The following is a 70844-nucleotide window of genomic DNA, read 5'->3' as shown; positions in this document are numbered from 1 at the left end:
AACTAGTAAACTCGCTCGTTAACAATGCGGTGGTTAACATGACTAGGATTTAGCGGATGCCATTATGATTGTAAAATAATCGCAAAGCAAAGAGAGGGTGGAATTTATTATCCCTTGCAAAAATAATGCTTGGTATGGACATCAGTTTTGTGAAAAACACAACTTCAAAAGAATTTTCATTTCGCGGAAATAAAGGGTAAAAGGTTAATATTGTCTGTGCTTCGGAAATTTTATGAATTTATTATTCAGTTCAAACTTGTTTTTAATTGCTATCAAAAACGCAAGGTTAAACAAATCGAGTTATTCAGTTAGTGAATTATGTAAATTCCTTTACTTCTTTTTGTAAAAACAGATAAACGTCTTTAACGACAAACCGAATGCACTGTACTTCAGTCCTTACTAAACTGTCCTGAACTGCGTGCTTGTGTGTACTGAAGTTCTGAACTTATACCTCATTCGGAGAAGCAACATCTGCCGAAAGGATCGATCGAGAATAGTTATTACGCTTTTCCTCGGCTTGTCCACTGGAGCCATAACTCAATTTTATACCGGACCACACGCACGCACGACCGAGCGCAGCTCGTCTTGCAGCTGCAATTATTCTGCAATCCATTTCCCACTTTGAGATCGATGTGCAGAGAAAAAGTCACTGCCCCACAACGTTCATGCGAGGAACGGGGGGAATAGTGGTTGGAGGGGCTCAGGATTTCTTCGGCAAAGTCTGTCCGTGCCGCCACCGGAACGAAACACGCGAAGGAATGCCGACGCTTAAGTTTGGTTATTGTTTGAGCACGTTTCTCGTATTTATCAATGGCAGTTTAATTTTGACATTATCAACAAGCGGCAGCAGCCCCGGGAAGCCTGTGGAGCGACGGTCCGGACGAATGGACGGACAAGCTCGGCAAAAGAAAGCTGGCGCATCTTCACGATCGCCATCGTTAGGTTCAAAGCCGAACGGCAATCGCGCAACAGACGGCCATGGACGAGGTCTTGTTCTGTAGTTCGTTGACGATTCCGTTGATGGAACGATATTACTCATTCTTTCCTCTCATCGCCAGCGCGAGTCGACCGTAGTGCTGTTGGAAAAACCAAGTAAAATTTATTATTGCTCCATAGAACAAATCACGGTGAACCATCGACGGTGGAGCATTTTTTTTCTCTACCCTCGAAGCTTACTTGTGTGGACATTGCCCTCCGACCCATGGGATGCCTTTTCGTTTCCTTTGGAGTTCCGTCCTCGCAGATGACATGGTCACGATCTACTGCAAACGATTTTCAAAACGTGAGGAAAATTGTCGTTAATATTCAACAGCTGTATGCTGTATGAAGATGTAGCTTTCAGTCATTGATGCTACTTAGACGAAAAAGCAGGATAGGTAATATGCAGAATGTGATTATATATGCACTGGTGTCACGAAATTGAATATATTCAATGATCCAAAATAAATATTTGAAAATAATTAATTCTCACAGAGAAATAAGAGTTGGTATTTATAAACAACACTGGAGTACATCGAAGCACAATTTTTATGTAATCAGTCTGAAATTGTTTAATTTTTTAGAAACTTTGAAAATCTTTCTACTTAATACATAGATGTACAAACATATCGAGATTATGTATTTAAAAAACTTTTAGAAATTTTTTCTATTAACATTACATACAGTTCCTCCCAAAAGTGAAAGTACAGTTTCAATTCACTCGTTTAACCCCAAATTATCTTGGTCAATTCTCGTCGTAGCCGTAAAATTCTACAAGCATATAATAGAGGAACTAGTAATGCTCCAAATAAGCTTCTAACGAGATTTACATTAGTTAGTTAGTTTAAGTCATTACCTGATAAAACTCCATACTGAGAGCTTACAAAAGTCATGACACACCGTTTAGTTCCTCCGGGAATTTCTCGAAACTGGTCAAGTAGGCCTAGGTAATTATGACATACAGGGATGACGACAGCTCCAAATTTGTTTCACTTGTAACTTCCTAGGAGTTTTAATTTTATTGCGAAATGGAGGAGTCAAGAAAGGAAACTGGCGTTGAACTGAGGAAACGAATTATTTCACTGTATTTCAACGCGAAAAGTTGGTGACATAGTTGGGCGGACTCATTGTACAGTTCAGCATAGTGATAAGAAGAAGGAAAAGCTTGTTATGATCCGATCTGCTCACTAGTTTATATGATCTAATCTGATCCGAAAATATGAAAGCAAATGCATTATGATCCTAGTGACGCCATTATCCGTAACGGTATGGTATTGGAGCACGCGTATGCTCTTCTGATCTGATGCGCTCCACAGGCTGAGAGATTTTCGGAAATTCCGGAGATTTCTCATCACAAGTCCAGCATAGTGATCGATATTCTTGAAGGAAAAGAATACTATCGCAAACGATGAAAGAATAATAATCCAACAATTAGAGCAAGGATCAACCGCCAGTACTCCAAAATTAGCTGATATTTACTCACATTGTTTGGAATGCATGACATTTTGAAAATTATAGAGTGAATTGATAGTTTCATCATCAACAACAGCACTTTTACATGATAGACTCTTAACCAGTTTTGTTTAAACAAAATGAAAAAAAACGACAATTTTAAACTCGTAAAACTTTGAATTTGGGGAAATCTCTCAGATCATGCATTATATTTGTTTGTTTGCTTTAGCTCATCGGGTTTCTGGTCCACAACATTTTTGATAACTTCAAAAGTAAGAAATGTATCAAAGAGTAGTTCCAGTGTCCTAGAAAACTCTAAACAATCCTGGAATGTCTCGAAAAGGAATCGTCTTGTAAAGAAATACCTCACAAAGAGTCCTTTCAACCTTATGGCCCTTGGTCATGGCAACGGAGCCGGTTACACAATGTTTCATTGCAAAGAAACTCTACCACTTCTCCAAGCAACCGACTCCAGAATGAACAGTTAACGTACAGAAATGTAACCATTGCATTCATGCGGTTTGCGTCAGTGTTTCTGGACCAGGGACGGAGAAAGTTGGCATGCCATCGGGGAGATGAACTTACAAAACGTAAAATGTATGGAATAAGTATATGTGTGTGTGTGCAGTATTAAAGAAGAAAGCTAGAACATAACCAGCCCCTAGAGGCACTCGAACTGGTCGTCGATTCAAGGCAGGGGATCTTACATCCGAATGCCCTACGAGGAGTAAAAGGATCTGTTAGCAACGCTCAGAAGCACTACTATAACACGCTTCAGTTTCCACTTTCTCCGAGCGTAACAAGCTAAACAACTGCAGATAGTTTCAAGTGGAAAATGGTTACAATACCGAGCTAATGTGTCCCGACGAAGGGCTCGAGTGCGCCGAGAAGAAAAGTCAACGCAAGCAAGTGGTCCGAGGCGAGCGGGAAAGGGGTGTAAAACTGTCCTGCAACCCGTTCGACACACCCGGGCCACCACATTTTCCATTCCGCACCGACAGTACTTGTTGCGGTTGTAGTTTTCCAGCTGCGGGAAAACACGGGAAGCCAATCTGCACCAAACCAAACCGAAAACGGGACACCTTTCTGTTCCACACCGAAGCCACTTTAAAATGCTCTCCACCGTCAAGCCAAACCGACAAAACCAGGTCGACCAAGATGGAGGGGGGGGGTACCCATCGTACTCACCTTACCCTTGTGCCCGTGACGCTGCTAAATATGTTTATTAACTTGTCAGCTAACTCTGCAGGTCAACACACCGGGAAAAGGGGAGGTCGACTTTGGTTGCAAGTTCCTCGAGAAACCCCTCGGGACGTTGTGGGCGACTGGGAATTTGTTTCCGGAGTAGCGAAGGGATGTTGCTGTTGTTGTGGTTGCGGAAAACCTGAACAATCATATGTGTGTTAATGTATGTGTCTGTGCCTATGCGTGTGATGCGAAAAGTTAGTCCACATTCCGGGCCCGACCCCGGGGAATCTCTGCCCGGCGCGTCATCTCAGTTGTATTAATTAGATAAGTTCGGGATGACGGCGTTGGCGTACCGCGGGAACAAGTTAATCCGTGGCCTCATTAATTCCACCTGCGTACGTCGCATTACGGCGATGTTTACCTTTTGCGCCGGTGACACTTGTTACGCCCGATAACGATAATTAAAACCGATTCAGCCGGATCAGCGTGATACTTACAACGGGCGCCAGGCATCAGGCGGAACCGCAAACAACGGCACGGGAGATCGGTGCACACATAGCGGATCCAGGTAGACCACCGCTGAAACCATGACAGCGCCAAATCAGAAGCTTATATCATCACTGTTCGCTAAAGTAAATTGTAGAAATTTAAATTCAACCAAATGCGTCCTCTCATTAAATTTAAATAAGCTTTGAGTTGTAGACTTTTTGCCACCGGGAACTCGCAAGTTGCCACCATTAGGACACGATTAACTTGGCAGACAAATACAAACGATACCGAAAAGTCAGCCTACGGGTTGCTTGCTGCCGCTAACAATCCCCCCCTCCCGCGTGGAAAACAGCTAACGGTTAACGATGGAAACTCAAACGTCATATCTAAGTCCGGTCGGTCAGATCCGGAGTCGACAAAAGCCAACACTGCCGAAAAAGGCCTTAATTGCGTGTCTCAAGTGTTTCGGCCGGCTTTTCACACCTCACGAATTCCCTGCAAACCATCCCCATCCGGTACACACACCTTAGACACCAAGTGTCGGTTCCTTTCAAGGACGAAATTCTCGAGATGCGCCCCACTCACCCCTAAACGAACACGCCACACCCTTTGCCAACGGAGGTATCCGAAAGAGTCTCCCCTCCCCTCCTCCGATCGGAAGCCACAAAACTTGCTCGTTACGGTTCCCGCAGCCCACTACTTCACATTTATTGCGCTAGACATCTTTTTCGACGACCATCTTGCGGCATCCATTGTGGTCCACTCCGGTGGCGGCTGCCGGCGGCAGGGTGGAGGGTGAAAATGATAGAATCCATTATGGGTCCAGGTTTTTCGGAGCGGATTACGGCGCCGGTGGATACCGACGGGCTTGCTTGCCGGCACGGGGAATCACTCGGAACGAAACTACTTGAGCCGACCCTTCGAAACAGAAAACCAGGTAAAGTTACAATCTTCGCCCATCGTCGATAGACGAGGCTTCGAGCTGCGAAGAGATCGTCGCCGGCAAGCTTACACCTCGCCTCTTATTATTATTATTTAAAGATGAACCACCAAACCAAGCGGCAATCGGTGCCAACCGGGAACGAAAGGATACCCTGCCACCCTTTTATACTCTCCCGAGGGCCACTTCGAGAGGGCCTTCTAAAGAGTGTTGAATTGCGAAATCCGGTCGAACGAGGGGAATGGATAAGGTTCGGCTCGAACCATCGCACGCCGGTTGGCGCCGGTGCAATAGCGATTGTTTACCGTGTGCACCTCGTGTTCCAACGGAGCAAGTAACTAGATTTGATTATAAATTGACTGCTTGGTAACCCGAAGATTATGGTAGTTACGGGCTGCAGCGTCGAACCGATACAGCGGCGCTCAAAACTCGGTAGAACTCGAGAAGGATCTCTTAAAGTTTCCTCGCCTACCATGCCCACCACCATCGCCACTTATTGATGTTGTTCGTCGGATCGTTTAAGTAAACATAATACCGGTGTGTGTGTGTGTTGGAAGGAAGAAGTTTGCCTTTATGCCGTCAGAATGGGTTTTCCGTTCCATTCCGGTGGGGGAAAGTGAAAGCATTTATGTAAAATGTGATTAAATTATGAGCATGCAACATGTTGCACGGTAACCCCAGAGATTTGTCGGTGTTAAATCGCATTCACAATTTAAACAACCGTTTGCCTTTCGTGTTTTAAGCAGTAAAACTAAAATCTTCAATATTACATTTCAATATAAAGCATCACAAGTTATCATCTACCCGTAAGGATTAATGATGCGACTAAACGCCTCTCCGGAAGAGTGTTAAAACATCTAGAAGAATGTAATTTACATGTTTCTAAATCATTGTCACGTAAAAACAATCCCTTCACTCCTTCAAGGTTCGATAGACAGGACAAATATTTCTAAAAGATGCCTTCTATTTGTATTTAACCTTTTACAGTGCTTCACATGTAAACTTTATTTTTATTTCTGTGTGATAAAAATTGGACACAATATTTTTATACGAATTTAACGTTTCTGCAATATCAGCACATTCTGTTGGTGCATTCATAAAAGCTTTATACGCGTATCAGTAATGACAGTCATCGCCATGCTGTGAAAATTCTCATGTGTAGTGCAGAAAAATACATTTGCAAACCATTTATTAGACGAGAAGCTATTCATTCTATTATGCAAATTATGAGATAAAAAAACAGCCTTCCCCACGAATGGCCACGAACGGGCTCCACCCGGCCACCGGAAACATGCGGGCGCTGCTAGAAACGTTACTTTTATATCGTTTTCATGAGGCTTTCCATCAAACGACGGCCGACGGCGGTTTTCCCGAGTGTCCTGCCCTTTTGGTGCAGCATTGTCATCCTATTTGCTTAAGTAAACATTGTCTCAGCGAGGTTTCGATGAACGGCACGGGCTCGCCCACGCTCCGGCGCTCCATCAAAAGAAGTCATTATGTTAACACACCAGCGTCTCCTAAATAATTCAATTGCATTAAATCACTTTTCCGCATGATAAACAAACATCCCATCCGGTTTCCGGCGCCCCGTAAAACCCCACAAGGACTTTCCGTATTATTTGCCGTGTGTGTGTATGTGTGTGAGTGCGTGTGAATGTCTTTCCGGAACGGGAAGGAAACCAGAAAGAGAAATAGAACATCCCGCTAAGAAGGCCCTTGAGAAAGAAATGAAGAGGACAAGGCAAGGGTGAGGCACAGAAGTAGCTATCATGTCACCCATCAGCTGTGTGTCAATCGTCTCAATGGGACCGACAATAAACAACGCCCTTTCTGCACTCCTCCCCAGTGTCAGTTCCAATCCCCTCTCCCCCTTTCAAGGGAAGCGCTCTTCATCTGCGTTCGTCCTTCGAACGGCGTGGTGCGGCATTTTCCGAACCGAGCCATTTCATTGCCGGATTCTAGCGAACCCTGGCTCCTTTCCCCCAAATGCCCCTTCCTTCCCCCCCCCCCCCCCCCACCTCCTTTGGTACCGATCGTTGCTGACCATCCCACGGCACGCTCATTCCATCCTCGCATCGCACCGCGGCTCGCCACGAGCGTCTTGGGAAATGCGGAACTTTCACGTGCTCGTGCCCGGACCCCGGGAAGGTTTTCCATTACTTATTCATAGCGAATTATTTGAACAACGGCGAAACAAACGTCACGAATCGACGTTTTGTCGAACGTTGCCGATGACGATGAGTGCGGCCGAAATAAATAAATAAATAAATTGTACACACCATATCTACCACCACTTGCCAAACGGTCGGCGATGGGAGTTTTGGACCGTAGAAACAGTACCCCAAACCCGTCAAGAAGGACAGTGGAGTACGCAGTATCAGTGATAAATGCAATTGGTATCGGTTATGGCATCAGTCAAAAGGCTTTATTTTGGTTTAACAATTTTATAAGAATGTATTATAGTATAGATATGGTTCAATTTATAAGATGAATATTCTCTACTAGAACAAACACGTCTATTTTCCACTATGCTAACTATTTTTTTTTCATATTTTTTGTGCTTTCTCCAGTGATTTCCATTCTTTTATGAACAAAATGTGAAAATATAACCTCTGACCTCTGCACAATTATAATACATTATGTATATTTTACATATGATTACTTCATCCAAAAAATACTGCCTCTCTTGTGGAGACTACTGTGCGCGCGTGTTTACCATCCGTACAACGCACCGTATTATGTGACGCATTTTACCCCCTTTAACAACCTTCCCTCCAGCCACCCGACGCCGACTAACAAGCGACCGGGCCAGAAATTGGCAATTCCAAGTGGATGAGTATCATAACTTTGCCATCCTGCTTTCCCAATCGATCCGATTCTCGTTCACTTCGACGAAACCACACCGCAAGGCCTACCACCATCACCACCGTCATCGTCATCGTCATTGTCGTCGTCGTCGTTGTCGTCCTGGCACGATTTTTATCGCACTCGAAATTGGATCAAGTCAAGCCAAGGCAAACGCACCACCGTATGAAGAGATCGATGGAACGCAGGGGAGAAAAAAAGGTACTACGACAAGCCAGCGACCCTGACAGACGCCGGAAGACGCGATGATACCACCCTGCCAACGGCCATAGTAATGATGATTGAAGCCGAAAGATGCCGCCCAGGACGAGTCTGGAAAAAAAACCAACTCAGCGGCCCTTCAAGAAAAGGGATAATCCCAAACATAATGCATGGGTACTTTAATAAATTTGCCCCGCACTCGATGCGGTTCATTTTTCTCTCCATGTTTTCCCGCACTCGCTCCTGGTGTCGTCCTGGCGGTGGGCCCTTTCCATCGGTTTTCTCGCCGATTTTCCTCGCCGGGGCCGGACGATGGCCGGACCCGCGGCCAACCGGTGATGGATTTTCGCCGAGGGTGGCCATGCCGATTTGCACCCTTCCGACGGGGCCTCCGAGAAGCGGTCGGCCGTAATAAAAACGGACAGATGTGAATTTATGAAAACATTCATCAAACATTCAACATCAATTATGATTATGGTGAGTGTTTTGATTTTTATTTCCCCGTACAGACCGATTGTTTCACCCGGCGGATGCCATAAATTCCGGTCCACTCGGATGGATCCGATGCTCGCGTCGCGTGTGTGTAATGCCACGGGATTTTGGGTTGGGTGTGGGTTTATTGTTATTATTGTAATTTTTTCTTTGTTACTAAAAGGACCGGCCGGATGTGGACCAACGAAGCCGATTACGTTGCAATCTGTGGTAAAACATTCCTGACTGTTTAGGACAATTTGTGTAAAAAAAAGGGCTTCTACCTATTTTTGCAATTTCATTTTTATGTAAGTTAACATAAGTATCACACTGTGCTTCTCTTTAGTTCTTTTACTTATAAATACCCATACTTTGAGAATTTATAAACCTCGGTTACGATTTTTACTTTTCCTTTTATGATCGGTTTTTATTTTAGTTTACTAAAGACTATAAAATGGGAAAACTCCATGTTGTTTATGACTTTCTGTAACATACGTTTTCCATCGACCCGATTAAGTCCGTTCTTCATCCACTTTCTAGAAAGCATTTTAGACAAAGAAATCGGATAAAAAATGTGATCTACGAGTGAAACCATATTTACATTATTTATGTCATAACCATGTTTCTGTCCGATAAATCCTTTGACGCCTCGCTTGTTTCCTTCTTTAGGGAAATGTTGCACTTCCGGTGACAAAGATCTATAAAAAAACGGAAAGCGATCCAATTTCTCTGCGGGGTGACAAAATTTCAGTGGTCCATGTTGTTCCGGGTTTAATACCCGGAATTTCCACCACCGCCACCCAAAACGGGGTGGAGCATTGGCTCGCTTTCCCTCCATCTGGCGTTGGCGGATTGTTGTGACGCGGATTTTCGCGATTCTGTTTTATTTCTCGTGCCCGCATTAGCATCATCCCGAGCCGTGCCGGCCAACCCATAATCAACTCCGACGTCGAAGCTTCTTGAGCTGCATGCGATGGAGCCCATTCCGGCACTTTCGCCTTTCATGTTTTTCCGCCGCCAACAACACAACGGCCGTTGTCACTCGTAGCGTTCCGTCCGCCGGCTTGTTCATTTGGCGCGTCTCGTGTGTGTTATACTCTCATCTTTATGTTTATTATGAATAAGGATTCAATAAGATAAAGTGCTGATGTGATCTGAATATTTTCCATCGCTCGCTCCGCAATGTCGGTTGGCGCGATCCGCCTTTCCCTCGGCGCGCCGACAACCAAGCCCAGACGTCGTATACAAGACTTAAGACGGAGACAAGACGCCCGGAGAAATCTCTGCGTATGTTTTCCCTCCCTCGCATTCCGTGCTTTCTCCATCGAAACGCTGCTACCGCCTGGCCTTACGGACTGAATGGCGTGGTTTTAGTTTCCATTCCCATGCAGACCGCCGGAGATACTTCTCGTTTGACTTAACGCGTTTGGAATGCCAATTTTCTCGCTTGTATGTGAAACCTCGTTGATTTTCCTCACACTTTGTTTGGGGAAAACCCAAACCGAACCCCGCCCCCTCCCCGTATATGGGACGGGAGGACAACCGGGAGCCCATAAGTGGGGCGGGAATATTGCTTCCAACGCTGAGCGGCCCAAGGGTTAGGGCGGCCACGTTCGAGCAGAAGCAGAAGAAAGATTTAGCACCGTGAATGCTAACGAACCTTCGGCATATGCGTTTTTATCTTTATCATCTTGTCGGCACTATGGGAGTAAAGCTGGCAATCGGTCTGGAACATTGTAAAGAATGCAAGGGAGGATCTAAGCAATGGATTACGCAGTCAAATCTTGTTAGTTAAAAGTAAAATGGAGAGGTTGTTTCACAAATCTATTCCATAAAATAAAAAATCGATCATTTGAAATGAAATTCTCTGCCATTGGCAACTTTCTAAAATGTTCATCAAAAAAACAAAAACAATATCAAAACCATGTATGATGCTTAATATTTTTTCCATTGTGTGGCAAGATTCTCTGGATAGACATCTTTAATACTTTTTCATTTCCCCCACCGATTTCTATGAATAGGTTTTTTACATTGCACACCCTTCTCTTGGATGCAATAAGATGGGCCGATATTAGCATAATGATTATAATTCAATTTTAAGCTAATCTCCAAATGACATCTGCATGCGGAACGCGTGCGCCGAAAGTCAATCCTTCTCCGGCATGGTCAAAAACCCACGCCACGGCAATCTTTACCCCGGCCAAACTTCGGTTACACCAAACCTTACCCGACCCGGCCAACCGCTGGCCGAATAACCGAATCAACAGCTCAATAAATTAACCAGCGTCCACCAACGCACCAGCAGGCGGTAACTCGTTATCGGAGTTGCGGCGCAAAGTTTTCCTTCCGAGAGCCACTCCGAAATCCGCGAGCTTCGTGGTATCGCCAAATCCAATGCCAATTAGTACCGTCAATTAGCGCGGGCGCTCTGTTACGCATCAGTGGCTCGCCACCGTCACCATCACCCAGTTCCATTGCCCGAAAAATTCAACGTTTTCTGCGGTAAACTGTAAGGGAGCGGAAGCGGAAAAGCGGAAGGGTAAGAAAAACATAGGTCGGAGTGGAAGAAAGGCGGCATTAGCTTAAAAGTTTTCCCTACGGGCGACAAGCAAACAGACAAGTGCCGAACTTTTGCGTCACCGGCACGCCATAAAGGAAATACACTTTCTATCATTTTTGGTTAATAGAGCGTCTTTGGGAAAACTAGAAGACAATCTTCGAACGGTTCCGGTGAAAGGCACAAAAGCCAAGAAGTTCGCCCAACTCGAGCGAACGAGAGCCCATGTTTAAGGTCGGCCTATCCACCGATATGCAAACAGGACTCGATAAACGTTTATTTATTGCATAGGGAAATGCAGTGGAAAATCCAGAAGGGCGAAAGGATGAGAGGAAGGATAGAAATTATGCCGCGAAATATGCAGACGCTGCAGCGATGGTTCGCCTCACGGCAATGTGCATTTTCTTCCCCACACGAAAGGTTTTCTTGTTGGGGTTTGAACGCTGTGGTTTGTAAAATTAAATAAACATGCCGACGTCCATAAAACCATGGACGAGGACTAAGTTGTTATAATGAGTGCATGTGCATGCAAAAGAAACAGCTTTGTCATCAATGTTCATTGCAATAGCATCAATAGATAATCCATGGTCCAAGGGGATGGGGAAACTCAACCCTAAACATAAACGCTGAAGCTACACTACGAGTAATTAAACACGAAATGCTTCGTAACCAACATTCCCCTAGGTTAACGATCTGTAAAAAGTGTCGTTTTTCTCATTAGAGAACTGAAGCAGGCAGATATTGGATGTGCACGATTAAAAGTTGAGTTTTAAGGCAATATTTTCTACTTACAATCGTAAAAGTATTCTACTAACATAAAACATATTAAAAACATGTTTCCTTTAAATGAAACGAAAAAAAGTTCAATATTCTAACAATAATCAAACATGTTACATTGATTGATATCGTTTCACATCACATTTTCACACCATGGATATTTTGTCTCTTCCCAAACTAGTATCACGTATGTGACATCTCTCGCGACTCCAACAAACCTACGGAAAATACGGCTCATGGCCATGGCAACCCGTGCCCCATGTTAGGAGTTCATCATTTATTCAATTCCATTCCAATCCAATAACGCCACGGTCGCTCCATCGGGAGTTTGAGCCGAGATTGGAAAATTGAGTGATACGACTCTTAATTAAACAGCCACCATCGAGATTTGCCGCGAATCGGCGGAGAGCATTAGCTAGAACGAGAAGCGAATGAGAATAGGATCAAGCCTACAAAAGGAAGTAAGGGATTGTTGTTTGTTGCAAAAACTAGGTATAAGTTTAAAAACTAGTTTTAAAAATGAGCTTCATACACTTGGTGTATCATATCATATGGTAGATAAACAACAAACAAGTTAACGAATTTGAACACGAAAAGTTGTATGTACAAATTTTAAAATATGTTCCCGTTAATTTTATTATGCTTTCAAATCATCTTTATTATGGTTTCAAATAATGGTTGCTTTAAGAAGGTGTAATAATAATCATTTTAAAAATAATTCGGTGTAATGAAAATGTTTTTAAGAGTTAAACAATGCGATGTTCAATGACACTCATGCCGGAAAGGGTAATGAAACAATTCCGAACGCCATGCGAGTAAATCCAACAATCAATTAAGTAAATCAATCGGTTCAAACCGAAAAAAAACGAAGAAAGTCAAATCGGTTGCCCTATGTTTACCTTCACTTTGAAGGGGAAAACCCCAGTTTGGACGAAAGTAAAATGTTTCGATGCAAAATCAAAATCGAAAGCTACGCAGTAATGAACCGTACAATTGACGAAGAAAATGACGAACACGAGATAAATCCAAAAGACGCGGCCAGATCGGAGAGTTTTGGATGAGAAAAAATCCCTCCCCTTCCGCTTTGCCTGTCCTCTAGTGCGATCCTTTCGCAAAAAAAATAATGAAACACCCAAAACGCCAGTTACATTGCTCAGACACCGCTGTGAGTTGTTCTACTTCTGTCAAATTTGAAGCGGACGAGGGTTGCGCAATATGTTACTTTTCTCCCTAACCGTTGCCCCGGGACACGTGGAGCTGAGAGCAAGATGAAAGAAAACGTGTGTTACGCTTGCGACGGTTGCTACGGGGTACCGGCTTAAAGCAGTGATCCCGAAGTGGTATGGTTTTAAGATTATTCGAACGAACAGGTGAACAAATGTGAAAACCCCTTATTTTTGTAGATTTCAAACAGAGCCAATGGAAGTAGGAAGAGTAAAAGAGTAAGAGTTAAAGCAAGGAAGAAAAATTAGACAAAAATTACTCCATCACTTATTTACTGAAGAAGGAAAAAAATAAAAGAAAAACGCGAATAAATTACGCAAGATAGAGGTTTGTCCTTTAAAAAGCACATTAGCACATAATAATTTCACTACCACGTGTCGTTCCTAAACGGCTTACCGGCAAAAAAAAAACACACACACACATAAGCTCACTGTTTACCTCAGATGTCATTCGTTTACCGATGTACCTACCTTTCGCGAACGTTACATCCAACTGACAACTTCGACAGCGCAAAAGCCGACGATTACTCCATCATACAGGACCATCGCTCGGTGTCGGAAGCGCAGAGACACATTAAGGCCAACCCGGGTCTTATGATGCGGGCGTGCGGACCAGACCACACGACAGCACTACTGTAGTGGAGCAAAGCGTCTAGCTCACCGTCCCGCAAATCTCTTGATTGATGGCATCCCCCAAATGCGATCCTTTCTCTTTCGGAGCGCCAGCGAGTTAATGGGCGCTTCTGGAGTGAGGCGGTGTACGAAATTGTAGCAGAATCTGCGGGCCCGTCACCCGGCGTGCTCTCACTTTTCGGAAGTGGAACAGTGGAAGCCGATGTTAGTACCCCCACATCCACCCCTCCGGGAGGTGTAAGTGCATTGTGGCGTTCCAGTGGAGCATGGCGATCGCCATCGCATCTTGCGGAGTAGGAGAAGGAGCACAATAAGAAACTAAAAAAAAAACCAGTGTCACCCATTAAGTAATCCCGGTGCGCAGGGAGGGTTGTGGAGACACGATGACGTAACACGCGCCATTCCCTTTCGGACCAACGTCATCCGCAATTTGAGCAGACCAAATTAGATTAAAGATTTGGTGCGCACACAACAATGAAGTACTTTCCTCGGGAGGCTCCGGAGGGAAGTGCGGCCGGCCGGTTAGCTCGGCTCGGCTGCCTCGTGCTTTGCTCGATCCTCCGGCCATCGCTTCCCCTGGCATCGGGTTTTCCTGAGCTCCGAAGTCCCGGCGAGGGGCAGAGAAAAAATACCTCCGCACTCGAAGAAGTTTAATCGGCGTGCAAACGCTTTCCATCGGCGTCCCAGCACCTAAGCACCTGCAGCAACCGTTGGATAATCGCAATCGGTGGTTGGGGAAATTCGAATTGTTGCCTATTACCCCTGGCGGGAACTGCATCGTGGAGTTGGAGCTGCATGGTGTTACCTGGTGTTTGGGTTGGGTTTTTTCTCCCCCTGCTGGTTTTCCTCCCTTCGCACGATCTCGTTGGAGAAATGGCACGTGTTGGATGGAAGAAATTCGACACCTGTGCGACGAATTCGCATTCGGATCTGGCGCCACGGATCTGGGTAGGGGTAGGTTACCGATGGGGTTTGGGCTTTCCGTTCGGCAGCCTCCATCGTCCAGCGGTGGCGGCTATAAAACGATCCATTTCTTCGGAAGGAAGCATCAGTGATCTTTCGACAGCTCCACGGCAACCACAGGCAACGAAACCACAAACCATGAAGGTGAGTCAGAGCGTGCCTTTAGAAGAGGTGAAGAACTAGAACTCGATGAAGTTCTTGTAGCATCGTGCTGGAAACAGTGGATAATGTTTCTTTTCCCTCCGAAAACGAAGGTATTCATTATTGTCGCAGTGAGCATCGCCAGTATGGCTGGGACCACGTTAGGGTCAGGGCAGCAAGCCACCAACGCCTCCGACAGCAAGAAGACGGTGGACAAGAGAAGCCTCTGGCAGCTGGGAACCTACTACAGCGGATTTGGAGACAGCTTGGCACGATCGGACGATGGACATGGAGCGTTGTTTGCTGCCGAACAGCAACAGCATCAGCCGCATCAGCAGCAGCACTTCGGTGGTGGTTGGCATCAGGAGTACCAGCCTGTGGTGCAACAGCAGCACCACCACCAGTGGGCCCAGGTACAATCGGTGCCGGAACACGAACCCAAGGCCCACCCGGTGCACGAGTGGCAAGCGGACCAGGGTACCGGGCTTCATGGACAGGAGCAGCATCACTTCCTAGCCGATCACGTCCCTGCGCAGCACCACTTCGGAGGATCCTTCGAGCAGCCGAAGGTGGAGCAACCGGCATCCTTCGACTGGCATCATCAGCAGCTTCTTCACCAGGCTGGCGGATCCTCCCAGGAGTGGCAGCATGACGATGGCAAGGAATCTGACGGAGGCCACGGTGGTCATGGGGATTGGGCTCCGATTGCCGGCGCCGGTGGTAGCTCCGATCTGCACAAGGAGCACACGGTGAAGTCCATCTCGAGCGAGACGAAGGAACACCAGCACCAGGAGTGGGCACCGGCCGAAGGCAAGGAGCACCACGAGGAGCATCACCACACCAAGATCATCAAGGTGCCTTACCCGGTGCACATCGAGAAACCGTACCCCGTGTACATCGAGAAACCGTTCATCGTGGAAAAGCCAGTGCCACTGAAGCTGTACATTAAGAAGAAGCACCACTAAGAAGCACCAGAAGTTTCTCTAAGTTAGTGTTAAGGCATACTCTCGAAGACTTTGTATAAAATAAATACACTAGTGTAACACAGTTTAATTTCCAGCTGTATTATTACAAGAATGTCACTCCAGTGATACCGTAACAGTTTCAGATAGTTTCCAAGGGATCTCTATCTATCCAAGGGATCTCTATCTTACGCAGACTGTGCAGTGATTTGAACGATTGAATTTCCCTATCGAATTGATTACATCGATCGTCGATCGATCCCATGTTGCTGAACAAACAGATGTTCACAAGTGTTTGATGATTTTAATCTAAAGATAAGTTTGCTTAGGAATTTCAACTAAATATCTAAATAAACCCGGTTACGATTGACCCTTTGGGAATTTCTTATATGTTTCAAATTGGTAGCATTTGTTCTCTTTTCTGGTCTTCTCCATGAGACCTTCAGTACCCTTTCTATGAAAAGTTTTACATATTTACTACAATTAGTGCACAAAAAACAGCATGTTATTTATTTTTGTAAATAGTTTTATAAAAATGTTCGTCGTTCTGTTCGTCGAGTACAAAACAAGTGTAAAGGAAACCATTTCTAAATTATCCGAATCGACATCCTGGAGTATGCCAGTCCCTGGTAATTGTTTAGGTAATCATACCAATACATTGACGTTGAATCAGTTTTGTTCAAGTATAAGCCGTTCAAGTTAACATGACTACAGTAATTAAACCACCACGCTCCTTTTCGCATGATAGCACAGCTCCCATAGCTATTGTTGTCATTATCACGATCTACAGTTGAAAATTGCATACCCTTATCAATGACCAGCGAGTCTCCCGCAGTACCTTTATACGCTCCTACATTTTTAATAACGTATTGCTCGTATTCATTGCCAATCGAGAAGTTTCCATAATGAGCATACCTAAAAGTACCATTGAAGTCCTTGATTTCAACCAACAACTCATAAGGTTTGCGTGATGTTAGCTGATGGATCCGTTCTAATCCAAGCCAGTGCTCTCGATCTACGCTTCCGAATCCTTTTTGGTACCCCGTCCAGCTTCGATAGAAGTCGAGGGATCCGTCGTAGCGATACTGAATCACCAACCATCCGCCGCCGAAGCTATTCTGCTCACAAAACGCATCGAAAGGAGATTCGTTGTCACTCAGCTGGATCGAATAGACACCTGATACGTTTGCCGGTGCCTCCTTGCACGATTTGAATGGTCCGGTGGTCCGCGAGATTGATGAGCTTTCCTGTACGTACCACAGCGGACTCTGCTTAAACTTAGTTGTATTTGCACTGAGGTGTGTGATTTCAGCTCCGTTAAGTTGTGACCAGCATCCCGATCATGCCGATGGATCTCCCACTGAATGCCGTCGATCGAGTTCTCGAGTTTCGTCAGCTTTTCCTTCACCTCTTCGTCACTCTCCTTCAATCCGAGCTCGATCTCGTACAACTTGTACTGAAGAAAGTCCAGCTTGGCCATCATCACTTCGAATCCATATCCAGCGACCGAGTTATCAGTGGAATTCGCCATCGAAGTAGCTGAACTTGCAGAGTAATGCCAAAACAACACAACACCACAAAGTAAGTTGAAAATGCGAACGTTGATAATCATAGTTGGTAGCCGAAACTATCCCTTGTAAGATTGTAGAAGTCTACACTAAAACTGTTAGTAGTTCCATGATTTTCTGCCGTTTTTATATGAAAGAATGCAGGGATGAAAAACTTGCTAAAATAGCACTTTAAACATTTTGGTGGAAACAATTTTTGTTTGAAATGGTTGATTAATTATTCCTGAATTAGATGAATATTCATTGTAATATAAATCGAAGCAAATCACTGTTTTCTCGCGTCCTTAGATTTTAAATGAAGTAACTAAATTTACGAAACTTTGAATTGGAAGGTTCTTCTCCCCTGACTTAAGCATGAACGAGCATAAAACATCGGACAAAGTAGAGACGATAATGATACCGACATCCGCGCAGCTGCATTTAGTTGTGATAACACTACCAACATTGTTCTGCTGTACTAAATTTAGTGTTGTTGGTGTTTGCTGATGTTCGTGTGTCATTGAATGTGTCGGCTGTGGGTCAGGTTTACAGCTTCTTTAATCGCCCAGGATTTCCCATTTCTTCCCAGTTGGTCAGTGGAATCTAAGAAACAATCCTTTCACGATAAAAGCCAACAGCTTCCACTATTTTTGTTGCGTTTCCGCTGTTATCTACAACGACACTTTACTAACGGCTTATGTATCGTATGTCGTAGGCGCTTCAAACGGAAATATTAGACTGAAATCATAAAAAAAAATGGTCTACCAATGCTTTAAAGGTGAAATTAACAATTATAAAGCAATATTAAAAGTGTACCAAAAAAGTTTACTGGAAAAATTATGTTTGATCTCGCTCGCTGTCCGTTTCCAAAAGTGAAAATGTAAGTGACCAATAATATCGACGGTTTCTTAGGTTTTCTGCCCGTGCCTAAGCTCAGGCCCCCGCAGCCACTTACTTCGCTCTTAGGTAAATTCGGGGGAATAGCAATCAATGTTAACAAACCATACACTGGTTTGAATAAAATTAATTTTAAATTTATTTAATAAATTACTGTACCTACTTTACAGTATTGTGGGCGCAAAACTTTTTTAAAACTAAACAAAACATAGCTTAGGAGAATTCATAATGATTTTTATAAATTTTATAAAGTCACTGTTAAACAAAATTTCCGGTCAAGTATAGCTTGAAAAATAAAACAAATCCACATAAAATACTAATTAGAACAAACATATAACGCCAATGCTTTAATCCAGCATTTTTAAACCTAATTTTTGCAGCAAACAAGGACCACAGAAACCTTTCCCAAAAACACCATAAAGAATGTGCTTTAACCTCGCATACTTCCTTTACATTACATTAACGATTCGGTTGAGCGGAGAGCAAACGCAAACACTGCAGTGCAAATAAATACCGGAAAATAAAGTCCGGAAGCGTTCACACCGAAACCGAAACCGATATCGGACATCCCTATTGTCGCCAACGAGCCGGTTTATGTCCGGCGCGGGGAAGAGTAACGACGGCAACAAAAAAACCTGAAATTGCCGTCCCACAACCCCGCCCGTCTATCCCGCCGAAAGTGTAAAGAAACGAACAACGGCCACATCCGACGCCGGAGAACCAACATCGATCTGGGCAATTCGGGTGCAAGCATCCGGAAGGGCCGAGCCAGTCGTGCGTGCGATTTCACTGCTTGCTCTCGTCAATATCGGCGACGTCCGTTTTTTTTTGTTGCCAAAATCGGCCTTAAGAAAAAAACAGAAAAATAAACGGACAATGCTCATTCTACCCGTAGAATCCGGCCCCAGTTAAGCCCAAGAACCAAACGGAAACGCCAACGGAAGGAAAAGAAATCCAGAAAACAAACGTTGAAAACGTTCTTCCCATAGGAAGGAAGGAAAAACTCGAGGCGTCCGTAGGCTGGTAAAAAGATGAAAACTCATAAACGGAACAGGAAAGACCGGCCGAGCTGTAGGCAGAAATAAAAAAAATAGGGAAAAGCTTCCAACCGCACGCGCCATCGGAGCTCCCTTTTTCCAGCTTGTTTGTTCCTTTGTTACAGATAATTGAATATTCTTGGTCCGACCTTTTGTCCAGCGCTTTCGCTCCGAACGATCCATGCTTCGAGCCGTTCCGATGCTCCATTCCGTCAAACCATTGCTTAAACCGTTTTTCCGGAAAGTTTTTCATTGCGAGCGTTCGCCGATGGCGAGATGTGTTCTGCTAACGGAACATTGGTCTGAAGTGTCCACCTTCACCACCCTGGACACACATTGCAGGGCGAACATCGACGACCACTTCTGGGTTGTGGACAGATTCGGTTGAGCCTTAAGGAATCAATCACCATCATCAAGGTCGAAGGTCGCTCCAGGGAGGGTGTCGCCCTGCGTTGCCACACCGTTCCACCGGAGGCCAATAATTTTCATTTCAACGCACAAATTTAATCACCCATCGAAACGGCAAATGCTCGTTATTTTTCGATGCCAACGACGTTACACACCTCCCACTTGCGCTCCGTTACGATAATGTTCCCCCAAACCCTTGGCATCGATCCTCCGTCGCGGACCGCGTGGCAACCATCGGAAGCTGTCACGTTGCAAGGCGGCTTCGCGCGGCACGCCCTCACAAGAAGTATCCCATCACAGAAGCAAATATCCACTACTATTGCGTGTGGCATTTCAAAGAATGACAAATCAGTGTGGTCTTCGGTCGTGAAGCATAATTATGCTCCGCAACAGGAGCAACACGGCCAGCCCAGCTATACAGTAGCTGTGCCGTGAAGTGTCGTGGAGGCGGAACGGCGCTTTACAGTATAATTAAATTAATAAGAGTGTTCGTGTTTCACCGGTACCAATTGACCCGTGTTTGAAAACGTCGTGCGTCCTTCGATCATATGCAGATTGGTATAACACCCAGGATTCTGAGAAGAAACTCTGTCACAAACGGAGAGCATTTGAAACGAATCCGAATCGCTCGAATGGTTGAAAGATTATTTGTGGGTGTTAATGGAATGGAATTAAATATGATATCTGACCGGTGATGTTTGCTACAAAATGGTAAGTTTCACAGGTGATTTATTAATATTTACAGCTAACGAAATTCATAAAAATTATCTGAAATTCTTCAGACTAATAATTCAAAGGAATAGCAATTTATTTTTCATATTGTGAAAAATATGTTATTATTATCCCGAATTTCTGGAGTGATTGATTATCATTTCTGTTTATTTAAAGATAATAATTTAGATCCGCTGGTCCACGACAGCCGAGCGGTAGCGCCGGTTAGAACAATCAGCCCATGAGTGCCGGGGCTTACCACCTCGACGGCGTGGGTTCAACTCCCAACCGAGACCGGAGAGAGGACTGACCTCCCCTGTACGAGAGGACTGACTATTCACGTTCACATAGGGTAAAAAGTCTCGTTAGCCTTTAACGGGGCAGGCATGACCAACAAGGTCGTTACGCCAAGAAGAAGAAGAATTAATATTTCGTAGATGCACTTCAACATAAATCTTTAAAAAAGTTACAGGCATAACATTCTTGATTGTTAGTCCTTTTACATGTGTTAGAAACACTTTTGCTTGTGTTATCGTATAGTTCTCTTCTCCTTATATCTCTTATAACAATATATCTTATTCAACATCGATTTTCTCCAAGGTTCATTTAAAAACAAATGTTTCAATGAGTTAATGAATTAACAAAAACAATTCTACCATATTGTGTGTTAATGTTGTAATCAGTAAAGCAGCCGAATAATTTCGTGTCTCATTGTTTTACGTTGTGAATTTCAAATGGTTAAAACATTCGAATTTAACAGAATATTTGATGCATCACTATTAAAAGTCATTTTATTCATATTCAGAATCGATTTTCTTCAATTCTCTTGGTTTAAATCAGATAAAACGTTAAATTAAATTGTATTTGCTGCCTCCCAACAATCAATTTACGACGGGATAAATTCATACAAAGTTGAAGCTGAAAAATCTACAAGAAATAGAAAAAGCAACAATATGATTGGGCCTGTGAAAGTTTAATTTGGCTTATTTTCAAACAATTATCCTTATCGAAACAAAGACAATTCGAACGAATTAAATATCATTCAAGGTGCAGAACATGTTTATGAAACTTGTTTTCTGGCTGCTGTTTCATTAGAACTTATCTGAAAAATGTTTCATTGATTGTAGCAAAATGATAATCCGAAAAAAATCACCCATTCGCCGGCTAATGACTTAATTCCGTTAAAACTTGAACAACATGCGTGTAAAGCAACGAGAGAACTGGTGATGGCGATCACGGAATCCCATTGCAGAGCTTTCATCGAATGTTTATTTCATTGCCGAGCATGCGTTTAAACTTAAGTGGACATCCGACTGTAGCCCACGTTTGGTCCGAGACATGGTCGAAACGGCCGAGGCAATAGGCCGTCGAATCGTGCGACCCAATCCGTTGGTACCACTCCGGTCGCCCACCATTAGGCAAAGTAGAACACATGCGACAAACGAAAACGAAGATTAAGACGATATCACGCAAGGCGGGCGTTGCCCGGGCTCATCTTCCTCGCCCGGCGTCCTCATCGGGAGGGAGGCCGAATGGTTAACCAATTAAAAAATGCCAATCCGGCAGCCGCACGCAATCCGTGTACGCCGAGCACCGATGCAATGCACACTGGGAGAGGGAGGCGTAGAATTGCAAATTGCTCAATTTACGGCCAAAGTGACCTTCCCTGTAGCCTGTCTTAATCGTCGGCGAGCATCAAATTAAGTCACGGAAGGCACCGGTCCCGGGTTTCGGTGGACCGTTAAAGCCCACCCCGGCTCGAGCACGGGGTGAGTGATCGAGAAAATTGGATCACAAACATTGTGCGGAGGCGCTGTTTGTCGATCGACCCGCCAGATCGGCCGCATTGGATTGATCGATAAATTTCACCCTGCTTGACCGCAGGGGTTGGCCGTTGGACTTACCGGCGTGGTCACGGGTCCACCAGCAGGGGTCGCCAAGGTGCTTTGTCCTGCTGACCCAGTGCCAGCAGACCACGGTCTGGCATAAATCAAAACCGCTCCCACAGGTGCGACCCGCTCGTCGTCCGAGATCGTCACTTTTCATTTCGACCCGTCCGTGCCGCGATTTCTACCGAGTCATTCCGATTGGTGGCCACGAGGCCATCCTCTCGCACACGTCTCGGCACGTCTTGACCTCGCGCCAGGAGAGGGCCCCGAAATGTAAATCTAATAACAATAAACCCGAGCGCAGTCCCGGGCGTGCTGTCTTTGGAAATTATAATTAACTTTTGAATCATAAATTTCACGATCGCCCGCCCGCTCGGAGGCCGCTTTGCCACGGCGACCGCCATCCCCATCACTCACTCTGACGCGCCGTGTTGACCCATTTCTCAGCCGCAAACGAGGATGAGGAAGTGCCGGGTCGGGAACCGGCAACCATGACAGTCAAATCAAACATGACCGGAGGGGGCGAAGGAGATGCCGCTCGTTATATGGTGCGATTGTTTTATCCGCTTGCAGGCGCAAACTTTTCTCCCGCACTCCAGCGTGAGGTCCGTGAGGAAGCTTCGATTGACGCTTTGGCAGCCGCGTGGTGGGATTGAAATAAAAATTCGATTATCGAACTCACCTGCCCGCGGCGTTAGGATGTGAGGTGGCGCAGGTGAGCAGGCACCCACCGACACAAACTTACCCTGGCAGGCAATTAACCGGATGGCCATTTCCCAGCACAGGTGTCCGAATGTTCCGATGCACAACAGCCACTGCAAATCAATCAAACCCCCTTTGGCTAGAGACAGAGAAAAACCGAAAAACAAAACGAAGAAATGTCTCACGACGGCAAACCGACGTGTGACAAGTACTGTCGCCTTGGTTTCCGGTGCGCCTCGCGCTAATTGAGACTGCCATTTTGGGGACACTGGTGTTTCGAATGGAGCCGTGAACTGATGGCGACCACCATCGGAGGGTAGGTTTGACACGCAGTCCGAAATTGCTGCCTGCTTTTCGTGTCCACCGATAGGGCAATTAGAGAATGCGTTTTTTTCTTCGGAAAGGAAGCGCACCCATGCACGTGTCGGATGCTAAAGAAAAAGAAAGTAAGACAGCAGTCATGCTTCTATAACAAATCAACTGGCTATCTTGTTCGGGCACTTGTCCGTGTATTGAAACAAACAGTTTAAACTTAACAAGGAATGTTTTCATTTCAAGTTAAACATTTTCTTTAGCAAAAAATCACAGTCAGTGATTTAACGGTGCATGGACTGAGCATCCGCGAGGGGTCCCGAGCTCGCAAGGGGCCCGAACCTTCAAGAACTTTATTAAGAGATTTACACTTAAATTTGAGTTTGCGTTTAAGTAAGATTTAAAATTAAACGAAAATTTAATAGAACACATCAATCTTATCAATGGTAATAAATAAATCAGAATGGGGTAAGTCTTACAATAAAGGGAAACTTATCTCAGTCCAGTACAATAATAGGTTCTATAGAAATTAATGCAAAAACTTGCTGTATCGTATAAAAAGTAATGAAAGGATGGTCCTACAGATCAGAGATACAGAAGAACCATGTTTTATAGTTAATCCATAGGAAACTACAATACAACAAGAATTAGGAATCCATAGGAATACAACAAGAATTATTAGACAAAATTGATAAAATCAAACTTCGAAGAGTCCGCCAGAAAACTTGTTGATTGTAGGATAAAAGTAATTGCTAACATTGATTTAGTTGTAAAGCATATAAAAACGAGGGGGGGGGGGGATAATACGTGCCTGAAAATTCTTTGTAAATAATGCAAAATTGTATTTGAAGCTAAAAAGCCAAATCAATTTCTTGGAATGGGAACTGTGTTTTAAAAAACTCAATTATCGAACGGAAAAGTATTAATCTCTATTAAGCGTAAGTTTACCAAATATTGTCCAGGTAAGATCATTCCTGCCGTTTCCCCATATCTTTCCTATAAACCCTCTTTCCAGAATTTCAACAGCTTCAATATACAAATCGATACATATTCCATTTCTTTTTAAGTATTTCATATGGTATATTTTATATCGTTCTCTGCTACAAGCCTATTAGGGCAAAGCAACAAAATGAACGACATTTTATTAAAAAAAAACATTGTATAAAAATACGTGCTGCGAATTTGAGCTTTCATTAAAATTTCCGAGTAAAATGTGATTGTTACCATTGGATCATAAATTATGCGGACGTCTTTATTTGTACAGAATATTTCCTCCAAAGCTAGGTCGCACAATGTTTAATTTATGTATCAAATCTGACCAAATTCCCTGTACCAACATCTCTCCCTTTCCACCGCCCTCTCCGACGAGTCATCTATCCCAATCCATCAAGCAAATCACTCTGAATACAAATTTTTCCCACCAATCGCCACCATCCTGCTGTACATAAGGCTAAATCCTGCAAACAAACACACACACATACACACCCATGTTTCGGTAAGATATGCATCTTCTATCGAGGGCTTTTTGATTGATATGGCTCGAGAAAACCGATTCGACCAACCCCAAACTCGCCCTGCTTTCCGCACCATCAACCAAAAGGAGCTACTCTTTCGGTTCGGTGCAGAATCGAAAAGATGAAATATCTATATCATTATTGCGCAACCTCTTCCGCCCGTCATTTAAGATCCAATGTGCAAGCACAAGAAGATGCCGGAAGAATCTTTATCTCAGCTGGGTGGGGTTGAAAAAAACACTGACCCATGGTTCGGCTGGAAAGAAGCTGCCGGAAATGCTGCCAGCTGCTGCCGATAAGGGCTGGTGAAAAATTGACTTGAACTCATTTTTATCGCAACCTTTAACCAGTCATTGCTCACCTACCGGCTGCTTGGCTGACTTTGTTTCCTCAGGGGTTTTTTTTTTTTTTACTACCACCTACACCTTAAACCTTATGGAGTTTCCCAATGGACGTCCTTTACCGTACTTCATGTGGGTCGAGATCCTACACATAATCGAACCACGTCGTACGATCGAGCCACAGTCTATTGGCAAGTGGGATTTTCTTATTCGACTGCTTTTTTTCTGTAATGGTGTTAGCTCAAGCACCGCAGTACAAAATGCTCTTATTTATCATCCATCGACCAGTGGCCGTAAAAGATCTCGAGATCGAGCACCGGGCTGCCGTAATCGACCCAAGCGGAGCAGGCCAAATTTTTGCCACTGGTGGAAAGTGGGAAAACTTCCGGACACAACCAATTTATCATAACGAGCACGCTGCCCACACTTATGAATATGTGGCCAGCAAAGTGTGTGTGCGAGTGCGGTAAAGTACGACCCGGCATGGCCCGGATCGGGCAGGGGAGGATGGAAACCGTGAAAAGCACAGGAGGATGTGTGAAAATTGAAACGCAAACGCTTCCACCGCCCAGCACGGAACGGGAAAGAACGGAACACGTCCCGGGAATAGAACGGGCCGGGAAGAAAATATAAAGCGCTGCCAATTTGAAACATATGGTAAGCCAGTGTGGATCGTCCTTTACAGAACCGGAAGTGGGCGCCCGAGAGCAGGAGAAAGTGTGTGTGTGTGTGTGTGGCTTCCGGTTCTGACGCGACCGGCCGAACTGCGGGAACGTGCATTCATTTATTTAGCTGCCTAACCGATACGGTGGAACCATTTCTCTTTGGTGAAACTTTTATTTTTGCGTTTTCCCTTTTTTTCTCATACTTTATCTACTATTGCTACGCGCTTCGCTTGCTACTCTTGAACACATTATTTTACCACTTTGTAGTAAATTGTAAAAAGAAGAAGAGTTCCACGAAACATTTATTTTGTAATTCGAGCAAATAAAATTCGATAAATATTGAATGGAGTTGAATGCGAAAATCATTCTTATATCGACAAAACTGTAACATAATTTGTAAAGATATCGTACTTCATTTTGGAGACTCAATAATATGTAATGGATGATATTTACGAAAACGTTTAACTTAATTATATCCAGTACTAACCTTTTTGCCCTACAAAGGGTTGTTAACTGATTAAAAACAGCGATATTTTGTTCCGAATTTAGAGATATTATAGTAAAAATTATGATAAATAGTATACCTGGATATACTTTGGCAACAACCTGTTTTTAGCAAACCAAGTCAAATAAACAGGTGTGTTGTTTAACGACACGTTATACACACGAAAAACATCAAGTATATTTGACATAGGAGTGTGTAACGAAGTGATATTTTTGTAACAGATCATCCAATACGTATTGAAAAAAACAACTAATTAAGCTTCATCTTCATTTGCACATAAAGTGTTGTTCTAGAAGCAACATCAAAGCTTATCCTATTTGAAAAAATATATTAATTAAAAAAATCAATCTAACCTGGCTCTTGTGCTACGTTTTATTTGCCAATGCAATACAAAAGAAAATTTAAAAAATGCTTGTCAATTTAGTCTAGTTCTATCAATTGCTAAATAAAGAAAAAGAGCACAAACATCAGACTCGTTAACATTCCGGACATTTTCCCAGCACCGTCCATTACAAGGGGTCATAAAAATATGTGTATACAAAAATCTCCCTCGATCTATCGATTCAATCGATTATAAAAACCCTCACAACGTACGGTCGTATGTTGACTATTTTTATATTAATCGCTTTTATTCCATTAGCGGTGTGTATGCAACAAAAAGTAATCGCACACAGCAAACTAACAATTGAGGGTATTATGATCCAGTTCCGCGTTATTGCTCGAAAGTTTCCGCATATTTGCTCGAATAGCAACCTGGGTATTTATACAAGTATTTCAAGGTATATAAATATATAGTTTTTAACAAGTTTCGAGCACTTTGATTTTTAATCCATTTTCAAAACGATCGAGTTATTGGTGTGTTTTATACTATGGCTAAATGGCTAAATAAATCAAAGTGACTTGTCTAAACACAACGTTGATATGAAAAGTGCATCCTGAATTATCATGTTCTTGGTAAATACCAAGATCCATAGAACCCACATATGCTTCGGACACATACGGTCTATAGAGATCCATCGACCAGGAGGTGCTTGAAACTGCTCGACGATAACGACGCGCGTCGTTTCGTATCCGCGCATCGTCTCGACACGCAGGTGGCGTCGTTTTGGATCGTCGAGACGCCCAGCCATTTTTTCGCTTTTTTCAAAGTGTTGTTTACCTTTTGTATGGGCCAGCGTCGAGAAGTTTATCGTTTCCGCGCTCCCAATCATAATACCCTCAAATATCCGGCTCGGGAAAACAAATCCGGCCGCACACAAAACAAAAGCGGAAATTTGAGACCCTCTGCTTTCCCGATGGGTGCAGGCTGCACCGTGGGTTTAACAAATAAATCCCTTTACAAAATGGCCAATCAACATCGACCGGAGAGCGAACGGGCGTGCAACTGCACCAATACAACGATGGGTTGAGTTTTTCCGGTCTGTAGTTTTCCATTGGTTTTTTTTTTTAATTCGTCCACCGATAAACTAAAACCCGATGCATCCCGCGTAGACATTCTGCGTTCAATTATTGGCCGGATCGCGAGCGCACTTGACCATCCAGCGACCATTAGATCCAGCGTATGCTGATTCCAAGTCAATCCTGGCCACCCGCCAGCAGTTTCCCTGAATTCAGGATTCCGTGATGGGTTCGTTTTTTTGGGCTCCATTTTCTTTCCGATAGCCTTTTCCAGGCAATCAAATCTCGCAGCCTCAAGGCTCCGTGTGGGAAACAACAATGAACAAAATTTGTGAGCGAACCCTTCGCTCTTATCGGGCAGGAAAGTTGATGCGCATGAGAATGCTGGTGGACGCACGTATCAACGGGCAAAAAAAAAAAACTGGCACCACATCCTCTGAACTGAACCGGGAAATCATTCGTGCAATGCCAGAAGGATGTTAACGTGCGGTGGTAAAAACTCGCGAAAAACTTTCATCCATCGCCATGGAGCTACGCTAGCCTCGGTGCCCGGCCCGGTGTTCACGGCCCGATGGATGCCTTAATCCTTTAGCGGTAATCAAGCAGTTCGCGTGCATCGTCATGGATGAGGATGTCCCACACTAGGCATTTTTATCTCTTCCATTCCTATTCCCATTCCCAGAAACTTCTCGCCAACCGTCAGATTCGAATATGGAGATACGCGCGTGCACTCAAATGGAATATTAGATTAAATTATTAACACAATACCATTCGACATCTGTATGCATGTACAGGGAATGGTGAACCCTTCGGTTTGTGCGATGGCATCGGATCCTTCCTGGATGGGTTTGGTTTTTTTTTTTTTGTTCCGAAGGTTTTTCATCCACTGATCGAAGAAGGGCCAGCGTCATCATTTATATGAAAAATTTCGTTACTAAAAGTTAAATATTCAAGATCACTTCAAGTACGTCGTTAAATATTCAAGATCACTGTTAACTTACACTAAAATCAGTGAAGAAAACGAAAAATCTTTTTAAAATACACTAGACGTGTTGACTTCAATAACGATTTAATGGAAATTTGACAAATATATCAATTTATTATTGTTACAAAATTGAATACTTTCAACGGTTTTCTGTTTCAAAATCGGAAAAAAGAATATTCAAACTTTGTTTGAATTTGGTAATACTGTTATCGCAGCGTAAAGTTTGACCACACACCTACCCACTATTTGGTAGAAGGACTGTTGATTCAATCCACTCGGAAAAGTTACTCGGATACTGTAAACTACGCCGTCGAACAATCATATGAAAAATAAACACATATACCCACACACCCATTCGCATACTCATACACAATTGCAATCCTTACCACCAAACGATGCGATAACTTTGTTGTGACACGCGAAGCGAAAACCACCCCTTTGCAATGAAATAAAAGCTGCCCATTGTTTTAATCAATTTATTGTTTTAGCTTCAGTCCGTTGGTTGGGGCTTGAGAGTTTTTTCAACCTTTTTCCCCTTGGTGCTACAGATCTCGGTGACCTTGGGGTAGAGTGATTGTGGTGGAGTGATGAACATTTTTCCATCCTGCCATGCAATGCGATACGGTCGACGAGTAAATGATGGATGAAAATCGCTCAAACCATCCCAGCCGGTTGCATTTGTAGTATATTTTTTAAACGCAGGCTATCGCCAAGCAGGCGGTTAAAACCGTTTAAATAAAACATCAATCCAATGCCATGATCCAGACACACCCTTTCCACCAGGATACATGATGCATGATAAAATTAAAAAAAACAGATGCAAACCAACTCTGCAGCACAAATGGCTGGCCCGACACATTCGTCACCCAAAAAAGAAGAAATCCACCATGGTCATCATTTCGTTTCGTTTTACGCGACCCACACCGACACATTGTCGAAATTTGTACTTTACTGACATTTATCACCCTCATTTGCCAATCGTTTCATAATGGCACGTATTGATTTCAAAGCGATTTGTAATGTAAAAAATTCCTACTATTAAACGTTTTCTGCCACATTGGTGAAATTGTCGTAAGTTTAATTCAGATTCACAAATCATGTTTCAAGAATCGAATATATATATTATACGATTCTTTGGATTGATAGATAATACTTTTAAAAAAACCATGTGTTTTTTTTTAATATTAATTGATATTACAATTATTTGTGCTCACATGATATGACGGATTTGGATTCGGATTCGGAGATCCGGATCTAAGAACGGATTTGAATCGAAAGGTTCGACGTCTGCAGGGATTTGATTTTCCCAACACTAATAAGATGTGATCAGCTGTTTAACTGCTCGAATGCACTCGTGTACTTTTCGCGCACTACTCGAATGGCTTCCCGGTGAAAATACTATGGCTGTGTAACTGTCATTCGCTTACAAACAACGTGTTTGCATGTTTGTTTTGATTCGCCGGCCAAATAAGTTGCACGATCCATCCGGTGTTTGTATATCGTATCGTAGTGAATGTTAAATTGAGCACAAAACTATGGTTAAACGTCGTTTTCCGTTCAAGAATGGCAAAGGCCAGCCCCGAAGCCAGGCTATGAAGAAAAAAATTAAAAAGGAACAAACCAGTCGTCCCCCACCCTCACGGTTTAAGAAGAACCTCAAGCATTTGGAACGTGGTCAGGAAGCAGTGGAGGCTCAAAAACGCCAGATCGAAGCAGAAAGGAAGTATCGGAGCGTATCTACCAGGGCAGAGGAGATTTTTTCCAGCGATTCCGATGGCGAAGAGGAGTCTGACGCCATCGGTACGCTGGAAGATCTTGCTGAAACTTTCAATCAAGGCGGCAATAAGGTGAACAGCGACTACAGCGAAAGTGACGAGGACGATTCCGAGGTGGAAGAAGAGGATGGTGAAGACGAACAAACGGATGTGGAAAACAGTGACGTCGACGACGCTCAAAGTGACGATGGCGAGTTTTATAGTGATGCTGACGCAGCACCAACAGATACAGAAGAGGAACCGAACAGCGATGTTGAAAACGGTGGAGTAAGTGGTACAGAAGACAACGGAGAAAGCGTCACTGAAGATAGTGGAGAGAGCGACGATGATGATGCCCCACCGGACGAAAACGATAGCGCAATATCTTCCGAGGAAGAAGATCAAAGTCCTGCGAAAACTACCGATCCTTACATGAAGCATACAGCCTTCAACATAAGTCCTTCAATGTTGGAATCATTGGCAGCGGAACCGCCAGTCGTAGAGCGCAAAGTAATGCCATTTGGTACTTTAGGAAATGTACACGTTGAACTGCCGAAGTGTGTTAAAACGGTGGCCGAAACAAAACACATTTTACAGAAAGAAATGTACGCTAAACCAGGTGAATATCCAGTTCTGCCGAAAGAAGAATCCACCAATTGGTCAGCGCTTCATGTAAAAGACAAAATCGCTCGTAACATCCCGGAAGAAATTGATTCGATGCAGCGGGAAATGTTTGCCGCCATCAACAACTATCAGGATTTATTTTATGCGAGACGAAGTTTTGAAAATGCTGATAAATTACGCTTCGTGTACTGCCTTCATAGCCTGAATCATATTGTAAAAGCGGTGACCAAAATTCAGCACCACAACATAAAACTGGCTGCGTCGAGCCAGGTTAGCAAAAAAGCTAAAGGGCGTAAGAAAAATGTACCCGTTGTCGCTCCAGAACCTACCATGGAGTATCGGGACCAAGGATTCGTGCGGCCGAAGGTGCTCATCATTGTGCCGTTTCGAGAGTCGGCGCTACAAATCGTCAACCTACTGAAACAGCTGTTTGCCGGCGATGACCCGAAAGCCGTGATAAACTACAAGAGATTTGCTGAGGAGTATGGAGGTGGAAACACGTTACAGTTTCCTCAGATCAACCGAAAACCAGAGGATTACGAGCAAACGTTTACCGGAAACATTGACGATAATTTCCGTATTGGCATTTCTTTCAACCGATCATCCATGAAACTCTACACGCGGTACTATTCGTCTGATTTAATCTTGGCTTCTCCACTCGGTCTACGAATGACCATTGGCGCGAAGGGAGAGGAACATCGGGATTATGATTTCCTCTCCAGCATCGAACTGCTCATCATCGATCAGGCAGAAATATGTCTTGCTCAAAACTGGGATCATGTGTTGCATGTTATGGAACACCTGCATCATCAACCGCAGAGCGCAGAGCATACAGAATTTTCTAGGGTTCGTGAATGGTTCCTGAACGGCTGGTCTAAGTTTTATCGACAGACAATTCTGCTCTCCTCGGTTGAGCTGCCCGAGTTCCGGTGGCTGTTTAACAAGCACTTTAAAAATTATCGTGGAAAAATCCGTTCCATCAATCACGTGCCTACGGGAAGCATCAAGCATGTGGTCGTTAAAGTTCCTCAAAGTTTCCAGCGCATTGAGACGACAACGTTAGAGTCCCAGAGCAATGCCCGATTTGCACACTTTGTGAACGTCATTCTACCACAGGCCAGAAATGTCACCATGGCACGCTGCCTCATTTACGTGCCAAGCTATTTCGATTTCGTGCGCTTGCGTAACTACTTCAAGAAGGAAGAGATAAGTTTCACCCAGATCTGCGAGTACACGACCGACGCAAAGATCGCTCGTGCCCGGGACATGTTCTACCATGGAAGCAAACATTTCCTGCTCTATTCCGAGCGGTCACATTTTTATCGACGCCATCGAATAAAGGGTATCCGGCATTTGGTTATGTATGGGCCACCGGTGTTCCCCAATTTCTACCCAGAGATGGTAAATCTCATGGCAAATGAGAACCAGAACCGAAAGGACGGTGTCGACCCGAGTACGATGACCGTTACTGTGCTGTACACTATGTTTGATTCGTACTATTTATCAGAAATTTTGGGAACACAGCGAGCGAGCTCCATCATACAAGCTCCAAGATCGGTTTATCGCTTTACGACCGATCACAAATGAATACATCGTCCAATAAAGTGTAAATTGTTAACGATTACATTAATCAATATATAATTGTTATTTCTCGATACTTTAAATTACAATTCTTACTTCCTTTGCGTAATTTTTAAATAAAACACGTTGCGTTTCCGTTTGGACCTGCACTATTTACACGTGTTGCACTCATTCAACCAAATGTTGCTTATTAACACTTTGTTGACGGGCGTTTTTTCCCCAAAACTAGCTGCTGTCACCGGGGCCAGCCGCTCCGGTAACGAACGACCGATCGAAACGGATACGACGAAACGAACCAAAAACCCGTATGCTCGACTATGCAATGGTATGCGTGCAACGTACATGTCCGTCTTTCCGTCCTCAACGTTGAGTCAAAAACAGACGAAGATCTTCGTCTCCCGTCAACAAGGTGTTAAAGAGCTACCTCCAGCTCCACGCGTATGAGTAATCATTTAGAAGAGAGAAGAGATGATCTTCGCTCTCGACCCAACACTACTTTGCTTACATTATTTTGACAGCTGACAACTCACAACATTCAGTCGAAACAGAGGAACGTCAAGTTTCGTGGCGGCACGACTACAGATTTTATAAATTCTTTTCCCATTGCTAAACGCATTTATCATAGTTGGAAGTAAGTTATCAGTGTTCGTAGGAGTGTAGTAAATCAAACGATTAGTTAATTTTCCGGATTATATAACCAGCACCATGGGCGATCAATACAACGATCAGTACTGGATGAACCAGAACAGTCAGCCGCAGGAAGCGTACGATGGCTTCACCGACAAATCGCAGATACTGGACTTCCAAACGTTCGACCAAAACAACAGTTTCTACTCGAGCAACATGTATCCGGCGTCGCAATATCCTGACCCTGGCCAAGGTGCTCCGTTCGGCGCGATGCAACAGCAATCCTCCTTCCATCAGGGTCCATCGATCTTCACTCCGACGATGATGTCCACACACTATGGTGAATCGATGCACGGTGCCGACGGTGTACCCAACAGTGGCATGGATGTCGATCCTACCGAGTTCGACGAACCACCACTGCTGGAGGAGCTGGAAATTGATCCAAAACGAATCATGGAAAAATCACTCGCTGTGTTGAACCCATTCAAGGCGTCCGCAGCACTTGTCGACGTTACAGAAACAGATCTGGCTGGGCCAATAACGTTCTGTCTCACACTTGCCGCTTGCCTGTCTGTATCGGGCAGCCGGGCCCAGTTTGGATATATCTACGGACTGTCGCTCATTTCCGTGATGGTTATGTTCTGCCTAATTTCTCTGATGTGCAATGTGGCCGATTCGAAAGTGACGGTCTCGGCCGTCGCTAGCGTACTAGGCTACAGTATGCTCCCAATCGTTGGCCTATCGATCGTGGGCGTATTTGTGACGTTGAACAATGCATACGGCATGGCGATTGCCGGCGCAGCGATTTTTCTCGCGACGATGAGCTCTAGCAAGATGTTCTGTCTAATGACGGGTGATCCACATCAGCGGTATTTGATAGCATACCCGAGTGCACTACTGTACGCAATATTTTCTTTGTTAGTGCTTTTCTAAAAGCAGTTTTCGACACGCCGGGCTGAATGTAAATTATTAAACATCGATTACAGTTTAGCGTTGAGCGAAAAAACATTACGTGAAATTAGTAGTCGTGAAGGAAATTTTCTAAAAATCCTGTTGCCACAGTCAATGTAAATCCACTGAGCAGTTGGAACCATCCTTGTGGAACTCCTACGACACTACAAATCATACCGAATTATTTGAAGTGAATTTAATAAGGATGAAGGTATTGCGAATCATTTAAAATATTCCTTTATTTGATGTATCGAATACTGCATGCCATCTGCAATGCACGAGTAACATTTTTTAAATTTAAAATATCCTGGAAATGAAACATTGTAACACCTAACTTAATTGAGAATGATCCTTCCTGCAAATAAAAATGTTTATATGTATACATAATTCTCGAACATAACTTGTTCATTATTTTCCATTACTATGGACAATTGCATAATCTTTTTAAATTTCTATTCAAGCTAATATTTTAACTAACACGTTAAAATTGTTTTTACAACTGAAACAAACATGTGATCGTAGTATTTACCAGTAAATACTCGCCATGCCGTCAGCCAATCAGGGCAATAATTTTAAACGGCTTACTTAACACCAATCTAACTAGCTAGGGAAAAAGTCGTTGGTAAAAAAACCCTTCCTCCTTTTTCAAATTGTGTAATAACGTTTTCCTGTAACCATAATTTGTGGCACAATGTTTAACCATAAATGATACCACACTGTTCGCGGGCGACTGATGTGCTCCAAAGTATCTCGAATATTACCCTCAAAACGGGAATAGACTAGAGGCTTTCTCCTCCAGTATTTTCTTGGGCCCTCTTCAACACCTCCACCCACATGAAAACAGCGCCTTGGCAATTATCACAGTTTCCCGTTGACCAATGTGTCACGTTCTAGGTGAGTATAAGAAAACATCTGGGGAAACCATGTTGAAAGTGTAGGGATGAAAAAATGTGTCTATTTAGGTAGGTTCAACTAGATCTATTTGTTAGACCTTTTAATTCAAGATATTTTCGTTACTTTTATTTTTTATAACTTCATTTTTTTAACCCCGCTCAATGAGTTGGTTTTATTCCAATTTTTAAGTTTTAATGCAATTCGAGAACAATTTAGAAGATTCTTCTTCTTCTTGGCGTAACGACCTTGTTGGCCATGCCTGCCCCGTTAAGGGCTTACGAGACTTTTTACCCTATGTGTACGTGGATAGTAAGTCCTCTCGTACAGGGGAGGGTCCAGTCTCGGTTGGGATTCGAACCCCCGCCGTCGAAGTGGTGAGCCCTGGCGTTCATAGGTCGATTTTTCAAACCGACCCTGCCGCACGGCTGTCGCGGACCCTCACGGCTGTCGGAGAAGATTCTTCTTCTTCTTGGCGTAACGACCACTTGGTCATGCCTGCCCCGTTAAGGGCTTACGAGACTTGTTTCCCTGTTGTACGTGGATAGTCAGTCCTCTCGTACAGGGGAGTGTCCGGTCTCGGTTGGGATTCGAACCCACGCCGTCGAGGTGGTGAAGCCCCGGCGCTCATGGGCCGATTTTCTTACCGGCGCTACCGCTCGGCTGTCGCGGACCCCGGAGAAGATTATTCTTCTTTTAATAAGTCCTATAAGTCCATTTGCTTGCTATATGAAACTCTACTAGTAGTCGTAACAACTAAGAGGCCTCTTTACAATTATGCGATGATTAATATGTTGCCAGACCGGAAACCCCGGTCGCAGGAAAGTTGCAACGCCGTGTAGACCTGCGGTTACATCAAACGGATATGGTCGGTTGCAAACAGGCATATTTAAAATATGAAACTCAACCCTATTTAATCTAAGAATTTGTTTGGTGTGAAGTTTAATCCAAAAAGAGGCAAAAAAAATTAAGAAATCTTTCCAGGAGCTATATGAAATTTTAGCTGACATAGTTTTATAACTTTTATGTAATTGATTTCCAAGTTGTTTTTTGTTATTCTGAAGAACATTCGTTTTGTGTACCTTTTAGCTGAAAAATCATAATAAACGTGTACTTGTTGTACTTCTGCATTGTTACATCATTACAAAAAATAATCTAACAGCCTTATTGCATCATGTTTGCGCTACGAATGACGATTTCGCTGTGTGTACTGCCAGAACTTAAAAAAAAACGTTTCAATGTGCCCCAAACTGTGTCATAACCGACACCTACCGCGCTTGGAGTTACAATTAAGTTATAAGCCCGACATGATGAGAGTTGCTCTTTCATACATCGTTTTACCATGACGATAGACAGAATAGTTTATTTCTCTACGAGCCGTGTTGAAATTCTTTGCATCGCACTTTTGGTTTTTCAAATACTTTTGTCAAATGTGAAATCATTCGACCTACCCTCGTTGGACCAGAGGGAAATTTACTCCGTCGAACAATTATCGAATGCTTGGAGGCACAACATTGGAGCATATAATTGTTCTCTGCAACCATTGTCGGAATGGCGCCCTATCGGCGAGGATGTTACCATTTGGTGTTTTAACAGGTGAGGATCATATGTCTTAACCGCCAGGCGTTTGGGAACACTGATTGTTTTATCTTGTTTTTTAAAGAAAATCTGAAAAGTTTCGTTACACCCTCAATGATCTTGGACATTTTGGGGAAATCCTCGAGCATAACCGATCCACGGTCCTGTTCATACATGGTTGGTTGCAAGACAGATCTCAGTTTGCCAAGGAGGTTGCCCAGCTTTCGCTGGCAATGACGAATAACAACTACTGTTTAATCGATTTCGAGCCACTAACAAACATCGAACTGGAACCATTTATGGAAGAGGTTTCACCCAGGATTGCAACCTATGTAGCTGGGTTTGTTCAAAGCCTAAGCGCCATTGGTATTCCGCCGCGAATGGTCTCGCTGGTGGGTGAAGGTGTGACGGCACATCTGGCGGGCCATGTTGGAGCTATCCTGGAAGGACACCTAGGCACAATTATTGGATTGGATCCGATGGGACCATTTTTTACCACCGGACCGAAGCAGCAAACGAAACGTTGCACCCTCGACAGATCCGATGCCCGGTGGGTGCAGGTTTGGTACACGTCGCTTGGTCAGCTAGGGTCAAGCACACCGTTGGGACATCAGAACATTTACATCAACGGAGGACTCCATCCGCAGCCCTACTGTGCCTGTTTTACCAGAACATTTGGTGTCAACAATCTCTGTAAGTCACGGTAGCATTGTGTTGAACAACCCGACCCGATAATTCTATTCGTTTCTCTTTGTAGTAACGGAACTGTGCAGTCACTATTTTGCGGTAAAAGTGTTTAAAGCTACCTTCGACCCATCTACCGCTCTCATGGCCACCAGGTGCCGGAACTACAAGGAATTTTTAGCGGGGCTTTGTGACATAAGGAAGGCACCACGTGTTACCGGTGATGGAACTGACGCTGGTAACTTCTACATCGAAACATCCTGCCAAACACCTTTCCTGTTGAATCCTTCAGCCATGTAAGAACCATAGGACGTTCTAGTCACTATCATGTGTTTGTGCAAATCATCCCGTCACCGTTAGGAGTGCACCTAATATAATGTTATATATGTAGTTTTTTAAGTGCTGCGAAGGTTATGTGGTTTTAATTATTTTCTATGTTCTGTGTTTAAACAAAGGTAAAAAAATCGATTGTTTTGAGTATTTGTACGAGTAAGGAAGCGATTTATTTCTTAGTCTTCTCAAAGTACAATTTACTATAAAATTTTCCTACGTAAAAACATTGAAAAAAACCATAAAGTGATGACCGTCCTGGTTCAACTATTTTCCATTCTGGTTTTATCCCTTAAGAGATGGAGGGTAAAGACAAAAAACCACGTGACGGAACACGTTATGTGTATTTAAGTAGAATATGCGATGATCAGGTTTTTTATGTGGCACGACATCCTCAGAGGGACAAGGGCTCTCTCAAAAGAGAGTTACTGTGACCGAAAGACGGTAATATTATAGATCGGTGGTAAGCCATTATAGATCAGTGGTGCAGTAGTCCCAAATAGACCGAACCCTCCCCTGTACGAGAGGCATGACCGTAAGACGGCTATTACCATCATGACTTCCAAACGTCGTCTACATAAACGGTCAATTTAAAACCATACGCCTAGAATTTTCACCCGGTTGCTCTTATATTTGACAACAGAACATCGTAAACAGAATGTTTATTAACACAACAAAGAAGGAAGGCCGTATTCCATTGAATTAACTAATAATTTGTAAAAATACGTTCGAGAAAGCAAACTAGGACGCTGTCGTACCCAGAGGATTTTCCGTGTGTTGGGAAAGGTATGCCAATATAAGCTCACAGGACTTCACTATACACTTTTCCAACTTTTCTAACGTTTTCCATTTAAGCACGTAATTTCGACTACACAAACCAAGTCATGCTAAACCGATAAAAGAATGGAGTATTACTGCATAGAGAGTGATGAAGAAAAGTTTGACGTTGCTAGTGAGCACGATAGTACGGAGGATCCACTCATAAATGATAACACTCTTGATACTTCTGCAAATGCCGCTATATCGAGACGAACATCGATGAGACAACAAACATCTAGTAAAATGCGAGCCAAAGGTGTAGCCAAAAAGACGATAAAAAGTGCCCAATCTATTTCATCCGTCGCCGGAAACACATCGCAGAACATAATATTACTTCTACGGTGCAATTATTGCTCCCTGTTATACCAGAATGAAACAATCTTGATGAAACATGAGAAGCAGTGTCAGCAGATGTTTGAGAGAAGAAATTCTGTCAACAGGATACTGGCAACAGATTTGGAAGATTGGCGAAGACGGCTACCACAAGTTACCGTCGGTGTTGTTACGAATAAGGAAAAAGTTACAACAAGCTGCTCTGAAGATATTTCTCTGACAACGCAACCCTCTCAGTCGAAGTTCACATGTGCTACACCAGTAGTTTCCAAGGTGACGAGCTTGACTAAACTCGAAGCACCTCGTTCAGCTGCAGTTTCAACATCTGAGCCCGATCCATTGGCTATTGATACTTATCCAGTCCAGCCTACTTCAAATTCCATAATTTCCACCACACCAGTTGCTAAGAAGACAGTGATAAGTTTAGCTGAGCTTGATGCTCCCTCTTCACCTGAAATTTCATCTTGCAACTCGCCCGATCCCTTGGTTTTTGATACGGTTCCCGTTCAAGCCTCATCGTATTCCATTCCCAGTGTTTCAGTTCCTTCTGCATCGGTTCCACTAGTAATTTCCTCCCCTGTGTCATGCCCTGCATCATCCCTTCCGCCAGATGTGGTAGCCAATGTCGCCTATCGTCTCGCACGTATTGAAAATGAAATAACCATGTTAAGTCGGGAGAATTGCAAGCTACGCGAGTCGTTGCAAATGTCCATCGACCGGCCGATAACGACGGAAGAGAATTGGGAAAAGATTAATACGCATAGTCAGCTTGAGGAATTCGAAGCAAAACTTGGCACAGATACTTTGTTTGCCGGTCGCATGTTTGCTAGGCTTAAGAGAGAGACGGCAAACTGCAAGCCACGTGCTACTATTGCGCGTTCATTGGATTTCCTCATAAGTCGTCAACTATTGACAAGATGTAGCTGGACCGGTGCTAAGAAACAGGTACAGAAAATCCCATTTCGCAGTTTAACACGTATCCAAACGTTGTTGCAGCGAGTGGTTGGTCGACAAGTGCCGACCGATGTGGTTAAAGAAATGGTGAGGAAAACATTGAGTCTTGCCAGGCAGAGGTTACAGCAAAATCCGGAGCTGAGAGGATCTTGCCATCAAAAGACGGGAGGTCGAAGTCCGAATAATACCGGTATGTAGTTGACAAACTGGTTAAAATTCATTATTCATTAAACACAATCAGTTATTTTAATGGTTCTACGATGTACAGATATTAATCAGCAAAATTCTGTCAGATTGAGAAAGTTTTGATAATTTAATCGAATGCGTGTAAAACATTTGTAAAATTTCATCGTGATTGTCTCATTGCTTACTATTTCACAGCTTTGAAGAGGATCAGGCAAACTAAATCGGATACCGGCGCATTATTAATGATGGTAAATATTTTAAAATTGTCTCCAAGCAATTTTTTTTTGTGATGATACATTTCATTTATCTTTAAAAATTACAGGCTGAACAAGAGAGCACATTCGTATAATGACTGCTAGGAATGGTAATTAAATGCCTGGAAGGCTGGATACTGGAGGCGCGATAGGAACTAAAATAAATGGAAATTTGGTAATAAGTTTGAAGTCGTCGAAAAGGAATAAACAACTCATTTGTACATAATTACAAGTTTGTAAGATTAATGCAATAGTAGATAGCGGGTCGGCCCACGAACGCCTGGGAATCGGCCCACGAAGGCGGTCGTTACGCCAAGAAAAAGGAGAACGAGTAAGTTATCCGATAACACGTTCCTACGTCACCCGTTTAAAATGGATTGATATAAACGTGTAAAACAATCCAACTTCTGCAAATCATTTTTTACCGATGCGAACCTTCGCAGAAAAGGCTCGAAATGAGAGCTAGAGATTGGTCCATGTTGGCAGTATTTTAGCAAAGCGTACCCAAGGAGAACCTTGCTGCACTTTCCTACGAAAGGTGTACATGCCTACCAAAAAGAACCTTGCCAAGTGTATTTTTGGTAGGCATGGACTCCTCATAACCTACCAATATTTTTTTTTTTGGGAGGCTTCTTCTTCTTCTTCGGTTTTGCGAGCTAGATTGTATCCTCCTGTGACAGGTCACCCTTTCACATTCAGAGGCTTACTTGCTCTTTGAAAGCTTTGACAGTAGAGTCATATCGCTTGGTTGTGTATATTGTGTCTGTCTATGTTTATACAAGCTATTGGAAAGATTCAGCGCTCGCCCGTTTGAATTGTGCTCTGTTTGAGTAGTGTTCCGAAAAAGGTTTCATGCATCCTGCATTAGATTTTTATGTTATTACTATCCATGAAGTTGATTATTCCTTTTATAGTTTCTCCGGACTTATCCTTCCAGTGTCTTGCCAGTCTATCGAATGTGCAGTATTTGTTATTTGCTCTTTCTGATTCATATTTTTTGCAGTAGAAAATCAGATGTTCCGCTGTTTCTGGGGTTTGGCAGATGGCGCAATTCCCTTCAGGTATGATGTTCATTTTTGCTAGCCAGTAATTTGAAGTATCCCCGGTTGACAGAAATTCAAATTTTCTGCTGCTGTCATGTACTTCCAGCAAGAGTCCCAGCAACCTCCCAGCAAGTCAAAATTTGACGGATCGCCCATGTATTGCCGCACACATTTGCATTGGTTTGCTTGGTGGTGTGGGTGAGACTAGCTCGCGTGTAGGTGTGTGTGTGTATGGTATATTCTACGAATGTGATATTTTCTTCTACCCGCAGAATGCTGCGGTGAAATCAAAACATTTGCTTTTTGAGAATTAAGTCATCGGATGTTTATTATTCGGATATTTGCAATCACACTGTTTTCTGACTTACCAGTGTAGAGATCCGGCCTCTGCAGTGGGCTTGTCGTCCCAGAAAGATCCAATTCTTAACTGCATATGCAATCCAGTTCATGCGCCATTCGACGCATTCTTTAGCTTTGCTTTTCATTCCTAAAAGTAAAAAAAAGTTAGAATGTTACTGATTTAAAGTACCTAGATTTCCATCATTTTCATAAGTTTATTAGTTTGTTCTTACCTCAGCAGTATTAATGGCACGATCATAACACTTGATGCTCAATGCACTTGCGCCTGCACTCTGAGATTGCTATGACCAGAATGCGCAAATACATGATGCTGTGGTCGCTCCATCAAGAAACACACTCACATATCTCAAATACTATTCGTACGTAAGGACGTGCGTATACGCGTATAACGACACAGTAAGCATTTGGCGATAGTTTGGTGTTGCATGGTTGCAAAGGATAGAATATACATAGGACGCATTCGCACCTTTTCTCTCCCTAAGAAAACGACCAACGCACACATTCTCATTTCTAATCATAGAGTTAAGGGGGGGAGAAGTACAAATTTTTGGATGCGGGGACCCAAAATCAGGGTGAACTGACATTTGTCGTCAACCGGGTCATGTCCTGCCAAGATACGGTTTGATATTTTGATTTCGTGTGCTGTAAGTGGTAGGCCGTGGTACCATGGCTTGATGTCGAAATCTGGTTGAAATCTTTCGAATTTTTTCCCTTTGTTTGCACAGGTTGTTCTGTACCAGTCTTTGGCTTTTTGTATCATGTGTATTTTGGCGATATGTGTAGCATCCTCGTAGCTGTACTTGTTTGTTATTTTGTTAGGAGCTGTTATTCCTTCTTTGGCTAGTGTGTCTGCCTTTTCATTCCCGGCAATCCCTATATGGCTCGGGATCCATCTTATCTGCGCTTCAATCTGCTCACATTTTTTGAGAATACTGTGGCATCTATCTTGAAGGTATAGTTCCTCTTTGGCATTTAGTAATATTTGGCATGCTGTTTTGCTGTCCGTGTATATGGTTGGTCTCCAGATGTTTTGTGTTATTGCTAGTTCCAGCGATTTTTCTATTGCGATCAATTCGATTGTTGAAATTGGGGCCTCGTTTTCTATGTTGAAAGCGTAGTGTTGGTTTGTTCGATTTGGGCTTTTCATGAAGATTCCAATGCCGCTCCCTTCTGTTGACTTGCTACCATCTGTGTAGATTGTCGTGTGATTTTTTTCTGCGCTGGTTGTTTCTTCCAATATTATTCTTTTCATTAGTTCTTGTTGTAAATGGTCGCCTTTCTTTAATCCTTCTATTTCGTTCCGAATGGGTGTGCTTTTTTCTAAATCATTTGAAACGATCCCGGCTAGGTTGTTAATGATGTTGATGTGCTCTCTGTACACTTTTCCTATGAATAGCGTCTTCCGATTTGTGTTTAGATCAGTGTCCCTTAGTTGTTTTGCGATCAGTTTGGAGTGCATCATGTTTTTAAAAATTTCTTTGGCGGTTATGAAATGTGCTCTAATCTCTGTTGGAGTTTCGCCCGTCAAGGCCATTAGTGTATTTATGGGCGTAGATTTGGTACAGCCAGATACTCTCCTGAGGGACTGGTTTATGACTCGGGTTATAATTTCTTTTTGTTTTTTCGTGCAATTGTTGTAATATGATGCCCCATGGTCTAGGGTCCCTCTGATTATTGCCTTATGTACTGTTATGGTTTTCTTTGGGTTTAAATGGTTTTTGTTATTTGCTATCAGTTTTAGGGCGTGGAGTCTTTTTTGTGCTTTGTTGGTGATTTCTTGTACGTGTTTTTGAAAGTTAAGCTTTCCGTCAATCCAGGCTCCTAGGTATTTTATGGCTGTTACTTTTTCGATTTGCTTGTCTTGTATGTTTATGTTTAGGCTTTGGTTTTTGCTTTTTGGTCCGAATAGCATATATTTAGTTTTTTCAGCGTTAATACTCAGCTCCAGGTGTTCGATTTCCTCGATAAAGGTGTTTGTTATTTGTTGTAGTTTTCCTTGTAGGTCTGATAAGTTGTCTCCCGTTTCGATGATGCAGAAATCGTCGGCATATTGGATTAGGTTTATTTTCCCGTTTTTGTTTATTTTTTTGTGTAGCTGTTTTGTATATATGTTAAAAAGTGCTGGGGAGAGTACGTCTCCCTGAGGAAGTCCGTCGGATATTAGTTTGTTAATCTTTTTCTCGCAGACCGTTATAGTTATGGTTCTATTGTTTAGTAGTGCAGCTACCCATCTGGTGAGTTCCATTGGCATTCCGTTGACTTCCATGATCTCTATGAGTTTGTCAGTACATACATTGTTATATGCGTTAGTTAGATCGATAAACATTATACCCGTTAGTTTGCGGCGTGATTTGTTCTTCGCGATTTCTGTTGTAATGTAGTTCACAGCTTGATTGATTGATTTGTGTTTTTGGAACCCCATTGATGTTTCTGGTATAATGTTGTTTTGTGCACATGTGTTGTTAAGCATTTCTAAAGCTGCTGTGTTAATCACTTTGGTAATTGTCGGGATCAGCGATATTGGTCTGTAGTTAGTCGGGTTACTGGGGTCTTTGCCAGGTTTAGGTATTGCTACAACTTTAATGTTTTTTAGCTTCTTTTTAAGGACACCTCTTTTCCACATGTGGTTTGCCTCTTTTATCAGTATTTCTTGAGCTTTGTTGTTTAGGCTTCGCAACATTCCATATGTAATTTTATCTTCACCTGGTGCTGTGTTTTTCTTCCTGTTTAAAATGGTTAGCCACTTTTTTTTGTTGAGAATATTTTCTGCAATTATTCCTTGATATGGGTGCTTGTTCCCCTTGCGGTTTTTTTTGAAGTGCGTATTTAGAAATGTCTTGGCAGCTTCTGGGTCGTTGTGGATTATGTTATCCTCTGTTTTTTTTAGTGTAACTCCTTCCAGGTTTCGTATCATGTTCCATAGCTTTTTGGTCGTTGTGTCTGCGTCGATTTTGCCAATAGCTTCTTCATATTTGGAAGTTTTATATTTCTTTTTCTCTATTTGGAATTTTGCTGCGGCTCTTTTTGCTGATATTTCGTTTTCTAGTGTTTTATTGTTGCTCAGGATTCTTCTTGCTTTGTTCTTATCGTTCCAGGCCTTTTCTGTGTGCACATTCCACCAGATCTTTGGTTTGTGTTTCGTTTTGTACTTGCATTGTTTAAGAATATTGTTTAGTTTGTTGAAAATTAAACCAGCGGTCGCGTTTTGTTGCGGTGAGAAGTTTCCAATTTCTTTATATAGTTTGCTTTGGTTAATACGTATTTTTTCCTGGGCAATTTGTATTTCGTTAAGCTCCGTAAAAATGGTTTTGTGGCACGATGAGCCCATGTGGTGGTCGCTGACCCTCCTCGTGCTTTGCCATATTAGATCCTCGGTGATGATGGTTAAATCTATTGCTGTGTTTCTCCTAGCTATGTCGGTTGATATATGTGTGGCCTCGTAGTTATGTAGGATATGGAAGTTTGTGTCATTAATTTTTTCCATTAAGGTTTTGCCTTTCCTATCATCCCAAGGGTTTCCCCACGCCGTGTGGTGACAGTTGAGGTCCGCTGTTATTATTGTCTTTCTCTGATTGTCTTGCATTATTATGTCTAGTAATTTCTCGAAGTTGTGTATTGTTGTTGAAGGTGCCGCATAGACTGAGTATATTTTTAATTTCGGTTTGATAGTTTCAATGATTGTATACTGTATTTCGTGGCAAATATCAGTGACCGTTTTTGTGACGAACCTTATCCCCTTTTTAACGCATATACATGTACCTCCGTATCCGTCCTCGCGGTGTGTGTAAACAAGGTTATAATTTGGTATCGATGGTTTTCTTTTCTCTTCACTTGTCCATGTCTCCATGATGCATGCGATTGATATGTCCTGTGCTGATAAAATGCGTTGAAGCTCGTCCTTGTTTTTGGGCAGGCTGGTTATATTACTTTGGAGGATGGTAAACCTTCCCATGTTGCTTCGGTATTTTGCTTACAGAGTTTTTTTGCACAAAAAACGCTGAAGCTAACCGAAAACCGAGGTTCGTCGCTCTTTCCCGTGCCTTCTAGAGTCCTTTAATTGATTAAAGGGTCTGAGGCCCTTTGGTTGTGTTGCTTATGCGTTTTTTTTATTGGTGTTTTGTGGTGTTTGGGGTTCGCGTCTGGGCCTTTTGCTGTTTTGTTCGGTTGTTACCACTGTTGTGTCTTATGTTACATTAAAAAGTATTTTATTATCTATAAATTAACGATTAGACAATTACACTTTAAAACGGGTTGCGCGTGAAGGATGGACAAATACGGTACGGACGAATACGGTACGGACGAGGCAGCTCCCGGGAGACGATACGCGTCCTCTCGCTAGGACGGTCGGGAAGCGAAGCGGCCATCCTGTTGTTCACCTCGTCCGCTATCGGATACCGATAGCGGCGAGTGGAAGGATGGCTGCGTGCGTTGCAGCTTCCAGTGGATGATGAAGCTGCGTCTCCACAACATCTCCCCCTTTTATTTCCGATAATCGTTAAGCCAACGAGGAAGTCTTCTTTGCCTAGAAGACTTTCGTGGCACCGTTAGCGGCTGAGTCGAAACACTCGGAGCTGCTTCCGAAGGTCCGCATGACGGCTGACGTAGTGGCGCTTGCGAGACAGCTGTGGATGGTGCAGGCGGCGGAATCGGATCCGCCGGGTCAGGAGCCGCCGGGCCGATGAAGGAACTGCTCGGTATCTGTTCCGTAGGCGCTCCCCAGTCGCCCATCACTATGTCGTAGGGCAGATGAGGGGACGTTGCTTGCTGACCCAACTGCGACGGGCTACGAAGGTTTCGCTTTCGTAGCTGATTTACGTGCCGCCTAATGGTACGCCCATTTTCCGTTGCTACCTCGTACAGCACACGTCCACATCTTCGAATAATGGTCCCCGGAATCCATGTTGAGTTTCCTGAGAAGTATTTTGCCAGAACCTTATCACCTTCGTGGAAACTTCTACGACTTTCGCTCTGCTGTGACTGATGAGCCGTCGGCGGCCGCAGTAAGTCGAGCGCAACCCTCGGCTGTCGACTGAACATAACTTCGGCGGGCGCCTTCCTTTGGTCCAGGAGCGGGTGAGGAGTCGTTCTGTAGGTCTGCAGAAAATTGTCCAGCGCCTCGTCTGATGAGGATCCATCCATTTGACCCTTCTTCAAAGCCCTTTTGAAGGTGTCGACGAATCGCTCAGCCTGACCATTCGACTGAGGATGGAAAGGTGGCGATGTGACTTGCTGGATGCCGTTTCGGCTGCAGAATTCCTGAAACGATTCACTGGTGAATTGCGGTCCGTTATCACTCACCAACGTTGATGGCATCCCAAAACGAGCGAAAAGACTACGCAGTATTGCTATCGTTGCTGAAGACGTCGTGCTCGAGGTTTTGATGATCTCCGGCCATTTGGACAGCGCGTCCACTACCACCAGATACCAAAAACCTTCTATTGGACCGGCATAGTCCACGTGCACTCTGGACCAGGGACCTGATGGTTGTGGCCATGGAATGGGGTCCACCCGTGGAGGAGCCTTGGATGCCGCTGCGCATGGCTCACAGGATGCAACGTAATCCACGATGTCGTCGTCTATAGATGGCCAGTAAAGGAAGCTCCGTGCGATCGCCTTCATGCGTTGAATGCCGGGATGACCATGATGAAGTTGCTCCAAGCATCGCGTGCGCAGGGTTTCAGGGATGACCAATCTCTCCCCGAACAAAAGGCAACCTTCCACCGTTGATAATGCATCCTTCCTGTCACTGTATCGCCTTATTTCTGCACCAAACGATACTTTTGCAGGCCATCCATCTCGAACGTACGAGTAAACTTGTTGTAGTACTGGATCACTTTTGGTGCTACGCTCAACATCACTGAAAGCAAGTGGAAATGAGCTGACGGGATTTACGGCTACAGACTTTGAATCGTTTTGTAAGTCGATGCTTGCTATAATATTTTCTGCTTCTGGCTTTGCGTGATCCTCCGGTCGTTTTTGCCGGAAAACAGGTAGACTGTTTTCTTTAATCTGCCGCGCAATGCGTGCATTAGTGCACTTTCCTGGCCCGCGAAATACCTCCGGAAACTTGGGCTCTACATTCGCAACGATTTGCGGAATCGTGGCTAGCTGCCCACAAAACGCATCTAAAGGCATCGAACCTAATTCGAATGCGTCTATCAAATCGGCTCCGAAAAGTTCCAGTTCAGCTTCTGAAACGCGAATTGTAGCCTTTTTTGTATTTTCACCGATTCTAACCGTTGCTTCGAATTCGCCTGTTAGTTTTAGGTTCGACCCGGATGCTGTTTTTGCCTTTACGCTGGCGTTTGTTAGAGGCGGGCTGCCAACGCGTTCCCAGAGGCTATGGCCAATTAATGTTATATCTGAACCCGTGTCCAGCTGGAGCTTTAGGTTGGTTCCGTTTATAATAACATTAATGTACTTACGGCATGAGGCCACGGTACATACGCTGACCGTTACGGCTCTCGTCACTGGCCGGTTTTCTCGATATCTTGTTCGCCGGGTGCCGCTGCTTTTGTGGGAACAGAAACCTTCCCGATGCCCGATCTTTCCGCATGATCTGCATTTTTGTGTCTTGTACGGGCAGTCTCTGGTCCAATGTAGTTCGCCGCATAACCAACATGGCCTGCTTGGAGTACTTTGCAGTGAAGAACGGTGATGCTGAAAGCTTTTCGATTTTGTAGTATCATTTGCTTCGTGCAACATTTGTACTTGCCGTTCGTGTCCCTGAATGAGGGCACTGTCTCCTTTTAGGTTGGTTATGCGTCGGCACTCTGCGGTGAGCTGGTCCAAGGTTACTTCAGGGTGATCCTCTATGCGCGCTAGTAACCTTGTCCGGATCTCAGCGTCTTTCTCGTCCTTAAGTCCGCACACGAGGATGAGGCATTTGAATTGCTCTTCATTCATTGCCGGTAACTCGAAATCAACACACGCTCTGTTGACCCGGCAAGCGTAAGCCACTAGGTCCTCTGTTCGCCTTTTTTCCGTCTGGAGGCACCTATATCGCTTGCTGAGGGTCGATTCCGCCTTCCCGAACAGGGCTTTCAGCTTTGCCGTCGTCTGCTCGAAGGTGAGTTCCCGTGGGGCAAGTGGCAGAATAAAACTCACGTAACGAGCATGCTCGGCGGTGCCCAGCTTGCGCACCAGTAACCGCACTTTTGCCGAATCGTCCAACCTGGACGCATCAAGACTGAAGAGATCGTCGTAGCGGGAAAACCACGCTTCGAACGTGATGCCATTTTCGACGTCGAAACGGAACTCGCTGATGTTTCCCGCCAGGGAATCTACGATTAACTCTGGGTTACTCACGGGCTGCTGCTGGGGCGGTGTGTGTTGTTTTAGGGCTTGCATCATAAACTGCTGCTGCTGCTGCATTTGCTGAGACATCGTTTGCAGCATCTGGTAGAGGAATGCGTTTTCCGGGCTCGTGAAAGATGGTGCTGGGACTCCATTTTGCGCGCTTGGAGTCGTCGATGGCGCCGGGTTGAAATTTAACGATGGCGCCGGTGCTTCGCTTCGGGGCGCTTGCCAGGGCGCCTGCGGGTTACTCGAGGTCATCGGATGTTGCAATCCTCCTACGCCGGATTGTCCGAAGGATGACCTCCGCTGCTCCTCGTCGGGCAAAGCGTTCGTTTCCATGCCGCTCAATCTGCGTCGTTTTGCACTCGGTGGCGGAATTTTTGTAGATAGGATTCCACCACTTTTCACACGCACGACACGCGATATAAATTAAAATCCCATCCTCGTCGCCACTGTTGTGTCTTATGTTACATTAAAAAGTATTTTATTATCTATAAATTAACGATTAGACAATTACACTTTAAAACGGGTTGCGCGTGAAGGATGGACAAATACGGTACGGACGAATACGGTACGGACGAGGCAGCTCCCGGGAGACGATACGCGTCCTCTCGCTAGGACGGTCGGGAAGCGAAGCGGCCATCCTGTTGTTCACCTCGTCCGCTATCGGATACCGATAGCGGCGAGTGGAAGGATGGCTGCGTGCGTTGCAGCTTCCAGTGGATGATGAAGCTGCGTCTCCACAACAACCACCTCAATTTCCCTACATTCTGTTGGGAAATATACTATTTTCTGTGGGCTGCTAGCTGTGTTATTTTGCGTAATAGTTTCTTGGTTTGTTGTGGTGTTGAGGTTTTCCGTGTTAGTGTTTTTCTTTACGCTTTTTGTTGAGGTTGTTTTTGGTACTGTAAAAATGGTTGGTTTTTGTACGATAGTGGTGCTGGTTGGTACTGTTTGTTTTGTAGCCTGTTGTGGTTTCAGCCTAGCGGCGTTTGCATAACTTAGGCTTTCCATGTTCTCCATACGGTTCTGCGAACAAGATTTGAACCTGTGTATGGGTAAGCCACAGAACCGACATTCAGTCTGCCCTTTATAAGCCACAAAAGCTTTGGTCCCCATGTACCCCAGTTTCTCGATTGTTGATGGTACCGGTTTTGTCATTATCATCCGAACGAAAATGGTTCCTGTTTCTGCCGTCCGGAATTTATATTTTTGGTTTCCCCAGGCTGGTTTAGTGATTTCGAGAACCCTACCGTATCCTTTTAGGGTTTCCTTAATTTTTTCTTCAGTCACTTCGCTCGAGACGTCTTCTAGTTTTAGTGTTGTGGATCCATCAGCTAAAGAGACTTCTACCGGATAGGTTTTTTCTCCCACCATTATTGTGGCGTCGGTCCCCATTGCAACGGCGCCGATCGCGGTCTCCATTTTGTTAACCGTTATCATGGCCCATGGTTCCTGTCTTAGGAGGTGAAGAGTTAAAACTTCCTCCTCCTTAAGTTTTAGGGTTTTCTCCACGAAGTCGTGTACTTCCTCGGGGGGTGGCCTCGGCATGCCTTTAAAATCACATTTAATTATAAAGGTGGATTTCTCCATCTTCTTCTGTGATCCTCGATATAGAAACGGCCCGTCCGGTTGATTGTGATTTTTCTAGCTTTTTAGGTCTAGAATCAGCCTTATACCGGGCTCACTCGGATGTTGATAGTAGGTGGATGGGTCGTTTTGAGGTGTTTTCACGTATTAAAAAACTGCCACTTTAAACGTTTAGAAAAATCAAGAAAAAAAGGTTCGTGTAGGAAAGGTAAAAAAAACTGCTAAGTCACTGTCACTCGGTTCGTTGCTTGGCGCCGAACTGTTTTTGGGAGGCACCGCAGTGGAAAGAGGTACTGGCTGTCAAACCTTTATTTGTTTACAGTTTACTGTTGACTGTGCAAGTCTGGCCAACTAACAGCGAGTTAAGAATAACGCTTTCTACATTTCTAATAGATGGTCGTATAGGTGAGGGTTAGGTATTCAGAAAGGCTTGCAACTAATTTTCACCGGGTAGTACATCTATCTGACAGCTTGAACGTCCCCAGGACATTTGTAAACACAACAAAGAGTGAAGTTCGTGTTCAATTAAAAGTTCTTGGATAAAATTCACTGAAAAATTATATCGCAAAGTGAACGTACTCGCAGTTGGAAAAGGTAAGGTAGAACGATCTTACAGAAGCCCACAAGCATTCTTACGATTTGCCCTTGTGTTATTAAGCGAAACGATTTCGATACTGGTTGCGATTTTGTTTGGCCCTTTTACCCAAAATCTAAATCTATGAAAAGATAAAGTACCTGTTTTTGGCAATTGATTGAAGTTGTGGCGTTTAGACCTGACCCTGATCCTTTTTATAGAAAAGATATCTTATTCGCGGTAAAACGGAAGCAAGTAAATAATCGGAATTATCATTAGCTGAAAAGCAAGCCTAAGATCTGCGAAAGCGTCTGCTCCAGTCCCATCAATAGGAGTAAGAATAGTGGATGGTGGGAACGAATAGATGATGCTACTCTGTCTACCCAACAGCGCCCAAGTATATTTAAACTCGAGGCTCTCCAGACACTCGAACTTATTTTTATACGGTTGCAGACTAATCAAATTCCATTCCCAGTAGTGTTGGGTTGTTCCGACTTAGATTCATAAATCGGCAAAGGTTCCTGAAGATTCCCCAAAGATTCGGCAATGATAATTCACATTCTAAAAAAGCTTTTACTTTCTATTGTATAATAGAGAAAACATTTATTTTTATTCAATGAACCTGATGTATTCGTTTATTTTTCTTCATAAGATTTGCAACACATCGAGCATAGCATTTCAAACTGAGGACATTATTTAGCTGACGCTAAAGCAAAATCGGTTCTAAACAAGTAATCGTTACTACGCCAATATAAAACAAATGGACTCGGACGATGATGCGGGAGCAAAGCGATCAGGACGCGGCCGTGGCCGCACTCGGGGTACTCGAGGACGAGGACGTGGTCGTGGTCGTGGACGAGGTAAAAAAGCCGCACGCGTGATATCATCCGATCAGGAGGAAGATATGCCCTCGCCCAAATCGTCACCAGCAAACGCCAGCGACGATGAAATTACGGAGAAATTACCGTCACAAACGAACAGTAAACAGCAAGATGCACTAAATGAATCACTTAACGAGCTATCATCACAGCATTTAAAGCCCCCGGTTTCTTCCGAACTGGACCTACAACCGCTCTCTATTAGCAGTCACACAGCACCAATCAGTGCACCGCTAATAATCGACATGGAGGCGGACATCTCCCAACTTGAAGCACCGACCTTCACAACCATCTCGCGTGGCCCACCGGAACCAATGCTACGACTGAACTGGAACCATAAAGTTAATCTGATTGGAGAAAAGGTGTTAAATCCTATGATCTACTGTTGTGACCAGTGTGACAAGCCTATCTTAATTTATGGTCGTATGATCCCATGTAAACACGTATTTTGCCTCAGTTGCGCACGATCTGATACCTTGAAGGTTTGCCCGCGCTGTAAGGAAAAAGTGGTCCGCGTCGAACAGACTGGCCTTGGGACGGTATTCATGTGCACGCACGGTGGTACTCGCTACGGTAGCACTGGATGCCGACGAACGTATCTATCACAACGCGACCTGCAAGCTCATATCAACCATCGGCATGTTACCAACACGCCAGTTCCTATGCAACCCCCGGCCTCAATCCTTCAGCAACCTCAGACAGCCTCGCTTCCGGGGCAACCAATTGAGTTATCGCCTATAACCAAACCAATTGTGGATAAAAGTGCCAGCTGGTGGTAACATATTTCATTTGGTTTATTCTGGTTACCTTAAGCATTTGGGATTAGTCGTAGTAGATCACAACCATAAGAAAGCCAAAAGGAATGGTTATCGAAAATTTAAAAGGTTTGATATTGTGGACCCGTTGGAAGCTTTTTTAAAAAAATTCGAATAGGGTTAATAAGAATAATTTCTCAAAGTGGGTACAGCATGCTGATAAAGACCTATACAAGAATTAATGTATTCATCCCAGAGCCTTAAACAAAATTGGTACAAGAGTATAAATGAATTATCGAGCATGCAATTCCCTTAAACAATTCCCGAATTCGATGCTATTTTTGCCAACACTTTGACGACCATAGAAAAGCTTCTTAAAAATGATCAATAATGCATATTTCTTCTAAATTCAATCAATTCATTAACAGCTAAATTAGTTATTTTTGTTTTACTTTTTCGGAACATGAAAAAACGCTATCAGCAAATAGCATAGTGGAGTATGATGATTGATAGATCTATGATGCAAATAAATTGGTAAAATTTACCTCCAGGTCAAAAAAATAAAAAGGATTTTTAATTTATTTAGTTGCTTTCTCATTGAATATTTGTCCAATTTATCTTTTTATTTATTTAGATGTGAAAGATTTCCTCCAGATATGCCACTGAATTTACTGATGAACCTGAACATTTCATCTCAATATTATCGAAAATGGTAAAAAGCCATTTGCAATACAGGCTGGCCCCGGTTTTCGTCACCAAACGGGACTTTGACAGCGACGAAATCCGGGGCTAGCGGACTAAATTTCTTACGTTTATAATACCTACTCAAGACTTGACTGACACAAAACGAACGTTGGTTGTGTACATTCTTCTCGTCTCAATTTTCAGTGGTTGATATGAAGGTCTTCTTGAAACTATAACAAAGTTTGTGTATTTAATCATCAAACCAATGGCCATCAACCGTTTTATATTCCGTTTTACTTCTTTGGTTTCCATGCCGTGTAGGTTTACAATAATACATTCAGTGCTTCAGTAGGAAGATATTTTTAATTGAGAAAAGTAGTCTGAAGTAGGGGGGGTCCGCGACAGCCGAGCGGTAGCGCCGGTTAGAAAATCGGCCCATGAGCGCCGGGGCTCACCACCTCGACGGCGTGGGTTCGAATCCCAACTGAGACCGGACCCTCCCCTGTACGAGAGGACTGACTATCCACGTACAACAGGGAAACAAGTTTCGTAAGCCCTTAACGGGCAGGCATGACCAAGAGGTCGTTACGCCAAGAAGAAGAAGAAGTCTGAAGTAAAAAACCTGCACTACTCGTTTATGAGTCCATGTTCAGATCTTCTGTCATACAAAATTCATTGAATCATATGAGTAAAGAACAAAGCACGCTACTATAAACCAACTTCGAACGATTTGTCAAACGACGAAAACCGAGGCTGACGGAAACCGGGTCTTCTTCAAAGAAATAGGTTCAAATTATCTGTATTAATATATTCACTGCGTTGCGTTAAACTTCCGAACAATGATCCGAACATTTCCTCTACCTCAGCTGTGTCGTCTGCTGTTGCCAAACCTTCTTACAAGTTGTTGTTTTCTTCACTGTGATGAATTTTTTCACCCTTTTCGTTCATTGTATCGATTGAGTGTTTTAAAAAAACTCTGATCTATGATGCTACGATAGTCGGCTGCACGGAATAAACAACCAAATATTTACGATTCGTATCGTGCCTGTTTTGCTGTGACAGAAATACAATGCAAGGAAGAAAAACAAGAACCGTCAAAACCAAAAATCGCACGAAATGCACTTAAATCCCGCTTGACAGTATGTAACTACACGGACACAAGCAGAAACCAAGTGCAGTAAAACCATTCAAACTCCTCAACCCTGCATCGTAAATTGAAGGATTCGGTCTTTTAAGCCAAACCTTGCAGATTGGGGATCGTTTCATGGTGTGCTGCGACCTCTTTTTGATTGATCTTGGGCGGAAGATGACATAGCTTTTACCCGACCTACCTTTGCATCGATCTTGGTTTTAAAATATCAAGCTTATTATTTCCACCGGGTAGCATCCTATTAAACAACAATCTTCTTGGAACGTAAATAAATCCTATATGTATCAACAAAACATAAAGCAGCGATCTTTTAAAATTACTATTTGTGTCGAAAAACGTGGCGAAGAATGTAAAATACGACCGTTGAACCTAGCGAACCTATTTTAGCTTGAAAAAGGTAAGGTACCATATGTGCTGAGAATCCTGCAAGCAAGGTGAAACTTATATTTCACCAAGAAATTTCGTTTGTAGATTGTCTTGCGGTCAAACAATGGAAAAGTCGCGCGTCAAGATTGAGCTTGCGGAAGAAAACTATGGCAATCAGGATCCACTCGCAAAAGAAAACACCATTGGAACTACTCCAAATACCGATATTTTGATGAGTACACCGTCGATAAGGCAGGTTTGCTCATGGATAAGTGATGGTACTAGTGGAAATATGTGCGTTGATGAAATTTTTATAGAAGAAATCAAAATAGAACCTTCTGACGAATTAGATAAAAGTTGGGAACCATCCAGTAAGAAGATATCCATAACTGATCCCGATAAGGTGGTAGAAAGTGGCCAGACGGTATCATTAATCGGTACAGCACCGCACAACCAACATGAAAAAAGAAGCGCACAGGATTCGCGTTGCAAGTTTTGCTCTATTCTATTCTTCAGCGAGAAAATACTGGCGAAACATCAAAAGAAGTGCCAGCAGTTATTCGAGCAAACGTATTCAGTAGCTAATTTGGAAGATCTGCAAAAAGGAATGCGACACTCCACGTTGCCTGTCGCTGCGAGTGACCAAATTAGCACCAGCATCCGTTCAGATGATGTCGAATCTTCTAAACTGCAATCGCATCATGCAACGCCCGAATATACCGCTTCAGTGATTAAGGTTAAGAGCTTAGTCAAGCACGAAGCACATTCTTCATCTTCAATTGCAATCCCTGATTCTGATCCCTTGGCTGGTGATATAGCTCCGATCCCACCTCCTTTGGTCCCGTTTCCCATAGCGGCTCCTGTTTTGTGCATTTCGGTTCCAATGTCGATTTCTGACACTTTGAAAACAAGTCTTCCTGCGGTTGTTGATACCGCTCCGGTTCCACCTTCATTAATTTCCAATCCCATTGCTCGTGACCCCCCTCCATTGGCACCGATTTGCCCAGCAGTTTTTTCTCCCGTTTCCATTAAACTTCGACCAATGGTATCCTCTACGCCACGAGCGGATTATGAATCGAGACAACAGAAAAACGTTCCTGTCCTTCAACACACTATCCCATCGGATGTAACCGTTCAGATGAAGCTGACTGAGAACAATGTGATCAAGACGAATTATAGACTGCAGGAATCTTTGGGAGTATCTACGGATCGATCAATTCTACTGGACAGTAGTGTTTTGAATGACTTCAATTTCGAACCGCTCGATACGCATCATCAGCTGGAAGAATTCGACGAAAAACTTGGCAGAGATGCTGCGTTCGCCGATAAAATGGTGAGCTGGCTAAGTAGAAAGAATGAGGATTGCGATCCAAAGACTAGCGTCGTTTTTTCGCTAGATTTCCTCTTTAGTCGCCAACTGTTCGCTAGCTGCAGCTGGTCTGGAGAAGGTCGACGGGGACCAAAAATCCCGTTTTATAAATTTAAAAATATTTACAAATTGTTGCGTCGATTGGCTATTGTAAAAGGATGCAGCGAGTCAAGTGGTTTGACGAGAGATGTGTTGGTGACAAAGCTGCGGGTCGCCAAATCGAGAGTGGCTTGCAAAAATGACAGCAAAGGGTTTTACACGAAAGATACTCGCAACGGAAGACCAAACAATGACGGTATGTAGGGCCATGCTGCTACATGTTTACTCTTTAATAACGATTTGTGTATTTTCTTTGTTTTTCTACTACAGCTCCAAAAGGTAAGATAGCGATTGATACGAGTTGAGTAAGCTACGGTATTTGCACAGTTTGTTGAACCGTATGTAGAGCTACAGTATTACATTTTAGAACGTGTACACATACGTTTGCTAACAAACAGGTAACTTTTGCTAGCAATATTGTCAAATAGTGAACCTCCGATTTGCACGAAAGGAAGCGAATAGATCTTACGACTGATCGTAACTTAAACATTAGCGAAAAGCATAGACAATACAAGATAGTGGTAATTGTATCGTAATGTAATCATAAATGCAGTGCTTTTATGAACAGTATTGCAACTCGAGCAAGAACGCTATCGGTCATCAATCGAAACATTCTCATGAATCAACTGTGAAACAACCACATAAATTTACAACAATTCTTGTCAATTCGTTGCATGAAAATTGCGACATAAGAATGATTTAAATAATCCGAAAATCTTTATATCCTTGTAATTTTAAACTTTTTCGTTTAAACAAATTTTCCTAATTGTATGTGACATTTTTCGATAAATCTTCATCGTTTATGTCGTCACCGTGATAAATTATCAAATGTTTGTTCAACTATAATATAGTGAGTAGGAAAAAAACACGCCCCCGGGTAATGCGGAAGATTAATCGTACGCATTTAGTTCATTTCTAACCTAACATAGTAAACTACTTAGAATATTCCATTGTACCAATTGTGCTTCCATTCTTTTCTGAAGGTTACACCGGTGTGTTCCTATGGTTATGCATTGTTGCTAAGAATGAGAGAAAAATTTCTGAGGTATGAAATGTGATTAGTGTGTGGAGAAAAACTATGGTACAACGCCTCGGTAACTGAGTAACATTAACATTGAACTAATCGTAAGACTTTAAGATTATTCTGTTAATATTGTATTACATTATTTTGGCGTGACAGTTTTCACAGTGCAACTCGGATATTAGTCAATCTGATTGAGAGCAAATCAATAGTGTATACAAGAAGAAGGTAGAATCTGGTGAATAGACAATAGAATGTCCATTTCAAATGTCAGTTAACATGAGACTATTTTGATATGCAAAGCAATGAGGTTGTAATTTCTCTTGTAATTTACAGAATAGACTATTTAGGATAAAGAGATTTGATTCGTTTTTCATTTTAGCTGCAAATTTTGGGGTTGCGAGTGTCAACGATGGCTCGAAGGATTCACTCGCAAAAGAAACCAACACTGGTACTTCCGCAAGTGCTGATATGACGATGGTTAAACCATCTGTGGAGCAGGTTTGCTTATTGATTAATGACAAAACAACTGGCGATATGTGTGTTGATAAAACGGAAATGGACGAAATCAAAAGAGAATACGTAATCAACGATGAACCTAGGTGGCAGCCTTCTATTGAAGATATAACAACAGATACAACCGATAAGGTGAAAGAAAGCTCACTGGGTTCCGTTTTCCGATTGGCATGTACTGCAGATTATCAACCGCTACAACAGAAAAACCATACTGTCGTGCATCATACCGTCCCATTAGAAATCGCCGTCCAGTTGGAGCAGATTCAAAATGAAGTGACCATGATGAGAAGCGAAAATTGTCGGTTGCAAGAATCATTGGTAGTGTCCACGGACCGATCAATTTTGCTTGATCGCAGTGCTTTGAATGATTTCGATTTCGAACCGCTTGATACGCGTAATCAGCTGGAGGAATTCGACGATAACCTTGGCAGAGATACTTCGTTCGCCAATAAAATGTGTTGTTGGCTTAGCAGTGAAACTGGGGTTTGCTGTCCTAAAACAAGCGTTGCTCGTTCACTAGACCTCCTCTTTAGTCGCCATCTGTTCGCTAGCTGTAGCTGGTCTGGCGGTGGTCGGCAGGCCCCTAAAATCCCGTTTTATAAATTTAAAAATATCTACAAATTGTTGCGGCGATTGGCTAGTGTAAAGGGATGCAAAGAAGCAGCGGATATGACAGGCGCTATATTGCAGAACAGGCTGAAGTATGCCAAGGCGAGATTGAAAAGCAATCCTGGGCGCAAAACGTTTTGCAAAAAAAAATCTCGCATCGGAAGTCTAAACAATGACGGTATGTAGTGCACTTTTTCCTTAACTGTAGTTTTTGATAAGTTTAATTGTGTATTAATTGTTTAATTGTGTGTATACGAGATAGCTAGTGTTACTACAACCGTCAGTATGTTAAGCATAAATCAAATTATCATAAGCCTAATACAATCATACTAGTTGATTTTTATCGGATACGGCATAGAAATGATACTAGATTCTTTTTTCTGTTTTAGTTTCTCATTCTTCGGCAAGTGCTGATGTTTCCATGGTTACATCGTCGATGGAGCAGGTTTGCTTATTGACTAACAATTATGCAGCTAGCAACATGTGCATTGATGAAATTGAAATGGAAGAAATCAAAAGAGAACCTTCCGCCGACTCTGATCCTATATGGCAAGCGTCTAGTGAGAAGATAACAACGGATACAATCGATAAGGTGGAAGAAAGTAGCCAGTCGGAACCATCATTTTCTGCAATAGCATCGCACAACGAAAACCGGTATCGACGTCAACGGTGCAACTATTGCTCCCTACTATTCTACAGCGATAAAACACTGACGAATCATCAAAAGAAGTGTCAGCAGGTGTATGAGAAATTAAATGCAGCACCAAAGATGCCTATCGCTAAGAATGAGGAAGTAGGTAGCTGCAGCCGTCCAGAAAATGTTGCTGCGGAACTGCAACCGCAAGATTTTAAGGGCGCATGTACCTCGCCGGTGGCGAAAGTTATAGCCAACCTCCAAGCTGAGACTGTACCATTAGTGTCAAATGGCGATTCGGATCCCTTGGCATGTGATTTACCTCCATTAGTTCCAATTACTATTTCCTCTCCAGTTCTGAGAGATTCACTGAAAAACGAAACTGTCATGCAATACCCTACCTCATTAGAAATCACCGTACAATTGGAGCAGCTTAAGAATGCAGTGACGAAGTTGAGAAGCGAGAATAGCCAGTTACACGAATCGTTGGGAGTGCCCACGGACCGGCCAATTCTTATGGATCGCAGTGTTTTGAATGACTTCGATTTCGAACCGCTTGATACGCGCAATCAGCTGGAGGAATTCGACGAAAACCTTGGCAGAGATGCTGCGTTCGCCGATAAAATGGGCTGTTGGCTTAGCAGTGAAACTGGGGATTGCAGTCCTAAAACAAGCATTGCTCGTTCAATAGATCTCCTCTTTAGTCGCCAACTGTTCGCTAACTGTAGCTGGGCTGGCATGGGCCAAAAAATCCCATTTTCTAAATTTAAAAATATCCACAAATTATTGCGGCGGTTGTCTAGTGTAAAGGGATGCAAAGAGCCAACGGATATCACTAGATCTATGTTGCAGAAAAGACTGAAGCAGGCCAAAGCGAGACTGCAAATCAATCCTGGGCGTAAAACATTCTGCAAAAACAAATCTCGCATCAGAAGCCCAAGCAATGACGGTATGTATGCACTGCTTCAAAATTTCCACCCTTTTTATTTTTGTTTTTAACCACAACTCCAACAGGTGAGATACCGAGTTTAAAGAGTGGGGTAGGCTATCTTTTGCTAATGTTGTCAAACAGTGATCCCACTGGTTGCAGGAAAGGAAGCTAAAGATTGTAAAATAGATATCAGATATTGCATATATGCCATGCACGGAAACCAGTTGCTAGCGGAAACATAGAGCCTAACGCAGTACACTCCTTAGAATATTGCATTGTACCAATTGTGACTCCATTCCTTTCCAAAAGTAACACCGGATTGTTCTTATGTTTATCTATTGTTGCTAAGAATGAGAGAAAAATGTATAAGCTATGGAACGTAATAAGCGTGTTGGGGTGGTCGGTGCGCTCACCGCCTTGGTAGCTAAGAAACAAACATTGAACTAAAAGTAAGCTTTGGCATTATTCGGCTTATATTACATTGAATTAATTCCGCATAGGGATTTTCATAGTGTAACTCGGATATTTGTCGATTTAATCGAGAACAGTTCATTTGTGTACACGAAACGTGGGTAGAGTCTGGTGAATTTCCATTTTTAAAGTTTGATCTATAATTTAAAATGAGACTCAAAACGCAGGTAAAGCAAAGACGTTTTCGCAGTTGTTCAAATTATAGACTACTCTTGTAATTTAACGGATACGAAATAGCAGTGATATATGACTCGTTTTTCATTTTAGCTTCACATTTTGAAGTTGCGACTATCATCGATGGCACAAAGGATTCACCCGCAAATCAAAGCAACACTGATACTTCTAATACTGATGTGTTCACGGAACGACCAATTCTGCTAGATCGCAGTGTTTTGATTGACTTCGACTTCGAACCGCTTGATACGCGTAACCAGCTGGAGGAATTCGACGAAAACCTTGGCAAAGATACTTCGTTCGCCGATAAAATGTGTTGTTGGCTTAGCAGTGAAACTGGGGTTTGCTGTCCTAAAACAAGCGTTGCGCTTTCCCTGGACCTCCTCTTTAGTCGCCAACTGTTCGCTAGCTGTAGCTGGTCTGGCGATAGTCGGAAGGGGCCAAAAATCCCATTTTGTAAATTTGAAAATATTCACAAATTATTGCACCGATTGGCTAGTGCAAAGGGATGCAAAGAAGCAGCGGATATGACTGAAGCTATGTTGCGAAAAAGGCTGAACAATGCCAAAGCGAGACTGCAATTCAATCCTGGGCGCAAAACGTTTTGCAAAAACAAATCCCGCATCAAAAGCCCAAGCAATGACGGTATGTATGCGTTGCTTCAAAATTTCCACCCTTTTTATTTTTGTTTTTAACCACAGCTTGATAGATAGATAGCGATTTTTATGAGTGGGGTAGGCTATCTTTTGCTAGCAATGTTATCATAATATCAGTGATCCCACTAGTTGCAGGAAAGGAAGCGAAAAATTGTAAAACAGTTATCAGATAGTGTAACGGTACCAATAGTGGCGCAGTTAGTAATGTAACTAACAATATGGTGTAATTTATAACTGCTAAGAACACCATATTTTGCAAATTTATACCAATTATGATCGAAACATGGCTTTTCTTCCGAAAAACATCTATTCCTATAGTGATGGTAGTACTTGGAAATGACTGAATATATTTTGACTGTGACTTATTTTTGAAGGATATTTCTAACAGCAATTCAATTACTCATAGCCCAATGCATGGTCTTGGTCATAGACCAATGAATTGGCCCCATAGACCTCTCTTAAACCAATGCATTTTGCAGTGATTTATAGCCTTAAGGAAACCATGGCATGCCTGATAAATTCTTAAGATATCCAGCATATTAGTATTTAGCGTACCCGACCGGGGTCGGTGCTATTTTTTATTTCGGAGGTCACAGGATTAGAGTAGTGTTAGTCGGTGCGGCGCTGTCTAGCGTGTACTTAGACGTCCGATCACTGGGGATGCTGAAGATGGAAGAAGTGCGCTCCTTGCGACATGAGGTCTGACCGGTGTCCTCGGGAGCGCTCGGGTGGACTCGCTCTAACGCGCTAGAGCGAGTTCGCTAGTTGTTTTGTTTTGGCTACTAACTGTAGCTCAGTTGCCCGAGGCTACTAACTTTACTAAGGTGCCATTCTTTTCTCAAGGTTACACCGGATTGTTCCTACGGTTATCCATTGTTGCTAAGAATGAGAGAAAAATGTGTGAGCTATGGAATGTAATCAACGTGTTGAAGGGGTAGATGCGCACACTGGTAGCTAAGAAACATTACCATCGAACTAAAAGTAAGCTTTTGACATTATTCGGTTAATTATACATTGAATTGATTCCGCATAGGCATTTTCGCAGTGTAACTCGGATATTTGTCAATTTGATTGAGAACAAGTCATTTGTGTATACGAAAAGAAGGTAGAATCTGGTGAATTGCACTCACAATTTCCATGACAAAAATTGAATCCAGGATTTAAAATGAGATTATCTCAAAATGTAGGCAAAGTAAAGACGCATAAGCATAAAACAAATTGTAGGCTATCATAATAATACTACTTGTCATTTAATGGGTACAGCATAGAAATGATCCTTGATTTGTTTTTCTTTTTAGCTTCGAACGACTTCCACTTTGAACCGCTTGTTTCGTTTGGTCAGCTGGAAAAATTAGACGAAAACCTTGCCAAAGATGCTGCGTTTGCCGATAAAATGTGTTGTTGGCTTAGCAGTAAAACTGGTGTTTGCAGTCCGAAAAAAAGCGTTGCGCGTTCGCTGGACCTCCTCTTTAGTCGCCAACTGTTCGCTAGCTGTAGCTGGTCTGGCGATAGTCGGCAGGGACCAAAAATCCCATTTTGTAAATTTGAAAATATTCACAAATTATTGCGGCGGTTGGGTAGTGTAAAGGGATGCAAAGAAGCAGCGGATATGACTGGAGCTATGTTGCGAAAAAGATTGAGCCAAGCCAATGCGAGACTGAAAATTAATCCTGGGCGCAAAACATATAGCAGAAAAAAATCTCCCATCAGAAGCCCACACAATGACGGTATGTAGTGCACTGCTTCAAAATTTCCACCCTTTTTATTTTTGTTTTTAACCACAGCTCCAATAGGTGAGATACCGAGTTTAAAGAGTGGGGTAGGTCATCTGTATTTTGCTAATGTTGTCAAACAGTGATCCCACTTGTTGCAGGAAAGGAAGCTAAAAAATAGTTATCAGATATTGCATACATTACACATTGATTGAGAGCAGATCATTTGTGTATACGAAAATAAGTTAGAATCGGGTGAATTGCAATTACATTTACACTATTTCTATAAGAAAATCCGCACGCTGAGCATAAGGACCCAAGCTGGCTTGATCTTGAAGTTCAGTACACATGAAGATAGCGTAAGCTTGGCCTCACGATCCTTTTGGTTTAACGAATTTTTAGCAAATTTAAAATGAGTCTATCTCAAAATGTAGGCAAAGTAAAGATGCATAAGCACAACTGAAATTAAAGACTATCATACACCTTTTACCACTAATTAGCGCGATGGCCAATGCTTTTAGTGACACCGACCAAAATATTAAGGTAAAGCAAGCGTCGTTCAGCGACTTCGTCCAAAGCATTGGCCGCACCTATTAGACCGTTCGCCGCACCTTTTACCGGCAGTCATTTTTGCGAGCCTTTTGTGAGTTCGTTTGTTCAAAGAGTTGATTATGGAAGTGGATGCTTCATTTCGAGGTTTGAATTTTCCATTACGTATCAATATTTTCGTACATTTTTTGTTTAGTTGGGTTGTTTTTTCAAATGTCTCTCAGATGTTAGACTTTAGATTAACTCGCCTTACAAGGGAGAACGTTAGAGTACACTAAAGTGTAACGCGCTAAGCGTGTTCCCATTATTTAAGAAGGGTCTGCCATCTTCTTAATGCTTTGGACGGAGTCGCTGAACGACGCTTGCGTTATCGTAATAGCTCCGGCGATCGTATTCATATTTTGGACGGTGTCACTAAAAGTCTTGGCCATCGCGCTAATTAGTGGTAAAAGGTGTAAGCATACTATCTGTTATTTATCGGATACGGCATAGAAATGATATTTGATTCGTTTTTCATTTTAGCTACATATGTTGGGAATGCGGGCACTGAGGATTCACCCACAAATCATAACAACACTGGTACTTCCACAAGTGCTGATGTGTCGATCGTTACACCATCAATGGGGCAGGTTTTCTCATTGATTAACAATGATGCAGCTGGCGATATGATCAAGAGAGAACAGTCCGCCGACTCTGATCTTATTTGGCAACCGTCTAGTGAGAAGATAACAACGGATACAATCGATAAGATAGAAGAAAGTAGCCAGTCGGAACCATCATTCTCTGCAATAGCATCGCACAACGAAAACCGGTATCGACGTCCACGGTGCAACTATTGCTCCCTACTATTTTTCAGCGATAAAACATTGACGAATCATCAAAAGAAGTGTCAGCAGGTGTATGAGAAATTAAATGCAGCACCAAAGATGCCTATCGCAAAGAATGAGGAAGTAGGTAGCTGCAGCCGTCCAGAAAATTTTAAGGGCGTATGTACCTATCCGAGAGGGAAAGCTATAGCCAACTTCGAAGCAGAGGGATCGGATCCCGATTCCGATCCTTTGGAGTGTGATTTAACCTCAATCCTCCCACCTCAATTAGTTCCGCTTCCTATTTCCTCTACAGGCCTGAGTAATTCACTGCCAACTTCAATTCAGGATCCCTTGAAATCACACCATCCTACGTTTGTTGATACTGCCCCGTTACAACCTTTACCATCTACGCCCATAGATCTTATTCCTCCTCCGTTAGTACTGTTTTCGAGCGACTCTCCCGTTTCCATTCCCTTGCAACCTACGGTATCCTCCTCGTCACGTGTGGATAACCATTGGCAACAAAAGATCACTATTGTTCCTCAACAGACCATCCCGTCCGACATCGCCGTTCAGCTGGAGCGCATAAAAAATGAAGTGGCCATGTTGAAGAAGCAAAATTGTAGGTTGCGTAACTCGTTGGGAGTATCCACGGGCGATAAATCGAAATGCTCCGACTTCGAACCGCTTGATACGCGTAATCAGCTGGAGGAATTCGAAGCAAACCTTGGCAGAGATGCTGCATTCGCCGATGAGTTGGTCGCTTGGCTTAAGAATGAAACGGCGCAATGTGACGCAAAAACCAGCATTGTGCGTGCGATTGATTGCCTCTTCACACGTCAACTCTTTGCAAACTGTAGCTGGTCTGGCCATGGCCAGCTGGGCCCGAAAATCCCATTTTTTCAATTGAAAAATATTCATACATTGTTGCAACGAGTGGCTAGTACATTACGCTATGAAGCGAGTGCTGCTATGGTTGAACATGCGTTGCGTAGCAGATTGAAGCATAGTTCAGGTAGAGTGAATAGCAATCCAATGAGAAAAGCGCATTGTCTTCGAGGTGAAAGAAAATCCGGTGTGAAAAAAAGAAATAACTAAATGGGGCAGTCGCTAGATGTTTGATTTAACTAGTGTACGTTGGTTAAAGTCATCCTGTGGTGGTTAATTATCACATTTGTTTCATTGATTGTTTCTTAACCGTTACCCGTTAAACCGCCTACCCGGGTAGACATTTAACATTTCTAAAACATTTTTGGAAAAAAATTGAATAAATTCTGACATTTTCAAGCAATTCAGTTTCAATGATCAAAGATCTTCTTCTTCAATGGCCTCGTCGTGCTGACATGGCCTGGTCCCCAATCGTTTTCCAGGTAGCTCAGTCCATGGCTGCAGCCCTCCAACCCCGGTCGCATCCGATGTCTCGCAGGTTCTGCTCCACTTGGTCCATCCACCGAGCTCGCTGAGCTCCTCGTCGTCTCGTGCCGGGCGGGTCGCTGGTGATCACCTTTTTGGTGCGGCATGAGTCCGGCATCCTCATGACATGCCCCAACCAACGAATCCTGCCGGCCTTCGCCACCGTCAGGATGTCCGGCTCGCCATACAGCTCAGCTAACTCGTGGTTCATTCTTCTCCTCCACACGCCCTGCTCACACACACCGCCAAAGATAGACCGGAGCACGCGCCTCTCGAAGACTGCGAGGGCGTTGGCGTCCTCCGTGAGCAGAGTCCAGGATTCATGCTCATAGAGAAAAACCTGTCTAATCAGCGTGCGGTATATGACATATTTCGTGCATGAGAGAAGCCATATGGACCGCAGGAGTTTGTGGAGTCCATAGTAGGCACGATTCCCCTGAACAAGGCACGATTCCCCTGAAGACAGTGCCGAGGTAGCAAAACTCCTCTACTACCTCAAGTTCGTCGCCGTCCACTGATACACTGCTCCCCAGCCTGGCTCTGTCACTGTCAGAGCCTCCGACGAGCAGGTACTTTGTTTTCGTCGCACACCGTCCTTGTGTTCCGCCCGATGATGTCGATGTCATCCGCGAAGCCGAGGAATTGGAGAGAGCGGGTGAAAATCGTGCCACGGATGTCGAAGCCCGCGCTTCTCATGACACCTTCCAGAGCGATGTTGAATAGAAGGCAGGAGAGTCCATCACCTTGCCTCAGACCCCGGTGAGATTCGAACGGATCCGACAGCATGTTCGAAATCCTCACCTTACACAGCACCCCCTCCATTGTGGCCTCTAGCGGGCTCGCAGTCAATGTGGGGTCATTCCGGTCAAACGGTGTGACGGCTTGAACGCCTGGAATACTGGCCTCCTCGTGGCGCCACTGGACCCCCTGGCAACAGGGGTGACGAACAGAGATCTGGGTGGGAGGTTTATCCGACCTCCCGCACATTACCAAGTCTGGTGCCCTGTTGGGCCAGGGATATGGTAGTGTGCCGCAGACGGAACGGGCCTTGTAAGGTATCTTTAATCCTGGTTTTAGATATCTAGCCCTTTGGTCTGTTTAGCCTCTCCGGAGGTTAGGATGGACCCTATGTCAGCGGACAGGACCGCGAAGACGTAGGGAGTGTTTCGGAAGGGATTCACTCTCCTGGAAGATTCACGAGAAGTCGCAAAGGTCGAAGTCAAGATGTGCTCTGTTGCCTCCCGGGGCGCAGGACCTAGACCGATGCGCGAGCCACGAGTGGACGTCCGGCTACGAAGGAGTTGGTGGTGCTTCTCCTGGGGTTGTTGGTGCTTCCGCTTGGTAGCTTCCGACGAAATATGTAGCAAGGGGCGCGAGTCTGCAGAAGAGTATCTGGGATAGCATTTTGTAGGCGGCATTGAGGACTGTGGTGGCTCGAAAGTTGGCACAGTCCCTTCTGTCACCCTTCTTGTACACTGGGTGGATGACACCCAGCTTCCAGTCCTCCGGTGTCCTTTCCTGCTCCCAGATTTTCACAATTAGCTGGTACATACTGACGGCAAGCTCTACCGAACCCATCTTGAATAGTTCTGCCACCAGCCCATCGCTGCCAGCTGCTTTGTTCTGTTTCAGCTGCTTGATGGTACTAGTGACTTCGTCCAAGGATGGTGGGAGCACATCGTCATCTACCTCCTGGCTAATGTGCTGCTCAATTCTGCCTGTGCCGCTGCTGGACTCCCCTAATTCCGCTCCGTTCAGGTGTCCATTGAAGCATTAACTACTACGTAGCACTTCCACCTTTCGATCACCTCTCGCTCGTCCGTAAGAATGTTGCCCTCCTCGTCACGATACATTGCGACGTTAGGCGTGAAGCCGCCTTGTGTCTTCTTCAACATCCTGTAGAACTGGTGATCTCCAGGTGTAGCTAAAACGAGGTTTGTGCTGGAAGAAGGTGCTACGGATGTTCATGTGCCTCGAGGATGCGAAATTTATGAGCCGGAGGCCGTTGTCGTTGGTTAGCTTGTGGACACTAAGGCTACCAATCGTGGGTTTATAGGCCTCCTCTCGCCCGACCTGAGCATTTAGGTCACCGATGACGATCTTCACATCATGTTGTGAGCAGCGGTCGTACTCCCTCTCGAGCTGCGTATAGAAGGCGTCCTTGTCGTCACCACTGCTCCCAAGGTGCGGGCTGTGCACATTAATAATGCTCAGGTTGAAGAAACGTCCACGTATCCTCAACCTACACATCCTGTCGTTGATCGGCCACCATCCGATCACACGCTTCCTCATAGCACCCATAACAAGGAACGCCGTACCGAGCTCGTGCTTGTCTCCACCACTCTGGTAGATCATGCAATCGCTACGGTAGGGGCGACCCGAGACTCCTTTCCAGCGAACCTCTTGAAGTGCTACTATTTCGAAGCCGCGGGCTCTCACTTCCTCTGCGAGTATTCTGGTACTCCCGGGTGAGGTAAGAGACCCGCAGTTCCATGTACCGAGTTTCCAATCGTAGTCCTTTTTCCGTCGCGTAGGTCTGGCATGATTGGTCCAAATCGGGTTTTCTTTTTGATGACTGTTCGTTGCGATTTTTACAGGGGGTGGCTTGCAAAGCCTCTCCCCCCGCCTCCTATCTCGTCGATGGAACAACGCATCCTAGCTGTTTTACGTCCCGTAGGATGCCAGGACAGGGTGTACAGCCGCCCCTAACATGGGGAACAGACGCTGGTTCGAGCCGCTCCTAACATGGAGAACAGACGCTCGGGGATGAACTACTAGCAAGTAGCAGTCCATTCCCCCTCTCAATTCAGCCTTGCCGCCCATCCGCCCAAGGGGGTGGGTTTCCCCGTGTACCCAAGCTGGGAGAAATTATTTAGGCGACAAGTTACCGTTCTGTACGTCGCGGACGTATTGAGTAGGAGTTGGGGAGGAGAGCCTATAGTAGCCTTCAAGAGGCGTCGGATCCAACCCTTTACAGAACAAATGATCAAAGATATGTATACTAAAATACAGAAAATACAAACTCTTATCTAAAATGTTGGAGCTTGGGTTTGGGTCATAGATGTGAAGGGAGAAATTTTTTTTTTTGAACCTCAAATTAACATACTTAATAAATTTTTAAAATTATAAAAATTATACAATCTTTGGGAAACATCCTCAAGTATCTTCACGGAAAGTTTCAAATCGATCCGACGTCTAGATAAAATGTTATTTAGTCATAAGTACAGGTAAACGGAGTCTCCCACACAAAATGTATGGACTACCCGGGTAGTCCGGTTGAACCTCTACGTAGGTTTTTGGTTGAACGGGTGACGGTTATACCTTAGAGCCACGCTACACGAGCCGCAAACTCAAAAACTTTGCGGCGCAAAGAGGGGAACAACCGAAAAGTTTACGTCAAAAACTTTTCAGCTCCGTGAGCTGAAAACTGCACCCCCAAAATTTTTGGCAGCTACCGCAAACTCAAATGCGCGAGAAGAAGAAAGTGAAGAATGAATAAATGTAAACATAACAAATCTCAAAAACACAATAAACGGATATTCGGTGATAAATTTACGTGCTGCGGTAATATTTTGTCATTGGCTGGCGGGGGTCATGACTGGCGACAGCATTGGTACCGCAGAACGCGGCTACACGAACCGCAAAGATTTTGACGTAAACTTATACGGTTTTTGAGTTTGCGGCTCGTGTAGCGGGCCGGTTAGACAAGGAATATTTCTGTCCGTCGATTTTGGAAGATAGTGTCAAACGGCCATTGACAGCAATATTGTTGTCAGAAAATCTGTTTTTCTGTCCGTCGATTTTGGAAGATAATCTCAAACGGCCATTGACAGCAATATTGCTGTCAGAAAATCGGAACCGGGCCCGACCGAATTTTTATTAAAATTCGAATTTTTATGTCAATGTGCCGATTTGTTTACTTTTTGCTCTGTTGTTTGCAACAGATTTTGTTCGTTACTCTAGGTTGAACAATACGCTAAATTCAAACATGCAAATGATCAATTAACTGCAAAACCCATTTTTTGGAACTTTGCGTTATTACACGAGCATGCACCATATTTAAGTCAAAATCCTATTTTGGCAGTAAAATTCTGGGCAAAGATGACAGAAAAAGCACTCGTCTAATAAGGGTATTAACTGTTGACATATGTATGTTGGCATGAATGTACTGTTCATAGAAGCGTCAAATGACAGGAGAAATGTCAAACCGCGATGGTGACAAGGGTGCACCTCTATATGTATGAACTTTGACCATCTGAATAAAAGCACGGCGAACGCTCGGCTCAGTGTCAGTCGTTTGTGTATCAGCCATAAAGGATAACACGCTGGTGTATTTCGTTCAAAGTTCAACAGGTTATGGGCCCAGGTGAAATGGCGGATACGCAACGGTTTATGGTGCCTAAGTTGACCAATCAAAACTACCAAACGTGGAAGTTTAAAATGCAAATGCTCCTCGAGCGTGATGAGCTTTGGTGCACAATTGGCGAAGCAAAGCCGGAACCAGAGACACCGGTATGGAAGCAGAAAGATTCGAGAGCACGTGCAACGATTGGGCTGTGTGTCGACGATAGCCAAGTTGGGCTAGTGCGTGACGCAACGTCTGCAAAAGACGCGTGGGATGCCATAAAAGGGTACCATGAAGCGGGATCAGAAGTGTACCTGCTAAAGCGGCTGACGCGCTTAGAATTAGCAGAAGGCGGGGACATAGAGAATCATTTACAAACGTTCTCTAACTTGGTCCAACAAATCGCTGATTTAGGAGAGCCAATACCCAGAAAATGGCAAATAGCGATGTTGCTATGTTCGTTACCGGAATCATACGATCCGTTAACTACCGCATTGGAACAGATTTCCACCAATAATTT

The 70844-nt window shown here is 43.7% G+C and overlaps 7 protein-coding genes across 7 annotated transcripts; all 7 read left to right on the top strand.

The window, feature by feature from the left end:
- Positions 1-14647: 14647 nt before the first annotated feature.
- LOC131285694 (uncharacterized) lies at positions 14648-15843 on the top strand. Its single transcript, XM_058314550.1, has 2 exons — positions 14648-14881; positions 14992-15843. The coding sequence occupies exons 1-2, from the start codon at positions 14648-14650 to the stop codon at positions 15841-15843; spliced, it is 1086 nt and encodes a 361-aa protein (XP_058170533.1).
- A 14413-nt stretch (positions 15844-30256) lies between these two features.
- On the top strand, positions 30257-32748 carry LOC131286441 (U3 small nucleolar RNA-associated protein 25 homolog). Its single transcript, XM_058315388.1, has one exon. It carries the CDS (start codon positions 30287-30289, stop codon positions 32714-32716), a length of 2430 nt encoding a protein of 809 aa, XP_058171371.1. The 5' UTR covers positions 30257-30286; the 3' UTR covers positions 32717-32748.
- A 521-nt stretch (positions 32749-33269) lies between these two features.
- LOC131287315 (protein YIPF5 homolog) lies at positions 33270-34282 on the top strand. The gene has a single exon (XM_058316354.1). The coding sequence runs from the start codon at positions 33416-33418 to the stop codon at positions 34268-34270; it is 855 nt and encodes a 284-aa protein (XP_058172337.1). The 5' UTR covers positions 33270-33415; the 3' UTR covers positions 34271-34282.
- A 2239-nt stretch (positions 34283-36521) lies between these two features.
- On the top strand, positions 36522-37741 carry LOC131285693 (phospholipase A1 member A-like). The gene is made up of 3 exons (XM_058314549.1): positions 36522-36775; positions 36843-37450; positions 37515-37741. Exons 1-3 carry the CDS (start codon positions 36522-36524, stop codon positions 37739-37741), a joined length of 1089 nt encoding a protein of 362 aa, XP_058170532.1.
- A 933-nt stretch (positions 37742-38674) lies between these two features.
- LOC131285692 (uncharacterized) lies at positions 38675-40526 on the top strand. Its single transcript, XM_058314548.1, has 3 exons — positions 38675-40067; positions 40259-40311; positions 40386-40526. Exons 1-3 carry the CDS (start codon positions 38675-38677, stop codon positions 40410-40412), a joined length of 1473 nt encoding a protein of 490 aa, XP_058170531.1. The 3' UTR covers positions 40413-40526.
- A 10585-nt stretch (positions 40527-51111) lies between these two features.
- LOC131286658 (E3 ubiquitin-protein ligase Hakai-like) lies at positions 51112-53305 on the top strand. Its single transcript, XM_058315642.1, has 2 exons — positions 51112-51203; positions 51836-53305. Exon 2 carries the CDS (start codon positions 51944-51946, stop codon positions 52838-52840), a length of 897 nt encoding a protein of 298 aa, XP_058171625.1. The 5' UTR covers positions 51112-51203; positions 51836-51943; the 3' UTR covers positions 52841-53305.
- Positions 53306-55140: 1835 nt separating this feature from the next.
- LOC131285691 (uncharacterized) lies at positions 55141-61535 on the top strand. The gene is made up of 4 exons (XM_058314547.1): positions 55141-55272; positions 56155-56349; positions 59076-60213; positions 60934-61535. Exons 1-4 carry the CDS (start codon positions 55141-55143, stop codon positions 61533-61535), a joined length of 2067 nt encoding a protein of 688 aa, XP_058170530.1.
- Positions 61536-70844: the final 9309 nt, after the last annotated feature.

This window comes from Anopheles ziemanni, chromosome 3 (genome assembly GCF_943734765.1).
Source record: "Anopheles ziemanni chromosome 3, idAnoZiCoDA_A2_x.2, whole genome shotgun sequence".
Lineage (NCBI taxonomy): Eukaryota > Metazoa > Arthropoda > Insecta > Diptera > Culicidae > Anopheles > Anopheles ziemanni.
Note: the sequence above shows the minus strand (reverse complement) of the source record. Positions and strands in the feature narration are given on the sequence as shown.

What these genes read in the sequence shown, in the direction of transcription:
- LOC131285692 (XM_058314548.1), top strand. Translation starts at nt 38,675, where the DNA reads ATGGAGTATTACTGCATAGAGAGTGATGAAGAAAAGTTTGACGTTGCT. An exon ending in TCGAAGTCCGAATAATACCG is followed by an intron (nt 40,068 to 40,258) that starts GTATGTAGTTGA and finishes ACTATTTCACAG; the next exon opens with CTTTGAAGAGGATCAGGCAA. An exon ending in CCGGCGCATTATTAATGATG is followed by an intron (nt 40,312 to 40,385) that starts GTAAATATTTTA and finishes TAAAAATTACAG; the next exon opens with GCTGAACAAGAGAGCACATT.
- LOC131285691 (XM_058314547.1), top strand. Translation starts at nt 55,141, where the DNA reads ATGGAAAAGTCGCGCGTCAAGATTGAGCTTGCGGAAGAAAACTATGGC. An exon ending in CTGCGTTCGCCGATAAAATG is followed by an intron (nt 56,350 to 59,075) that starts GTGAGCTGGCTA and finishes TCGATGGAGCAG; the next exon opens with GTTTGCTTATTGACTAACAA. An exon ending in CAGAAGCCCAAGCAATGACG is followed by an intron (nt 60,214 to 60,933) that starts GTATGTATGCAC and finishes TTTTCATTTTAG; the next exon opens with CTTCACATTTTGAAGTTGCG.
- LOC131285694 (XM_058314550.1), top strand. Translation starts at nt 14,648, where the DNA reads ATGGCACGTGTTGGATGGAAGAAATTCGACACCTGTGCGACGAATTCG. An exon ending in CGAAACCACAAACCATGAAG is followed by an intron (nt 14,882 to 14,991) that starts GTGAGTCAGAGC and finishes CCGAAAACGAAG; the next exon opens with GTATTCATTATTGTCGCAGT.
- LOC131286441 (XM_058315388.1), top strand. Translation starts at nt 30,287, where the DNA reads ATGGTTAAACGTCGTTTTCCGTTCAAGAATGGCAAAGGCCAGCCCCGA.
- LOC131286658 (XM_058315642.1), top strand. Translation starts at nt 51,944, where the DNA reads ATGGACTCGGACGATGATGCGGGAGCAAAGCGATCAGGACGCGGCCGT.
- LOC131285693 (XM_058314549.1), top strand. Translation starts at nt 36,522, where the DNA reads ATGACGATAGACAGAATAGTTTATTTCTCTACGAGCCGTGTTGAAATT. An exon ending in ACCATTTGGTGTTTTAACAG is followed by an intron (nt 36,776 to 36,842) that starts GTGAGGATCATA and finishes TGTTTTTTAAAG; the next exon opens with AAAATCTGAAAAGTTTCGTT. An exon ending in ATTTGGTGTCAACAATCTCT is followed by an intron (nt 37,451 to 37,514) that starts GTAAGTCACGGT and finishes TTCTCTTTGTAG; the next exon opens with TAACGGAACTGTGCAGTCAC.
- LOC131287315 (XM_058316354.1), top strand. Translation starts at nt 33,416, where the DNA reads ATGGGCGATCAATACAACGATCAGTACTGGATGAACCAGAACAGTCAG.